Source organism: Schistocerca gregaria, unplaced genomic scaffold (genome assembly GCF_023897955.1).
Source record: "Schistocerca gregaria isolate iqSchGreg1 unplaced genomic scaffold, iqSchGreg1.2 ptg000335l, whole genome shotgun sequence".
NCBI classification, from domain to species: Eukaryota; Metazoa; Arthropoda; class Insecta; order Orthoptera; family Acrididae; genus Schistocerca; species Schistocerca gregaria.
The window spans coordinates 1,451,634-1,523,722 of NW_026061800.1; positions in this window are offsets into that span (position 1 = coordinate 1,451,634).

A 72,089-nucleotide genomic window follows, 5' to 3' on the forward strand; every position below is an offset into this window, starting at 1 on the left:
AAAGGCGGAAAATTTGGTGGTGAGGGCAGTACGGTAAATTCATCCTAGAGCTTTCAGAACCACGCACATACACTGCGAGCTATGTTACACGTGCATCTAGGTGTGTATATGGTTCCCAAGGATAGGTGCGTACTAGGGTTGATCCATTGTGCCTTTCAGAACAACGAGATCACCCAGGGAGTGCCACGAAAACATTGCCCACACCATAACACTCCCTCAGGGTTGCAGGGCGTTTGCTTTCAATCTGTCCGATGGAGCACAAAATGTGATGAATATGGAGAGGCCACCTGTAGCACTCAGTGGACTTTCAGTTGTGGTACCGGCGTGCAAATGCAAGCTTTCAACGCCAATGAAGAGCAGTCAGCGTGGGTGCAGGGACCAGGTGCCCACTGCGGAAGCCCATAAGTTATTGAGGAAACATTGGTGGCAGCCCTCGGTTGGCCTGAGCTGTCAGCTGCACAAAAGTTGCACGTCTTCTCGCCAGCACACACATCTGCAGCTATCGTTCACCTGTGTCGCCTACTGCCCGTAGTCCAACACACTTGCCTTGGAGCCGGATTAGAATACCGAGATTTTGCCACTCACGGTTTACTTTACATACAGTGGCATGTGAAAAGATTACAGATTTTGCCGTTTCGGAAATGCTTCCACCCTTGGGAAGAAAGCCAACGATTATGCCCTGTTGGACGTCACATAAATCGCCCCTTTTACGCATTATGACAACGACTTCACTGTTTCCAGCCTCCTCCCCCCACCCCCATTCATCACCTACTAATGCTATCTCCTGGAGTCTATGGGTTATTACACGTTGACCTCGAAAATAGGAGTTGGTCATATTAATATGACTGGATCTATTATTATTATTATTATTATTATTGAAACTTCCTGGCAGATTGAAAATGGGTGCCGCACCGAGACTCGAACTCGGGACCCTTACCTTTCGCGGGCAAGTGCTCTACCAACTGAGCCACCCCAGCACGACTCACGCCCTGTCCTCACAGCTTTACCAGTGCCTCGTCTCCTACCTTGCAAACTTTACAGAAGCTCTCCTGCGAACCTATTATTGTTATTATTTCGTTGTTGTTCAGTTGCCTACAGTAATTTACTTGCTACAGTAAAATTTTCTTTGCCTTTGCTGGAGTTGTCTTTCAAGTTTGCAGGGTCCGGCGCTACTGGACTGCGATATTACTGTTATTTCAAAATGTGCCGTTTGTTACTTTTAAAACTAACAAGGAGAGCCCCCAGCGGTGGGATCGACTTTTTGAATCCAAATAAGCCGTAGTGCAACTTAAGATCCCTGCATCCAGGTGGCCCTCGGATTGAAAGTAACTGACGGAAAAGATTTCAAAATTTTGCCTGATGCTACATAGCGTGAAGGAAGTCGTATTCCACAGTCTGGTTACGTGTCATAATGGTTACGATAGAAGCTTAACCATGCCTCGTCAGGTGCAGTAATTTTTTTTTAAATCTTTATCGAAATGACTTTGATGTTTATTTGTACTCTATTTATTGGTTTAAATGTAATTTCTTTCGTTCTATTCTTTCGTCACATCGTTTTAGTCACCGTATGAACTTTTCCACTTGTTTAATTTTTCTTCCAATCGGAATTTTTGTGAATGTGTAATTTATTATACCTATCTGTTTGACTATTGAATTACTTCAAAACTCCGATAAATTAATTAAAAAACAAAAGACGAAATAATCTATTTATATTGACTGTGCATTAATGTGAAAAACGTTTTTCTTTGGGAGACGTGCCTTTTTTTGCATGGTAATCGACATACAAATATTTAAAACATAACATAAAATCTTTGTGCACTATGGAAATTATAGTGTAGATGAGGACATAAATGAGAGAATGTTTTCTAAGTAAAATAAAATTCAAGCAAAGTGAGAAATCGATATAATGTACACAGTAACGTAGACGAAAATAGAGGGTAATAAAAACAGGAGACATTAAATCGGAATTGATACATGAAGATAATTAAAAGTTCACAAACAAATATTTCCAGTGGAGAAGGGATGATAAGAAGAAAAACTCGTATATGGGACAGGTCCCACACCATGGAGCAATATTAGAGTATGGGTCGCACCAATAGTTCAAAAAAGATCATCTTTGTGCACTGATTATATTTCTCTTTAATTCTAACAATAAATTACAGTTCGCCAGCACCTTTATCTTTGACTGACACGATGTGATGGTTCCATTTCTTACTTCGTTATCACCAATGTTAAGACTCTCGCTTTTCCCGTTTATGCTTCATCTCATCACTATTGTCTTTGATTTACTCTGACCCCTAATTCTACACTCATTATATTGTATATTTCATTCATCAGATCCTGTAGTAATTCACTTTCACTGACAACGATAATATTATCAGCAAACATTGTCACTGATATCCTTTCAACCCGTATTTCAGTGCGAATCTTGAACCTCTCTCTTATTTTCTTCATTGCTTCTTTGATACAAACATTGAACAGTATAGGCGAATAACTATATCAAAGTCTTACTCTCTTTTTAATCCTTGCACTTCGTTCTTGGTCTTCCACTCTTATTTCCTCTTGGGTCTTGTACTAATATATACCCGTCTCTGCCTAGAGCTATTTTCTTCACAACTTCGATCTTGCACCATTTTACATTGTCGAACGCTTATCCAGGTGTAGAAATCGTATGAGTTTTATTCAGTCCTGCTTCAATTCCGTATCCTTACAATGTGTTACACCGAGGTATTTGTGTGAGCTGACCGATTGAAAATGAGAGTTATTGATGCTGTAGTCATAGGATACTATGATTTTTCGTTTTGTGAACTGCACAATTTTAGGTTTTCGAACATCTAAAGCAAGCTGCAAAAACATCCGGAATTCTGTTTGAGTCTACGTACAAAAATGCATTGTTAGGAAAACAAACTAAACCAAGGAGGGACAAAATATCAGTAACGAACAACGTAGAATCTCTGTGGCTAATCTGGATTAAACTGCTCCATCATCTTCAGCAACAACCAGGGCACAATCCAAGGAGGGATCTACACCCACATGGATATTGTGCAAATCATATCTAAGTGCCAGGCTTAGGGTTTATCGAATCACCTTCACAATTGTCTATTATTCCAACTTCATGTTTTGAACTGCCCAAGGTGTGGTGAAGACTAAAACGAGTCTGTCGCGGAAGACTGTATTGAGTGTGATGTCTGCTCCCAACAGTGGCATGAAGAATGCACAGTTTACGAAAGTCATGGTGCATTTTCTTGTTATTGGTGTTAGTGCGTACTCTTGCCAGATGATGCAGCTACGAGCAGTGTCATATATATGACATTTAAGGTTTGGGTTAAACGTTACTCAGCTGTATCTGATAAATGTTGTTCCTAAATAAATGAGCAATGGTTTGCTACTTGTTTGTTTTAACTTTCTCATCAACTAGAAATGACCGACTAAATACTAAGCGCATACTCCTTCGTGAGTTTCCCCTGCAAAGCAAATTAATGAACTCGAATAGTCCGTAGGAAGAATTTTTGTAGTTTCATGACTTTAGGATGGCATGACTGTGATGAGCTAAGAGCGGCTGACAAAAAATAATTGTTTTATTTATAACCTTAATGTTGCAATTGAGAATGGCGTGTCCGGTTGAAGTTTCCACATTAACTGAGCAACGTTCAACGATGCGTTTTCCCTTTCAGAAGACGGAAAACGGCCGAAATATTTTCTCTAACGTTTTTTCAGTATGGTCGAAGCTGTGCGAACGACGGAAATTTTTGATAAATACGTAGGACAGTTCAAAAACAATCTAACGTCAGTGACTAATAAAAAACACCGTGGCCGGCCAATTGAACTGTCTCCTCCTTCGCTTAAAGCCGGCTCTGAAGACATTACTCCTGATGGCCGACGTGTTGCAGTAGAACTGAATAGCAAAATAGCTGCAACAGGTAGTGGCACAGTCCATAACGTCGTCATTGACATGCTCAAGTACAGCGAAACAAGTCCAACGTGGGTCCCGAGAGAATTCACACAACACAAGGAAACAAAGAGTGCTATGAACGTGAAGGTGAACCTTTTTCGAACGAGATTTTAACGTGTGATTAAACTTTCGTTCAAACTGGGGAACCCGACTCGAAAAGACAAGGAGTGAAATGGAAGCACACTAGTTCACCTGTCCGAAAGGAATTCAAACTCGAGCATCAGCGAGGAAAGTGATGCTGGCCATCATTTGGATGCCAAAGTAGTTGTATTTTGGTGATTATTTGGAAGATCAGCGTACAGGATGCAGCGCTGACCACTCACACATAGTGATGAGCAAAGTAAAGCCGAAAACGAGAGGAAAGGGTCGCCAATGTCAAAGAAAAGACGTGATACTATTACACAACAACGCTCGCCCAAACATAGCGCAGCTGATCCAAGAAACCACTGGAAGGGAAAAGAAACAGTAATGGGTTGGGAGACTCTGCGTCATTATCGCTACAGTCCAGATTTGACTTTCGTGAATTTTCATTTTCATATTGCTGATATTAAGGAGAATGGAAGCTGTCTGCATTGTACTTGACTGGTAAGAAAAACTTCAAAAGTCAACCTCACTTGTAGAGCATTTATTGCTACCTGTTTGACCCGCTCAAGGACGCATCGCTTGGAAAGGATTCGGCGACAGCGAAGAAGTTAAAACAATTTCAGTTTTACTTACTTCATTCGCATTTATCGCCTTTCTCTTGCCCAGCAGTATTTCGCAAAGGACTGGCAAAAGCGCAAGTTGGAGCCGTATATAACGAGATCAATATACTTTTGCCTTCTGAATATTACACCTGTAATGGGTCCAACCTAAGGCAGTTTAAAAAATCGCAGGTGACACTCGTGTACAAGAAGAGTAAAAGAAAGGATGTGCAAAATTACAGACATCGATTTTCTGCAGAATCCTAGAACGTATTCTGAATATGATTATAATAAATTTCCTAGACACCGAAAAGCTTACGTCCAGAAATCAGCACGGTTTTAGAAAGCTCGTGTGAAACGCAGCTTGCCCTTTTCGCACATTATATACTGCGAACCACGGATGAAGGGTCCTAAGCACATTGCACTCTCCTATATTTGAGAAAAGCTTTTGGCACGGTGCTCCACTGCACACTGTTAACCAAAGGCCTCGTATAAGCATACGGAGTCGGTTCCCAGATATGAGAGCGGCTTAAAGTCTACAACAGATACCAGTACGTTCTCGACAGCGAGCGTTGATCAGACACAAGGGTATCGTCAGGAGTGTCCCAGGAAGTGTAACAGACAGCTGTTATACTGTATAGACATAAATGAGGTGACAGGCAGAGTGAACAGCAGTCTGCGGCTGTTGATGATGCTGTCGTGTACGGGAGAGTGTCGTCATTGAGTCACTGTAGGGGGATACGATTAACGGGAAGTGCGGACAACTGAGAAACGCGCAGGAGTCAGTGAGGTACTGAGCCATGCCGACGCCGGTGCCTTAGTTAGCTGCGCTACGTTTTTCGGTTGAGGACCCAGGATACGAAGAGCTTCATCGAGGTGGTCCCACATATTCTCGATTCCGTTAAGCCCGGGAAGCCTGGTGGTCGGTGGAGTACAGCAAACTCATCCTGGTGCTTTTCACACTGCAAGCTGTGTCACAGATTTAGTTGTTCTGCTGGTAGATTCCGAGGGAAAAAAAGACTCGATGTAGGTGTGGCAACGGTTCCGACCGATATTTCTGCTCATCCACTGTGCCTTCCAGAACGACGGGAGTGTCACGATAACGTTTGTGAGATCGTAACGATCCTTCCTCCTGTCCTAACCCTGCCGCCGACTGTTGCAGGGTGTTCACTTTCAGGTGAATCGCGCCCTACACGCCAACGTCTGTCTGTCACTTGGAAAGCCCGCAGGTCACCGTTCAGTGGACACCCAGTCGCAGAACTGGCGTGAAAATTCCAGCCTTCGTCGCGGGCGAACAGCAGTCAGCATAGGTGTGTGGACCAGGAGTCTGCTGTGGAGACCCACACATAGCATTTTTCGCTGAGTGGTCTTAGAGGAGACACTGTCGGTAGGCTCTTCGGTTCACGTGCATGGTCAGTTGCTCAGCAGTTGCACGTTATTCACCTGCGGTCTCCTTTAACTCCTGTCCTCTGTGGACCGTGGGGCACCACAACGGCCTCAGCGTCGGCTCTCGACAGCGCCATGCGCGGAGTGCTTTAAATATGGCAACACGCCAACATTTTACGAACTCTGCCGTTTCGAAAATGCATCCACCTGTGGCCCGAAAGGCAATGATCACGTCCTTTTGGATGTCACATAAGTGGCTGAGTTTCCGCGTTACGCATACCCTACTCATTAGCGTCGGACACAGGCGGTGATCACGTTAATGTGACTGGAGCGTGTGGTTAGAAAAAGGAAAGGAAAGGAAAAGGAAACAGAAAGGGGAAAGGATGGTAAGCGGTGCCAGGAACACCGGAAATGTGGTAATTATACGAATTGCCTGTACAGGAACTCCGAACGGAATAGGAGCAGCGGCAGTTTAAAAATTGTAAATGGTAGAATCACGGCTCAACAGTAAGTTTCTCGCCCAACCTGACGAAACAGATGTGGAGATGGAGAAACGAATGCATAACTGCTGGGAAACAGTCTGCGGTCAGTAGACAGTGCCTTTTTTCGGAGGGTTTAAAGAGCAATTTCAAGATTTGCGAGATAAAGGTTTAGATTACGTCGCAAGTATAACGAATTGTGAGAAAGACGGCAGTAGTTCAGGGATTCGGCAGCACGAAGATATTTTCAAAGTGACTGAAGTTTTTAAGGAGACATAATAACCCTGTTCCTGACAAATGAATCCTGGTGATCAGTTACGAAGAAGGGGAGAAAATGTTTGAAAATAAAGCTCTTCTTATGGACGGACGTTTCAGAGGTGTTCGAAACAACTTGTTGATACCTGAAGCACGGAAGACTAGCTTTTTTACCAGAGGAAAGTCAAAATAATTGTGAAATATTTTTTCTCAACCGAGAAATGTCATAACTTGGTTGTCATTTAAAACTGCATTGCTTTACTTCGAAATGACTGCAAATTAAGCTATGAAAACAGTGTTATCCGAGACATTTATTTTCCAGTTGTAATTCTCATTTCAAGCAATGCCTGTGGAAGACATACAAGAACTGCGATTAGTGGAGCAATACAGGGATGAAGAAGTAGTTCGTTTGTCTTGCCGCACGTGTGCTGTAGAGTCCATCTTCCACCGGACTGCCTTGATGAAGCATGGAGAGTAACAGCGTAGCAAGTGCTCAGTGGCGTAGACTATTTAATCAGTCTATAGATGGAAAATGCTAGTACACAACCTGAAATGTGGAATTGGTGAAGACAGACAGTCGACCGAAATTATTTCGAAATAAATTCACTCTTAGGTTGGCTTCAGTTGAGTTAGATAATACCTCGATACCTAACACTACTGTATCAAAGTTATCTGCGTTCAGAGAATTTATTTCAAAGTGATTTCGGTCAGCTATCTACCGTCATCAATTCGATGCACAGGACCATGAATGCTGTCGAAGTTTGGCATAGCAAACGATACTCAATAAGGCAAAGGTATCTTAACCTACAATTTCTGATCAATACGCTAAAGGAGAATGCAATAAAACCAATACCTGAAATTGAAAAAAATCTGTTGGTCAGCTTCTTCAGTGAAAGAGGTAAAAGATACATATGTGTTGAAAAAGAGTTAAAAGATATTTTAAGAATACATAATGACTCGGTGGATCTAAGAAGTTTAAAATTTATATCATTCCTACGATAAAATGTGGAGAGGCGTTCTTATTACAAAACGGCACGCAGAGCCTCCCCATTGTCGCGGCTTCCTTTGCACGTCGGAGAACCCGCAGCTAAAATGTATGTGGTCAGAAACACCGCGTTGGCTCACGGGTCGCCGAGTCCACGGCTGCAGAATCCCATGACACCCTTCAAGAGGCGGCGAGGCATCTTGTACAGTAGTTATTTGAGAGTGAATTTTTTCCTCGCTCCTCAAGAGACGTCATCAAACGGATCTTCCTGCTTCTGGAGTGTCTACGCGACTATGAGGGAATCCCGAAACGTTACATCTTATTTTAGTTCTGCTCTCCGTTCCACACCTTCAAGGACCCACTTGTTTTCTGTGGCACTCGAACACTTGTACTTCTCCGATGTCATTTTCGCGAGGGATTTATGTACTGTGCTTATGCTTTATTGAGAAAACACGGGAATTTTTTAAGTGTATAGGGGTGAAACGATTATCTTAATAACCGATAAAACAACTCCAGATATCGAGTATTACGTACCGGCTGACACTTCATTACAAAATGTTTACGGGCTGTCTGTTATCCCAGTCGCTTCCGTTTATGAAATGTACCGAACACATGAGCTTTCTTCGATAAACAGTTCTGACATGGGTCTTGACAACACGATCGAATTACAGAGGTTCAAATAGTGAGATGCGACTGCGTGCAACTGCATAGGCAGATTTTCAGTCCCTGCATATAATTGTAACGGAACTAAAGAGATTATAGCGACACGAACGTCAGCCGGGTAAATAAGTCGTACACTAAGTGGACATCCAGCGGACGCAAGTAAACACTTCCTGTTACACCACGCCACTGCTGCCTCGGTGTAAACACGGAGGACAACAGGAAGTGCTCTACGACCACTAGCTGGACTATGGAGCAAGAAACAGCCGGGGTCCCCGGTGGTCTAGTGGTAAGGGGGTCTGGAACATTCCAGCGCCTCGGCTGGGGCTATTCGCCCCAGCCGGGCCGGGGTTCAATCCCCGGCCGGCGCTGGAATTTTCAGACTTCCGAACACTAGCCTCCACCTCTGCCTTGGCATGTGGCGCATGCCGGGTACCCCCGTGGGGTCCGTGCTTCGGGTCCCACGTGGAGCTCACTCCCACACTACAAACTAAACCTGATTATGCTGGTGCAAGCATTTTAAATTTTAATTCACACACTTTCTTCACCAGACCACATCTACATATATTTTAAGGTACTTAATATATCTCACTATGGTATCAGTAATATTTGTAGGAAACTATGAAACAAAAACCTTACCAAAAAAATGATTTTTGTTATCCTTCGTGTGCTGAATACTTCTGAGGTAAATACCCAAACATCTGCCATTTTCTTGTAGTTAACAATGAATATTCGAAAAAATTTTATCATACTGATTCATATATTACATAATGTATTTTACTCATTCTCAGTGGTGAAAAAGCAGTAATTATTTCAAAGTCACAAGAAAATGCAAAATATTGTATCACAAGCCAACAAGGTGTTCTTTTTAGTATCATGATTTACTATGCGATTAATAAATTCTGTATAACAAATCGTTTCATAACAATTGACAATACCTTTTAAAAATACATTGTTTTCACTTATTGCATTTTCAAAAACTAAAACAGGCCTTTTTTTCTCAAATTATTCTAGTGTCAAAATGAGATGTTTGATTTTACACAGGTCACTAATGACATAAACTGTTTTTTTTTTTATAAAAACGATATTTCTCGTGGTTTCATGTGAGCTGAATCAAACAGATAACACTTAAAATTAATAAGAGGAATTTCTTGGTGATTTTACTAACACGCCCATATAGTTCATATAATATTTCGATTAATAGTTACATGACTACCTCTCTGCCTCTACTTTTTGTAAAAGTATCTTATAGATCAGAGAAAAAAATTGTATTACTACCTCTCCAGGTTAAGTGCAGTTCAATGAAAGAGATTGTAAAGGCCGTACCGAAGATGCAGAATATTACGTTCTCTGCAAGGCATTTGCCATCAGTAATGAGTGAAACTGTAAAATAGAAAAAAGGGCTGAAAAACGCCTATTACTGTTGTACTATTATATCACTAACGTTGCACTGCATAAACTTACTTACAGTTCTCGTTGCTGTTCAATATTCTTTAACTCACTATACCGTGCGATTATGTTGTTAACATTTAATGTAACAGTAGTCCTGTTCCGAGCCACATATCCATTTTTAATGCTTAAAAGTGTGGACAAAACTATTAGTAATACTAAATTACGAAGAGGGAATGATGAATGTAACATGCTGCATACATTAATGTCGCTAGAGATGTAGTTTGCATTATATGTTACCAGAACAGAACTATTTTGTAATGTGTGAAATACACAAAAATACGGTAACAGACAAACCGAGCAGTGATGCCGTAGTCTGTTTTGTAATAATAGTGTAAAGGAAGAAATAAACAGCAACTAGACATTTAAGTCACTCAAATTTCGCGGCCATTTTGCTGTTCATCACTTCGCTGCTAGATGTCGCTACTAGTTCCTCACACACTCAGTTGTCTGTAGTGCAGGGCTTCGCCACCAGAAGGCTCTATCAGCACCGGCGAGGACTCACTGTCGACGTTTGCTGCTTCACTCCTCAACATCTATGCTAACTGACGTGACTGCTAAATTTTCAGACTAAACGAAAAAAATAACACCAACACCAAATAAGGCAAATAGTGATAAGTGCGGATACTATCGAACCATCACTTTCATACGTCCTGGCTGAAAATACTGATCCAAAATATTTACACAGGAATTAGAGGAGACGAGCTAGAGGAAAATCGATTTTGAGAGAACACACTAGCCGCTAGAGATCGGTTGAAGAAATTCAACCCATATTTATAACATCTATAGATGTTACAAAATAACTTCTGACAATTTTGGGCAAAATATACAGTTTGAATTTAAGATGATGCAACCAGCGATAAAATACAGTGAGCGGCATGTTATCTAGAGCTCTGCCAGAAATCAGACAGCAGTTTTAAGACATAAAAGACATAAAGGAAAGCTGGCAGTTGATAGTTGAGAAGAGAGAGTGAGAGAATGAAAGTGAGAGAATGTGTGTGTGTGTGAGAGAGAGAGAGAGAGAGAGAGAGAGAGAGAGAGAGAGAGAGAGAGAGAGAGAGAGAGAGAGAGATAATGGGAGGGGGGGGCTTCGGTTCTAGCCCATTCACCCATGTTATTCACTTTGCATACAGAATGTTTCACACGTCGTGCTACACACTTATCGCGTCTGTAGAGGGGACCTACCAGATGAAGTTTTACATAGGAATCGATGTCTGGAAACGTCATCCAGCGACGCTACAGGGTATCGAAGTTACAGGCGCTGGAGTATGTAAAATATGTGTACACAGAAAGATTCAATGAAGATGTTACCAATTTTCTATGATGATGGAGATGGATAAATCTATAAATTTGAGGTTATGTCCCTATAACGGAGAATTGGAAGAGAAGACATTCCTATTACGTGTGACAGGATCTACCGGTAGTGTTGTAGCTGAGATGTAGGGCAGGAAACTTTCAGAGGTGGTAGTATGGACCGAATGTCCAGTACACATGGGCTGTAAAATGCATACCTTAAGAGCTGTGGGGACTTGTTCATCTTCGCTAGCATAAAACATATCTCCACTGCTGAACAAGTGCTCATAGCTCCTCAGGTATGCATTTTGTAGCCCATGTTTACCGGACATTTTTTCTTACTTTGATCCATACTACCACCTTTGAAAGTTAGCAACAACAGTACCAGTACTTGTATTCCGCCGTCAGAGGTATGTAACTTTCGACTCATTCGTTTCCGGATCATGATACATGATCAAATTGATACATGATCACGGCATCACACTCTACTTACATACATTTGCCGGAGCTGGCGCCTGTATTTTGATGCTCTGTAGCCTCGTTAGATGACGTTTGCATGCATGAGTTACTAGGTAAAATTGCAAGCTCTAGAAATGTGAAACACCTTGTATAAAGAAAGCAACATACGAAACGAACGAGATATTTGGGAAATTAATCGAAGATAAGAAAGAAGAAATAGAAACTGTTTCCAAATCGACCTTTCATTTCGCTGCTGCTGATTTGAAATTTCGTGGCATTTATTCGCTCTGAAGAGGATCGTTCAAACGATGGTCGGAATGTAGTTATTTTAGTTGTTTCACTGTTTTATAATGACATGGCCTAGAACCCAAAATGATTTTCTCCAAGTTGTTTGTAGGAATTCTATCGCTTCTCACCGATATTTTCAGTATGGTACTGGTATTTTTTTTCCTACACCTACCAACTTTAATAGTGCTTGAAATGATGAAAATTGTCTCCATATCAGAAAGTATTAGGTACTGAGACGGTGCTTGGTTTTAATGATAACAATATACAGGAAAATTCAGCCATGTTTCTGCGAAGTTGCATTACGCCGAAATTCTGAAATACATCCGTATATTTCGAATGTCGTACAACAGCTGTAGGTAGGAGACGGGGTACTGCAGAAGTAAAGCTGTTTAGATGGGGCGTGAGTCGTGTTTGGGTAGCTCAGATGGTAGAGCACTCGCCCACGAAAGGCAAAGGTCCCGAGTTCCAGTCTCGGTCCCGCACACAGTTTTAATCTGCCGGGAAGTTTCATATCGGCGCACACTCCACTGCAGAGGGATCTAATTCTGGAAAGAACTGTATAGTTAGTGGAGAGATACAGTATGTTGCAAAATTCCCGTTAAAAACTTCTAGGGAACTGAGTGACGATATTTTGAAGAGGAGCCCATGTATGGAAAGGTATATCCGTGCTACAGTCGTATAAATACACCTTCGCTAATGTGGTATGCAACAGGGTTATAAACACTGGAGGGGGGGGGGGGTTACTTACGGCTGATCCTATGATGTCATTTGACGGCTGTCTCCTCTCTGACCTGGATCGAGTCTCGTTGATGTGTCTGTGAGTGTTAGAGCAACTTTTCTGAGCACACTTTTGCCGAATACACCGACACGAGTATTCTGTGTGGCCAAAGCGCACAGTACTGGAAGAGCTGCTGGTCGCCTTTATCAAGATCGTTGTCCACAACGTCTGACTCCTCCCCACACGCTTTTCGTTACCATTGCACAACGTCTTCGAGTAAGGGTGCCTTCACCGTCAGCAGGTGCGTCTGTGGTGCCCCGTGGAGACGCAGCGCACGCGAATTGGAAAATATATTTATATGGATATTGTGTCTGTTCTTCCGGACATGTGCGAAAGGACGCTACGAATGTAGTGTGTGGACATACAAAGGTGAGAATGTGGGTCTCGCGGGAGGCGTGAGCGAGACAGTCCCTGTAGTCTCACTATCCTCTGTGCCGTCGGTGGCTCAGATGGATAGAGCGACTGCCATGTAAGCAGGAGATCCCTGGTTCAAGTTCCGGTCGGGGCACACATTTTCACCTGTCTTCGTTGATATCTATCAACGCCCGTCAGCAGCTGAAGGAAATAATATCATTCTAATTTCAAATTGGAAAACGCCCTCCTTTAAAACCAGTGTCTCTGAAGACCGATTTTTTTGATTCTTTGGTTATTAAAGAGTGAAACTGTAGAACAATAGATGTACTCGGTCACATCTACACTGAAATGCCAAAGAAACTATTATAATAATGCGTATTCAAACACAGATATATGTAAACAGGCTTAATATGGTGCTGCCGCCGGCAACGCCTATGTAAGACATGTGTCTACCGTAGTTGTTAGATCGGTTACTGCTGCTACAATGGCAGGTTATTAAGATTTAAATGACTTTGAACGTGGTTTTATACTTGGCGCAAGACCGATGGGACACAGCATCTACGAGGTAGCGATGAAGTGGGGATTTTCCTGTACGACCATTTCACGAGGGCACCCTGAATATCAGCAATCCAGTATAACAATAAATCTCCAACATCTCTGCGGCCAGAAAAAAAATCCTGCAAGAATGGAATCTGAAGAGAATCGTTCAGAGTGGCGAAAGTGCAACCCTTCCGAAAATAACTGAAAATTTCAATGCTTGACCATCAACAAGTGTCAGCATGCGAACCATTCATGGAAACATCATCTACATGGGCTTTCAGAGCCGAAGGCCCACTCGTGTACCCTTGCTGACTGCACAGCACAAAGCTTTACGCCTCATTTGGGCCCATCGGTACGAACATTGGACTGTTGATGACTCGAAACATAATCCCTGGTTGGACGTGTCTCATTTCAAAATGTATATACAGTATGGACGTGTATGGGTATGAAGACAACATCATGACTCCATGGACCCCACATGTCAACTGCGGACTGTTCAATCTGGTGGAGGCTCTGTGACGTTGTAGAGCGTGCGCATTCGGAGTGATGTGGGATCCCTGATACGTCTAGATACATCCTGTCTGATCACCTGCATCCATTCGTGTCCATTGTGGATTCCGACGGAAGTGGGTAATTCCAGCAGGACAATGGAGCGGCCCACACAACTACAGTTGCTACAGAGTGGCTGCAGGAACACTCTTCCGAGCCTAAACACTTTCGCTGGCCACCAAACTCCCCAAACATACTGTACGTTTCTAGTAAATTTTATAGCATTAACTAGCATATCTGGAATGCCTTGCAACGTGTTGATCAGAAGAGATCTCTGCTCCCTCTTACTGTTACGGATTTATGGGCAGCTCTGCAGGTTTCATGGTGTCAGTTCCCTGCAGCGCGACTTCAGCCATCAGTAGAGTCCATGCCACGGCGTGTTGAGGCACTTCTGCGTGCTCGCGGGGACCTTAAACGATATTTCTTTGGCTCCTCAATGTAACAAATTACTTATCAAAGTGACAGCGTTACCAACATGTTTTCAAGTGGTTCTAGTATACGGTACGTCTCGGGAGACAGGTTACAATTTAAAATAAGAGTATTATGTACTCAGTCCCCTCTACAAGTTGTAGCAGGTAGTGATGGGAATTTCAGAACATCCTGTACGTTTCCAGCAAACTGTATAGCCGTTGTCGTATTACAATTGGTATCTGCGAATACATTCCATAATTCGTGACAGATCGCGAGGCGCGACTGCAGAAGTCCGTAGCGTTTACCCAGGGGGCGTCTCGGCTACGGCAGCTCTGACGGCTAGTTTGAAGGCCACTTTCAACTAGTGTTGCCAGAGGTGTCTCTTTATAGAGATTCTACGACTCGCCCCACGTAAGCTTTAAGAGGAAGACCAAATGCTCCAACTTCTGGCCTCTGCTAACATTTCGAAATACACTATCCTATCAGTGAGTGTACAGACACCTGTTAGTGGACATTAATATGCAGTGCGTCCACCCTTTGTCTTTATGGCGGCTTGAACTCTGCTCGGGACACTAAGTGAGGTGCCTACCGACAATTTACGCACCACACACGGATATCGTATCTACGTGTTTGTACACGCAAGGCAATACATTGCTCAGCAAGATCGCCATATCTCTCACCAATTTTCAACATCTGGAGCACAATGGGCAGGTTCTTTAAAGCAGGTCGCGATTTTGAGGATGTAACGAACCAACTGAACTGAATTTGGTACGATATCCGTCAGAAGGGTATCCACTAACTTTATCAGTGAATGTCAAGCCTAGTAACTGCCCGCGGAAAGGCCAGAGGTGGCCCAACACGTTATCGACTTATCAATTTGTGAAGCTCTTTGTCTTGAATTAATCATCCAGTTTTTCTTCAACTCTAATCATTCATTTGCCCCTACACGTACAGTCATGCTCAAAACTATCCTAACGCCCGAATTGAATTTCGCCTGATTCACATGCAACCCACATAACGCAACTGTCTAGCCGGTCCCCTTATCGCTCCTTGGTACAGTCGTTTGACTATTGAAAATGGTTCCAACAAATCACCACAAGAAAACACTGTTCTGTATCGCAATAACTCAAGATGTAAAGTAATACCACGATACTACAAATATAACGGAACACCTTATCACAGATAAGACTGCCCTTAAGGCTTGTAGCTCACATTTATTACAATAAATGACATACCTGACATTTTACCACTCTCGTTATTACGTCAGATAGGTAATACACGTAGTAAATTCGTCGTATTCATGATTTCCTCTTCAAAGTAACATACCGTACTTAATATTTAACACAAAATGAGATTAAAAATTGAAGTTATTCACGGGCAACCAGTTGAGAATATGTATGAACTTCAAATGACACGACGAACCGTCTCGTTTTGTATATGGATTCAAACCCAGGTCATGCAGACTAAGCAAAGATTTCTTGCCTGACGGAAACTAACAGTCACTCCTGATTAGGCATACAGAGAGTGATATACCTCGATTTTAGAGAGAGCCAGTTTGCAAATACCAACTTTAAATTACATAGCGCAAGCATTTTTGCCTGACGCGAATTCCTACCAAGCACCTATTGTCCCTGTTAACGAACGACGAGAGATGTTGAATCTTGGTTCTTGACAAGTAACTTACTTGAATTGCCGTGAGGTAAGGCTTTGTGTTGGACAGGGGTTCGAACTCAGAACTTAATCGGATAGATATCGACGCACAATCAACTGTGACATTTCGGATTTTCTCGGCAGTAGCTAGATGTTTTAACTGAAATGACGAGACGAAACATACATTTTTTTTCCTTCCCAAGACTCCAACCCGGCATCTATCGCTCTTATATTCTAGAGAAAACGAACGTTAAATATGGGTTTGTTGCACCAGCAGCGACATGTGAGCGTGTTGGAACTAGAAATAATATGACGAAGAGTTCAGTGCTCACTGGGAATACAGCTCCACACATCATATCGCTTTTGACTACACACAAAGATACGTCAGCTTCCGAATTTTTGTCCAGCTCGGACTAACATCTTGAACTTACAGTGATCTCGCAAATAGTCCTGTGTCTCACTGGGTGTCAAAACGTCACATATCGTTAGTGTTGACAACGAATGAAAATACATTAAACATTAAAATAATTATCCACCAGCAGATAGGTGTTCTCATGCTAGAGCTTGATAATACATAATGAAATCTATAGTGCCGGGCCAGGATTCGAACCCATTCACGCGCAGTATGTGGAGATGTTGAGGAATCTGCAGTTCTGAACAAACAACAAATAGTAGCCGTGCTGTATTCTCACGAAGGGATCAAATTCAGCGTTAAGTACGGTCTAAGTTGCATTCCCAGTTTAGAACCGATTTTATCGACATACAGAAGCTCAGATAAAATATGGACTTAATGTCCTTTGAGCGTTATTTAAGCATCACAAGACTGCACATACATGCAATCGATTTCGAGGTGCAAAGTGTTTATCTTACTTTGGTGACAGGTGGGCATCAGAGATTTCCAAAAACTTTTTATCGTACTGAAATAATCTTTTGTCGGAAAGAAACAAGGTAAGTGTTTTATTTGTATATATTTTGTAGGAAACTGTAATCGTGATGGAAGATTATACACCTTAATGTTTGACACAACTGCTAGGAGAAAACGCTGCATCCTAACCAAACCCTGCGGTTCCTCTCCATATCCCCGTAAGACACGAGCAGGGGATTCTCCACGCATACCGCTACACAGCTGTTCCTAGCACACCTGAGATTTGGCAACATCGTCACAAACATTAGGCAACACTGTGACAGTGCAATCACTTCCGCCTATGGTACTGAATTGGCTCACTAAATTTACTTGATATTACCTTTCCATTTGAATGGCTCATGCTGTATAATCCTTACGTAAACTAAGATACTGAGGCAGAAAATTCAATTTTTTGGCTAAAGAAATGCTATTCTTCACATAAGTGGCAACTTTTATTATCTTTCACGATGCGTTATGAGGCTGAGCGACCAATACCATGATGAGAGTGGTGCAAAGGTAGCAGTGTGTCTGTAACCCGGTGGTAGCGCCCATGTCTCGTGTCAGAACGGCTCAATCAGTCGTCAGTTCCAACTGAGGTAGGGACCATCGTGTGCGAGCTTTTTTTTTAAGGAGCTGCGAATTTCCAGAAAAAATTCTGTATCGAAATCGGAAGAAAACCTTTACACATCAAATCTTCTTGGTAGCTCGACTCAGTAAGTTGTGTTAATCGTCATAGATCATGGCGTTCTGACTTCCAAGCTGCTTCGCAATACCAGCGTCTCTGAAGAAATTCGAATCGACCATCAACGATACGAATTTCAATATTGTTCTTCACTTAAGACTCACATTCCAGGCTGATAAGTATGAAGGAAATGAGCCTCTTGATTACTCTATGCTAAACTTCCCTGCAGACATGTGCTGACAGTGTCTCTAGCAACTTACTTTTTCTCTGGGTAGCTTCAAATATGGGCAATTTTTTCGCCTTAAATCCAATTGAATATTCTAAATATCATTTGTGAACAGCGTTCACTTCTCCATTAATTAATTTATGGACCTCAAAACAAGAAATTTGCCTTAGTAGCTATAGAGCAGGTTCTGATAGGTATTGACGCAATCTTTTTCATCCATTTACCATAGAAAATCAAAGAAAGAAACCAAACACATTACATTGCATTTACTCCCTGTGCGTTGAGTAACACATGTGAATCCATGACAATAATAAATTATTTGAAGAATCTCCTGTGCAAGGAAAGGAACAGAATGTGACGCTTTAATTATAGCGCACTGGACCAAACTATTATTACCAGTGTGACACAAAGCGAAATATATTGTAGATTCGCTTGAAATACACGCATAGCTTCAGCACCGAGAGGAAAGGGGCGATAAAAATTTTGTCGTTGTCTGCTTCCGGTCGCCAGATGTCATACGAGTATTAGCTAGTCTCGCGTTTTACCTCAAGACTACGGCCTTAGTCAAGAATAATGTACTAAGACTGAACTCAAGACTTCCTCTGGGAGGTGCCGCAGTCTGCAATGTTGCAGATCGAGCTTACTGCCGGACACAGGATCCTGAGAGCAGCACGACTGTGTTGTCCACCTTATGTGGACGGCTCGGCGGTCAATGTTTTGCTCTAAGGCTGTATCTACAGCACATATTGCATCCTGAACACCTAGAAGAATTAAAAAAAAACAAAAGTAGTTTATGAGAGCAACGTTAACTATGGCGTTCGAAGTATTCATAGTGTTGTGTACGTGTGTGCAAACGCCTTGCAATGCCCACTCAAGGAGGACAAGGATGCAAAGTCTAGCTTCAGTATTATAACTTCGCTACAGTCTGCGGATGAACTCAGACTTAGGTTGATAATTAATTTGAATATTTAGCAATACTATACCCATTGGTGTTAAACTCGTTATTAACCAATGATTCCCACAGCTACAGGGACACTACTTGTGATACTTAGGCAGTGCTATCAGACGAAAAGATCAACCTGACACAAACTGTGGGCAGTTTGTTTTACAAACTTCGTACCAGGATAATGAGCTTTTACGTATTTGGGATGTCTGTGAACGTTGCTGCTTGAGACGATTTAAGACGAAAGTAAATTCCTTTAGCAACGACAATGTTTGAAGAAATCGTCTTAACGGGACTAAATCGTGATTTGTAAATCGTTTACCGGCCGTACTCTACCGAATTTCGCTGATTGGAAGGCAAATAGATTACGGAAAAATGTCACAGAAGGAAAAGGGAGAACGAAATGTCTCCCACTGGAAGGTCATGTTGTCTTATTTAAATGATTACAAAATCAGGTAAAACGACCAGTCAGATTGTCAGTATAAGAACATTACTGTTGTCAGTATGATGTAGCACTGCTCAGGGCCTGTAACGATAAAGGGCCCGTTTAGGTCAGTCATATTGTATACAGAAGTGGGAGAGAGAGCACCACTAAATTCTACAATCCGAATGCATTGCAGACACACAGAAATTACTGTTACAGTGTACTAATGGAGCCCAATTAGTGAGTGAACTGCGTATTTTCCGGTGAGAGAGAGCACTGGCAAATAATCTTCGCTATATTAGGTTACTTAATCTGGTGTCACTCTGAGCCAGAATTTATGGCCGGCGGCTGAGTGTAAGGTCAGTGGGCCGGATCCGAGTTTTGCAAGTGCGAAATACTTTCCTACATTATAGAAGCGAATATTAAACTGGAACTAATATTCCAAAAATTTTGAACTTGGATAGCTTAGAATGAAAATCTTTTTCTTTATTGCAAAGGAAAACAATTGATTTTCTAAAACATTCTCTGTCATACACAACTTGAAACAGGTCACGTCGACCAAATCATATGGAAAAATTGACAGCGACGTATATCGGCAGGCAGTAAGATCTCTTGGCTTTTGGACACTAGATCGCGTGTTGCCATTTCTAGGCGCAAGTAATAGAAGAAAGGCAGAGCGTTTTTGTTATCAAGTAACGTCTTCATCGATTACTTTAGTTTTAATGTAATCTATGAGTAATTACTGATGTTTGATATTAACATGAAAAGAATTCTGTAGACAGAGAAAGAACCTCTTCTTGGGAAACTACTTGTATAGTGACCAAAAGGCACGAACTGATATTCAAGTACAGTGTTCCAGCAGCGGCATGAAGAAAATGATAGTAATAATGACGGTAATAATCCAATTATCCGGTAACTTCACACTTCACAGTGGATCTTCACGAACTAAGAAAATATCTGAATTTGTGAACATTTCAAAATGGCTTCACATCGAGCCTATGATGCCTACAAGGGTCTCTACATCCTGATGACATGAGAATAGCATAATCTCCGCGTCAGAAGCTTGTTTCTACTTAAACATTTAATAGACTCGCGTTTTATCCACCGTGACTACTTTTGTAAGCTCAGCACATCATCCGTTGCAGCTCACTCCTGGGGCTGGGAAATATGGGCACAATGGCCTGGTGGAACTATCACAGGAGCAATGCGTGGGTTCAGACATTTACTTTTAAGAAGCACAAACAGATTTACTTTGCGTCTGGTAACCTCAAAAGAAAGACGTTATAATCCAGAATTCGCAATACAAATCACGTTCCATCATTACCAACTGGGCAGAGCCAGGTTACGTTGGGAAATGACATAGCGGAAGTCATCGTAAACAGAAATACAGTCGCCAGTAAACTTACTTACATTGGAAAATTTTCTTTTATTTTATGAACCGATAGCCATTTAAAGGATGGGGCTCTTATTTTACTTGTAATTGATTGAACTAGAGACGTTGAAAAATTTGGTGCTGGACTGTGATTCGAATTCGTTTCTCCTCTTTCGAGGATCTGAAGCTCTCGGAACATTATAGTTCAACCATTTCGTCCTTTTCGCAAGACTGCAACCTTCTCTAGGTCTCCTCCAAAGGTAAGTATGTGGGTCCGAATCCTGATCCAATACAAAAATATTCATAGTTTCAGTTCAAGCCCTATAACGTGCACACCGTCCCGCTAGTGAAAACCAACGTGCGCTTTTAATGTCTATTCATGTGTTGCCAACAATCGCAATAGGTGTCATTATTTCTTGTCAAACACGCACACACCTTACCGTTGGTGAGTAAGCAACTGATATTTAAGCTATATTTGTGGATGCACGGTAGGCGTGTAGTTAGATTGTCGCTTAGGTACAAAAGTTTGTATCCTTAGTTTAGATTCAAACACCTAGCAGCTGGTAAGGAAAACCGATACGTAACATTTGATTTTACTTAATTAACAATACGATTACGTATTGGGTTCGTATCTCCGTCATATAACATCACATCATGCACTTAATCTTTAAATGCATGCGCACTTTGTTACTTGAGCATGGAGGTATATCAGACATCTTTCGTGGTTAGTTAACAGGGACGAAAGGGTCTTGTTAGGAGTCCCGGTTTATTAGAAAAATTGTCGTCTTTTATTTTCAAGTTTAGATTTCATTACTGGTATTGGCCAAAATTTCGGTAATTCATGACTCTTCATGGATAGCCATCAATATGATATGATTAGATTACATTAGATCAATATTTGTTTCATAGATCATGAATATGATATTTCGTAATGATGTGTAACGTGTAATTTTAATGAAAGATTTCTTTACATACCATGATTCAATTTCTTTACAACAATTTCTTACTCTCTCTCATTCTTTTTGATTTCTCTCTCTCTCTCTCTCTCTCTCTCTCTCTCTCTCTCTCTCTCTCTCTCTCTCTCTCTATCATACACACACACATTCTTTTTTTCTTTATTTGTTTGTTTTGCTCGACTATCGGCGAGGCATGAAAACGTCTCTGAATGAGGTTCTTAGTTTTTAGTACAAATACGAAATAAATATAAAAACAACTGTGAGAGTTACTGATATATGATGCTTAGTTTTCAGTCAGTTCGGAGTATTATTAGTAACCACGCTTCAGTCCCTAAACCTAGTTACAGAAATGCGAATCAGACGCATTACGTATTCCAGGCCGTAGCAGCCGCGACTTGGAGACACCAGCTATGGTCACTTCCCAGACCGCTGTACGATCACATCGGTTCGTCTTCTTTCTGCTGGTACTGTAACTGAGATTTGACAACAAGGCAACGTATGTTTGGCAACTCTGTGATCGACGAGTTCCTTCCTGGTGCGCACGGAATTTATCCTCAAAGTTCACTTGATTTTACCTGTCATTTCCATTGAATAATCTGATTTATTATCACGTTAGGTGTAACAAAAGATTGTAAATTTACGGTTTTCAGCCCAGGAAAGTCGTTGCACGTGGAAATCGCAACTAATCTCGTCCTTTAAATAGCGGTTTACGAGTACTAGACATTATCGAACTCGTAAGAGTAAGCTAAGACACGTACTTCTACGCCAGCTCTATGGTAATGCGCTGACCTGAGAAATAGCATCTGTTATGGTTCGCACTTCCAGTCTCACTGACTGTAACGTTTTTATCCCTTCTGTGAAAGAGCTACAAGCAGTCAGATAAAACATCGATAAGGAAATCGCAAAAAAATACTTTCGGCTCATAGTCCAATGGTGAAAACTTACAATGCTGCACAACAGGTAACTCCTCTTCCCGCCGCTCACAAGCAAACTTTGGGTTTCTAGGAATACAAAACTTTACTTATGAAATGCGACATTTGCACTGCACGACGTTTTCAACAAAGAGATGGCACAATACAGTAGCTCAAGTGGAAAGAAACACTTCCTTTTCAAATTTGTGCATCCTACACTGTTGGCTGTTCTGTGTAGGTGGCAGGTACGTGATTTTATTTCGGTGATTACAAAATAAAATCGAATTTATGCACTGGGTAGTCGAGGCAGCTAGTTCATTGTGATTCGGTCAACCAAGTAAATGAATTTACTGAACCTGCTGCAAATTACTACAGGAAGCCTGTGTGTCAATTCTCATCCAGAGAGGTGCAACGGCGTTACGATAGAAAAATGAGCCACATACTTATAATATGCTTGTATATCTATGGCCTGGGTTCGATTCCAACTTCTGTCAATGATTTTGGATAAGGAGAGACAGATTCCATTCTCTTCTGGCTACACCAAGTGAAGAAGATATAATGACATTGTGGTCTGAAATTAACATGAAAAACGATATTCCTTTTCTACAAAGTAGACGTTACGATGAATCACAATAAAGACTGGAGCGGCGACACGTAGAAACCTTTCTTATACTTGTTATTTATTTCTAGTGACGAAACAAACGCTATGTAGGCTCACAGGACATTTAGTCCATATTTTATATGAGCTTCTGTATGTCGATAAAATCGGTTCCGATCTGGGAATGCAACTTAGACCGTACTTAACGCTGAATTTGATCCCTTCGTGAGAATACAGCACGGCTACTATTTGTTGTTTGTTCAGAACTGCAGATTCCTCAACATCTCCACATACTGCGCGTGAATGGGTTCGAATCCTGGCCCGGCACTATAGATTTCATTATGTATTGTCAAGCTCTAGCATGAGAACACCTATCTGCTGGTGGATAATTATTTTAATGTTTAATGTATTTTCATTCGTTGTCAACACTAACGATATGTGACTTTTTGACACCCAGTGAGACACAGAACTATTTGCGAGATCACTGTAAGTTCAAGATGTTAGTCCGAGCTGGACAAAAATTCGGAAGCTGACGTATCTTTGTGTGTAGTCAAAAGCGATATGATGTGTGGAGCTGTATTCCCCAGTGAGCACTGAACTCTTCGTCATATTATTTCTAGGTCAAACACGCTCACATGTCGCTGCTGGTGCAACAAACCCATATTTAACGTTCGTTTTCTCTAGAATATAACAGCGATAGATGCCGGGTTGGAGTCTTTCGAAGGAAAAAAAATGTATGTTTCGTCTCGTCATTTCAGTTAAAACATCTAGCTACTGCCGAGAAAATCCGAAATGTCACAGTTGATTGTGCGTCGATATCTATCCGATTAAGTTCTGAGTTCGAATCCCTGCCCAGTACAAAGCCTTACCTCACGGCAATTCAAGTAAGTTACTTGTTAAGAACCAAGATTCAACACCTCTCGTCGTTCGTTAACAGGGACAATAGGTGCTGGGTAGGAATTCGCGTCCGGCAAAAATACTTGCGATATGTAATTTAAAGTTGGAATTTGCAAACTGGCTCTCTCTAAAATCGAGTTATATCACTCTCTGTATGCCTAATCAGGAGTGACTGTTAGTATCCGTCAGGCACGAAATAATTGCTTAGTCTGCATGACCTGAGTTTGCATCCATATGCAGAACGAGACGGTTCGTCGTGTCATTTGAAGTTCATACATATTCTCAACTGGTTGCCCGTGAATAACTTCAATTTTTAATCTTATTTTGTGTTAAATAATAAGTACGGTATGTTACTTTGAAGAGTAAATCATGAATACGACGAATTTACCACGTGCATTACCTATCTGACGTAATAATGAGAGTGGTAAAATGTCAGGTATGTCATTTATTGTAATAAATGTGAGCTACAAGCCTTAAGGGCAGTCTTATCTGTGATAAGGTGTTCCGTGATATTTGTAGTATCGTGGTATTACTTTGCATCTTGAGGTATTGCGATACAGAACAGTTTTTTCTCGTGGTGACTTGTTGGAACCACTTTCAATAGTCAAACGACTGTACCAAGGATCGATAAGGAGACCTGCTAGACAGTTGCGCTATGTGGGTTGCATGTGAATAAGGCGAAATTCAATTCAGGTCGTTCGGATACTATTGGGCATGAATGAACATCACGTGTATCGATTTCCATCGCGCTGGGGTAAGTCCTCCGGGATACGTTTATTCTCCTTAGTGTGTAAACATATTTGGAGCATGTCATTCAAAAACGTTTGAAACGACATAGACGGGAGCGGGTCGTTGTTAGGAGAGCAGAATGTATTAGACTCGCGGATCATGTGGTGTTATTGGCAGAGAGCGAAAGAAGTATGACTGAAATGTTAAAAGAATTGAACAAGAGACGTGAGTAAACTGGAATGAGAAATAATAAGAAAATCGCAAAATGTCCGGTGATAAGTGCAAGAAAAGCAAGAACAACTATAATGTTAGGCAGGAAGATACACAACAATTTAGTGTTTTTAGTTAACTGCGACGTGCTATTATGGACGACATTGGAAGTAATAAGGAGGTGAAAATACGTATAGCAATTGCCAACGAGACGTTTCATAACAGGAGGCTTTTATGTGGGTCCGTTGATAGGGGATAAAATAGGCAGGCACAGTGAGAAATGAGGTGGTGTTGAGTGGGAGAACAGAGAGAAATTTTAAAGGTAGCAGGATGAGCAAACACAATTGGCATGGACACTGAATGAGAAGAGATTGTTTATTGATGGTATGAAGGAAATGGTGAATGCAAGAACAAGAAGAAGAAGAAGAAGAAGAAGAAGAAGAAGAAGACGCAGAACATACCAGGTGGTGGACAGCGTAAGAACAGAAAATAGTTGTGAGAAAACAAGAGGGTAACAAATGATGGGACTGCATGGAGAGCTACATGTGAAGACCTGCCCTAGGGCAGAACACTCATGGTGGTGGTGTTGATGAAGAGGAAACTTATGTAGGACATTTTGCAAAACGCCCATTTTCTTGTAATCCAAATTTAAACTAAACATAGGCAGCTTATAATTTGTAGTCTATAAACGACCGTGAATTGCGTGACAGATGGAACTTGCCAGTATACCAGTTATTAGGACTTATTCCCACTCCACTGACGTATGGAGCGTGCGAACTGTGGCTGCTTAAAAGCCTCTGTGCGTGCTGTGCTTAGTCTCTTCTGGTCTTCACGCTTCCTACAGTTACAATACGTAGGCGGTTTCAGTATATTCCATTCCTACTTTCATCATGTAACGTCAGTTCTAGAAACTTTCTAATTAGGTCTCCTCGCGATACTTTGCTCTTCCACGGGATAGTCTGTGTCTACCATGAACTGTCCGTTAGTCAGTAAGTGGAATAATTGGTTTTCCGACACATGTTGCCATTTAACTGTCGCCCTGTCTCCACGTCAGAGAGACGGAAATTCTGTGTGCCACATTTGAAGATGAGTCTGTAAAGGTTACAAAACTAGTTAATGGAATTACAAATAGTTCAAAAAGTGAGTTTTTGCAGTTTTCCGTATTTACATTCAATGCACTAGTCACAGGCTCTAGGCGATCCTTAGGGGATATGCTTAGTCGGTTGAGAGCGTGATGTGTCCCTCCGAGATTAATTTCACCTGGGCTTTAAGCGACTCACCGGTCAGCATTTACAGAGCTGCCAACTACATCTCACACCGGGAATATTATCAGGATTGGTTTGCATCGCAGCCTACGGAAGAGAACGCAAATCGAACGAGCATTCGCAGTCATTCCCTCCATTGACTACCATTCGCCTATATTCAACAGTTAAGGATTCCTCCGGAAATATTCCAAGTAGACTTTCTCTGGATATTTTACGTTTCTTTCCAAGCGCGTGCCTGTTCAATTTGATCAGAAACTGTGTGACATTCTCCAACGGGTCAAAAAACCTGTGACCATTCGTGCCGCCCTTCTCTGTATACATTCAGTATCGCCTGGCAGTTGTATCTGATTAGGATCCAAGAATCTCGAGCAATATTGGGGGATGGGTCGCAAGCGTGATTTGTAAGCAATTTCTTTTGTACACCGATTGTATTTTCCTAGAATTCTACCAACGAATTGCAGCCAGCCACCGTATTTCCCTAAGACTGCGACCATGTGACGGTTCCATTTCAAATCTCTAGAAATTTTTACACCCAGGTATTCATGTGGGTTGAGCGATTGCGAATTTGACTCGCTGCGCTATACTCGTAGGATAAGGTTATATCGTTTTGTGAACCGAACAATTTTACGTTTCGGGAACATTTAAACTAAGTTGTCATGCTTTGCACTACACTGAAATCTTATGAGGGCGTGACTTCTTTCAAACAGAACTTTATTACAGGCAACTGCATCATTTGCGGAAACACTGAAGTTCCAAATAGACCGCGTAACCACCGCCCCCTTCTCCCCTCCAAATTGCTGTCTGAAAACTGGAAGTCCCATTTGTAAAACACCTTCAGAAGTTCGTTCACATTCCGTATCAGTTAATGTGTTAAAAACTTGACCTGAAGAAACATAACCCTTTGCAGTTGAAGACGCTCAGTTGTAAGAGAAGCTAGTTTTTCGAAAACGTCTCAATATTTATGTACTGAACTAGGTGTTGTACAATTCTATAATTTTCAGGTACATTCGGCGACGTATGTGGATACTGTCTGACAAATGTGTTGCGAATAAAGTGAGTAGTAAAGAAGTAATAAAGTGAAACATCAAGCCTGATGCTGACACCTTACTGCACGAACAGCGAAAATGTAGAAGTGATAAGTCTTTTTCCTTTCATCATTATGTCAGGGATGTCAGAGGGGAAAAAAAGTTTCGCCAAGTTTCGAAATTATGTGTGAAGTTTGTTGGAAGTCGCCACGTGCTGCCTTTCACAAATGCTCGGTGAATATAGTCTCGATAATTTGCACGCCATGAAATTATGCTGCCTTAGACGAGTACGCAGTTTTTAACTTTTAACGCCCGACTTATTGCGTAAACCTATGCCTTTAAATGAAGGACGGAAGGAGGATTGCATTTAATGTGCTATCGATGTCGAGGTCATTAGAGACGGAGCAGGAGATGGCACTGCGTCAGGGAAGGGTAAAAGAAGTCCGCCGTTCCCTTTCAAAGGAACCATCCCAGCATTTGCTTGGAGCGATTCAGGAAAGTTACGGAAAACGTATCAGGATGGCCGGATGCGGATTTAAACGTCATCCTCCCGAATGCGAGTCTAGTGTACTAGTTGACAGCTCGTCGTGTAGAAGCTAGCGTTGCTAGTGATGGGATTCCGGGTTCGATTCACGGCTGGGTTGCTTTCTCCGCCCGGGAAGTAGGTGTCTGTGGTGTCATCATTTCATCATCATCCGTGAAGGTGGCGAAACTGGACTGTGTAAAGGTTGGGGCTTTGTACAGGCGCTGATAACCGTGCAGTTAAGCGCCCCAAAAACCAAACATCATCATCATCATCATCATACCATGGAATAACCACTGCGGCAGCTCGTTCGGTATACATTTAAATGAGCAGATTAAGTCAGCATTTTTTGTATTTACATTGACTTCGTTCTTCATAAATGAAAGCAGGAACTACGACAAGACAAAGGAATTGGGATAACGAATGAGAAATACCTGATTGTGCTTCTGTTTGTAGATGACATGATTCACGTTCACGAAATGACCTCCAAAGATCTATATACCACCTGAACGAAATATACAATGAATACAACTTTAAAATTTCTAGTAACAAAACGAAAATAAGTGCACTCCGAGGAAAATACTCAGTCAGTTTAAAACTAGTTTTGGATAATCCTGCTTTAGAACTGGTCTCTTAATCTTTCATTTAGGCTACGCTGTAATATCTGATTTTTACTCTGATACTTAAATTACACAAATTCTAAGCTGTCTGTGACACTATTATCTGAATATTGGGCAATAAAGTACAAAAAGATTGTCCCGAAATTCTATAACGTGGTCGCGGTTCCTGTATTATGCTATGAAAGCGAAAACATGGTTAAAAAAAAAAGCAAAAAAAAATCACACGGCAGAGATGAGGTTCCTAAGAAATTCGAAGAGCTGCACAACAAGAAATGATTGGGAATGAAGATAAGAGAAAAATTAAGTATTTTCAACAGAAACTAAAAAATTCAAAAATATCGTGAAGACTGGTGAGAATGCTACGTCCCAGACTTCCCCAAAATATTCTGAACTACAAGCGGAATGGAAGACGTGATATTGAAAGGCCTCGGACATGGAAGCAATTTCGTTTGAGAGACTATCCCGCGCGGCGACTACTGAAGTACTTATACATTATAGAATTCTTAAGTTATACAACCAAAATAAGTAAGTTTTAATGTAGTTTACGTTCACTGATGCAAAAAAAAATTCTTGCTTTTTAAAGTGGGCTATGTTCTTTCTAAGGGTTCAAACTGTCTCCATGCCAAATTTGAACAATATCTGTTAAGCGGTTTGGACTCGAAAACGAAACAGACTGTGTTACAAAGTAGAAAAGCAACTGAGAGAAAGAAGCGGCGTCGGTTTCTGCAGGAGGCGGCCATCATTTTGTAGGACAATGTTCGGGCACGCTCGGTTCAAGTCGTGACTGATTTGATCGGTATATAGGGATGGGGAGCGCCGCATCACGCACCACACTCATCTACATCTATATTTATACTCCGCAAGCCACCCAACGGTGTGTGGCGGAGGGCACTTTACGTGCCACTGTCATTACCTCCCTTTCCTGTTCCAGTCGCGTATGGTTCGCGGGAAGAAAGACTGTCTGAAAGCCTCCGTGCGCTCTCTAATCTCTCTAATTTTACATTCGTGATCTCCTCGGGAGGTATAAGTAGGGGGAAGCAATATATTCGATACCTCATCCAGAAACGAACCCTCTCGAAATCTGGCGAACAAGCTACACCGCGATGAAGAGCGGCTCTCTTGCAGAGTCTGGCACTTGAGTTTGTCAAACATCTCCGTAACGCTATCACGGTTACCAAATAACTCTGTGACGAAACGCGCCGCTCTTCTTTGAATCTTCTGTATCTCCTCCGCAAACCCGATCTGGTACGGATCCCACACTGATGAGCAATACTCAAGTATAGGTCGAACGAGTGTTTTGTAAGCCACCTCCTTTGTTGATGAACTACAGTTTCTAAGGACTCTCCCAATGGATCTCAACCTGGTACGCGCCTTACCAACAGTTAATTTTATATGATCATTCCACTTCAAATCGTTCCGCACGCATACTCCGAGATATTTTACAGAAGTAACTGCTACCAGTGTTTGATCCGCTATCATATAATCATACAATAAAGGATCCTTCTTTCTATGTATTCGCAATACATTACATTTGTATATGTTAAGGGTCAGTTTCCACTCCCTGCACCAAGGGCCTATCCGCTGCAGATCTTCCGGCATTTCGCTACAATTTTCTAATGCTGCAACTTCTGTGTATGCTACAGAATCATCCGCGAAAAACCGCATGGAACTTCCGACACTATCTACTACCTCATTTATATATATTGTGAAAAGTAATGGTCCCATAACACTCCCCTGTGGCACGCCAGAGATTATTTTAACGTCTGTAGACGTCTCTCCAGTGATAACAACATGCTGTGTTCTGTTTGTTAAAACTCTTCAATCCAACCACAGATCTGGTCTGATATTCCGTGGGCTCTTACTTTATTTATCAGGCGACAGTGCGGAACTGTATCGAACGCCTTCCGGAAGTCGAGAAAAATAGCATCTACCTGGGAGCCTGAATCTAATATTTTCTGGGTCTCATGAACAAATAAAGTGAGTTGGGTCTCACACGATGGATGTTTCCGGAATCCATGTTGATTCCTACAGAGTAGATTCTGGGTTTCCAAAAACTACATGATACTCGAGCAAAAAACATGTTCTAAAATTCTACAACAGATCGACGTCAGAGATATAGGTCTATAGTTTTGCGCATCTGCTCTACGACCCTTCTTGAAGACTCGGACTACCTGTGCTCTTTTCCAATCATTTGGAGCCTTCCGTTCCCCTAGAGACTTGCGGTACACGGCTGTTAGAAGGGAGGGCAAGTTCTTTCGCGTACTGTGTAGAATCGAATTGGTACCCCGTCAGGTCCAGTGGACTTTCCTCTGTTGAGTGATTCCAGTTGCTTTTCTACTCCTTGGACACTTATTTCGATGTCAGCCATTTTCTCGTTTGTGCTAGGATTTAGAGAAGGAACTGCAGTGCGGTCTTCCTCTATGAAACATCTTTGGAAAAAGGTGTTTAGTATTTCAGCTTTACGCCTGTCATCCTCTGTTTCAATGCCATCATCACCCCGGAGTGTCTGGACATGCTGTTTCCAACCACTTACTGATTTAACGTGAGACCAGAACTTTCTAGGATATTCTGTCAAGTCGGTACATAGAATTTTACTTTCGAATTCACTGAACGCTTCACGCATAGCCCTCCTTACGCTAACTTTGACATCGTTTAGCTTCTGTTTGTCTGAGAGGTTTTGGCTGCGTTTATACTTGGAGTGAAGCTGTCTTTGCTTTCGCAGTAGTTTCCTAACTTTGTTGTTGAACCACGGTGGGTTTATCCCGTCCCTCACAGTTTTACTCTACACGTACCTGTCTAAAACGCATTTTACGATTGCCTTGAACTTTTTCCATAAATACTCAACATTGTCAGTGTCAGAACAGAAATTTTCGTTTTGATCTGTTAGGTAGACTGAAATCTGCCTTCTATTACCCTTGCTAAACACGTAAGCCTTCCTCCCTCTTTTTATATTCCTATTAACTTCCATATTCAGGGATGTTGCAACAGCCTTATGATCACTAATCCCTGTTCTGCACATACAGAGTCGAAAAGTTCGGGTCTGTTTGTTATCAGTAGGTCCAAAATGTTATCTCCACGAGTCGGTTCTCTGTTTAATTGCCTGAGGTAATTTTCGGATAGCGCACTCAGTATAATGTCACTCGACGCTCTGTCCCTACGACCCATCCTAAACATCTGAGTGTCCCAGTCTATATCTGGTAAATTGAAATATCTACCTAAGACTATAACATGCTGAGAAAATTGATGTGAAATGTATTCCAAATTTTCTCTCAGTTGTTCTGCCACTAATGCTGCTGGGTCGGGAGGTCGGTAAAAGGAGCCAATTATTAACCTAGCTCGGCTGTTGCGTGTAACCTCCACCCATAATAATTCACAGGAACTATCCACTTCTAATTCACTACAGGATAAACTTCTACTAACAGCGACTAACTCTCCACCACCGGTTGCATGCAATCTATCCATTCTACCTGTCTGTACCTTTGTAAAAATTTCGGCAGAATTTCTCTCTGGTTTCAGCCAGCATTCTGTACCTATAACGATTTCAGCTTCGGTACTTTCTATCAGCGCTTGAAGTTCCGGTACTTTACCAACGCAGCTTCGACAGTTTACCATTACAATACCGATTGCTGCTTGGTCCCCTCATGTCCTGCTTTGCCCCGAACTCGTTGAGGCTGCCGCCCTTTTTGTACTTGCCCAATGCCATCTAACCTAAAAAACCGCCCAGCTCACGCCACACAACCCCTGCTACCCGTGTAGCCGCTTGTTGCGTGTAGTGGACTCCTGACCTATCCAGCGGAACCCGAAACCCCACCACCCTATGGCTTAAGTCGAGGAATCTGCAGCCCACACGGTCACAGAACAATCTCAGCCTCTGATTCAGACCCTTTACTCAGCTCTTTACCAAAGGTCCGCAGTAAGTCCTGTCGACGATGCTGCAGATGGTGAGCGGTGAGCTCTGCTTTCATCCGGCTAGCGAGACTGGCAGTCTTCACCAAATCAGATAGCCAGGAAGGGTTTCCTCCGATCCATAGCGACACACATCATTGGTGTCGACATGAGCGACCACCTGCAAATGGGTGCAACCTGTACCCTTCATGGCATCCGGAAGGACCCTTTCCACATCTGGAATGACCCACCCCGGTATGCACACGGATTGCACATTGGTTTTCTTCCCCTCTCTTGCTGCCATATCCCTAAGGGGCCCCATTACGCGCCTGTCGTTGGAGCTCCCAACTACCAGTAAGACCACCCTCTGCGACTGCTCGGATCTTGCAGACTGAGGGGCAACACCTGGAACAGGACAAGCAGCCACGTCAGGCCGAAGATCAGTATCGGCCTGAGACAGCCCCGGACTTGCGCCCTTCTGAGCTCAGCTTGATTCCTGACGTGAAGGTAGCGTTTTCGCTTTCCGCGTCTGGGTTCCCGGGTTCGATTCACGGCGGGGTCAGGGATTTTGTCTGCCTCGTGATGGCTGGGTGTTGTGTGATGTCCTTAGGTTAGTTAGGTTTAAGTAGTTCTAAGTTCTAGGGGACTGATGACCATAGATGTTAAGACCCATAGTGCTCAGAGCCATTTGAACCATTTGTCGAACTTTGGGGTATTCGGTTCGGAGCTGTTATGGAGATACGTCAGACAATAGACCGCTCCATTCGAACTACCTAATCAACTGGCGTAGTTAGGGGTATCTTGCTCTTTCGACATCACTGGCGATGGCTTATATACATGAGCTGTTCAAAAAATATCCGACCTTTTTTAATTGTTGAAATCAACAATGGTATCAGGGCGCGCATGGGCTCATGTTTTCAGGCATATTTAGCACACATACTTGATTTTCTCCACTACTTCGAAACACTTGCAAGTCGTACACGTTGGATTTAGTATTCAGAGCAAAATCACGTCTTTACATCACATTTGGCTCCAAGCTTGGCGATTCTCAAGTTGAAACCATCGTGTGTTTGTGGACAAAGTAATGGGTACTGCAGGGCTAAAGGAGTGGTACAACCATTTCAAAGGTAGCCGCTAATCAATGAAGACAGAAGCCAGTTAAGGTACGCCCGCAATATCCGCAAATCAGGTCGATACTGATCCCGCAATATTGCTGGTGAAGCAGAATGGACGAATCACTATCAGAAAAGTTGCAGTCTAATCTAAAAGCCGTAAAGTCAACTAACTAACTAGGTGTTACAATAACTAACGTCCGCCCGCGGTAGCTGAGTGGTCAGCACGACAGACTGTCAATCCTAGAAGACCGGGTTAGATTCCCGGCTGGGTCGGAGATTTTCTCCGCTCAGGGACTGGGTGTTGTGTTGTACTAATCATCATTTCATCCCCATCGACGTGCAAGTCGCCGAAGTGGCGTCAAATCGAAAGACTTGCACCAGGCGAACGGTCTACCCGATGGGAGGCCCTCGTCACACGCCACTATTATTATACAATAACGAACAACTTAAATTGGAAAGAACACATAGAAAATGTTGCGGTTAAGGCTAACCAAAGACTGCGTATTATTGGCACAACACTTAGAAAACGTAACAGACCTACAAAGGACACTGCCTACACTACGCTTGTCCGTCCTCTTTTAGAATACTGCTGGGAAATGTGGGATCCTTACAAGATAGGACTTACGGAGTAGATCGAAAAAGTCCAAAGAAAGGCAGCACGTCCTCCTATTATCGCGAAATATGAGAGAGTGTGTCACACAAATGATACAGGATTTTGGCTGGACATCATTAAAAGAAAAGCGTTTTTCTTTGCGACGGAATCTTCTCACGAAATTCCAATCACCAACGTTTTCCTCCGAATGCGAAAATATTTTGTTGACACCGACCTACGTAGGGAGAAACGACCACAACGATAAAATAAGGGAAGTCAGAGCTCGTATGGAAAGACACAGGTGATCATTCTTTCCGGGTGCTATGCGAGATTGGAATAATAGAGACTTGTGAAGGTGGTTCGATGAACAACCTGCCAGGCACTTAAATGTGATTTGCAGAGTATCCATGTAGATGCAAGTATAGGTGGTCACATTTTATTATCCCCTGTATGTGCATATCGCTTCACACGGACTTTGTTACCTCTATGTCGATATCTGCATCATTTTCGAAATATGTGAGCTTACTTATATTATCTGTAATGTTAATATACAACATGAACAGTAAGGCTCCCAACACACTCCCTCTGGCACAAGTGGTTACATTTACACGTATAGATGAACTCTCCATTCAGGATGAGATGATGTGTCCTCCCTACAAAAATATTTTATTGGCCGTACTCTATACGGTGCAGGCAAACGGTCAACTACAATTGCTGTTTACTGTGTGGTAACCTCTAGCGTATCAGAAGCAGTTTAGGAACATTTTTTCAAATGAGTATACGCACTCGTATTTCGGCAGGTGCACAGTTTTGCCATTTCAATTTTTGCACGTTCCCCAGATACCTTTTCGAAAATTTCGAGCAAAACAAATAGAAATCTTTATTACATCATGAAACAATGAAGAAGCAAATTCGGGTTTGTTCGCAAGCCCGAAGCAAAATCTAGTACAAGAATCATAGATTTTAACAAAGTAGCTGTCGAAAGGTTTTTTTCTTTGCTAACAAATGTAACTGACAATCACAAACTAATGACTTCTCAAATAACTAATTGTAATGGAACAGGCGTCTCGGTTAATGCTAAAAACCAATCGAACATCGCAGCTTGCAAAGGGAACCGTCCAGTGCGATCGTTAACATCTGCAGAAAGGGGCGAAACTGCAACCAGCCTCATTAGTACGTCAGCAAGCGGAGCTGACATTCCTCCTACGATTATTTTTCCACTAAAGAAGAAGCAGAAAGAATTTGAGTTAGGACTGACAGCAGGAGGTTGCGCTGAGTTCCACAGCACCGCATGGATGGCCACAGAGTCATTCTTTGTATGGTTTCCACAATTAGTGGTATTTTCTAAGGCATCAAAGCACGTCCCAGTTCTCCTTATATCAGATGGCCACTCAGCTCATACCACGAACAATGACGTTATGGACAACGCGAGGGAGAGTGGCGTTTCTTCACCAACACATTGCTCTCACAGACTTCAGCCGCTTGATGTTTGTATTATAAATCCTCGTTGTAGTGATCAGCTTCGAAAATGGCTGCGAAGCCACGCAGGGAAAGTCGTAACTATCTTTCAAATTTCAACGCTTTTTGGTTCAGCTTTCGTCTAAAGCGCAACAGTGAAAACCGCTATTAAAGGTTTCGAAGCTACTGCAATATGGCCCACGGACCCATCCATATTCACGACGCACACTTCCTCCCGGCACACACAACTGACAGCGGACGTGATAGGCCGTCAGATAAAGGGGTTATTATATCTGAACAATTGGAATTGCCTCCACCTAGCACACCAGCTGAAAAAGACGACTCAAACGGGCTGGATAATCAAGCGGACGAGGTTTCAGCGATTTGTTACAATGAACTGCCGCCTAAGAATAACAAAGTTATTGGGGCTAATTGTTCTAATCTGGGGTGCTCTTGGATGACAACTGACAACACAACCTCCTCATTTCATATTTCACCTGAGATTCTGATTTTCTTGTCAAAAGTTAACGAAAGCAAGAAAAGAGCGAGACTGGAAAGGGGGAAGAACGTTGTTTTAACTGATTCGCAGTACAAAAAAAGAGTTAAAAGTCATTAATGGGAGAAATAGAAAAAAGAACTTTGACAAAGAAGAAAGAGCAAACATAAAACTTTTTGCGAAAGAGAATAAAGTTAAGAACTCAAAAAAGAGAGAAAGAGTCTGAAGGTAAATGGAAAAAAGGAGAGAGAATACAATACTAACGAGAGTGATTATGAGGAAAGTTCTGACTGTCAATGTGTATATTGTGGTGAGTTATGTTCAAAATCAGTTGGAAGTTGGGTCGCTTGTTCCACCTGCAAAAAACTGACACACGATTCTTGTGCAGGAATAGATAGCGAAGATGATGAGTGTCTCCCCGTGTGTGAATTTTGTAAACAGCCTCAAGAAAAGGATACGATACATGAAAACTGTAGTTTGACATTAATACTCACTTTGAACTAAAAAAAATACCGAGCAAGCCAATATTTTCTGCATTTCCGATAATTTTATACGTTTTTGTAATCACTTGTATTTACCACCCCATTCTACCGCGTGCAAATGATATAAATTTCTGTTTTTGAGTGAGAAAATATTGTTGTTTTATTTTATGGCAATGTTCTTGTATTTTTGTGATTAATACATCATAATGTGTTCATATAAAAATTTGTAGCTCTCTTATTTATCAATTTTGTACATTTAATCAAAGTTTTCAACTGTGTACCCCATTATACCTTGGATTCCCCAACGTGTCGGATAAGAAAGATAAAAATACAATCACTACTCGTTTCTTCAACGACAATTTAAGCTGTGTTCTGTGGTTCCTCCCAGAGTTCATCACGATATATTCCGAAAAAAATCATAGTTAACGAACATTATAAATTGTTCGAGAAACGAAGGCAATCACAGTTAACATTTAATAAGGCCACTGGTATCCTTCGAAATGCAACTAATCAACGTCATGCAGAACGTCGTGGGTCACAGCGGATGGATGGAATCGAAATATGACATTTACCCACGATCGCTTCTTTTTGTCAATTTGTGCCATTAATTTCTCTGCTCCCTAATCTGATTTCGTATCTCCCCATCAGCTATTCGATCAAAGCTTTTTTAGCATTCTTCTACACCACCACATTTCGGAAGTTTCTAGTCGTCTCCTGTTTGGGGAACCAGGCATGTTAACTACTGATTCGCAATATATTTATTCCGAAAGGCAAAAGGAACCCCGAAAACAATGAAAATAATTTTGTTTATTGGTGATTGTACCAGTTTTATTTACACTTAGTGCGAATATGAAAGTATTTTAATCCAAATCCTTATTTGAAGGTCCTAAATGTCCGTTGAAATGGCAGCTTGCTATGTAAGACATGCCCACTTGTTTCTCTGTGCCATCTCTTCTTTGAGATGATAAGCCTAGGGACATTTTACCCGTAGCTTTGAGCTTTCACCTATGAATACATTTTCTCTTGTCTCGTAGTCAGTTTATTATTAGCACATTAATATTGTTATTCCCTGTTGCATTTTGCCTACTCCTGCCTTGCCGCGTCTCAGGAGGCGTCTTGTCGGGTCTAGGGAGGGAATTCTCTAACCTAAAAAATACCCCATGTGCACTCCACACGTACTCCGCTACCCTCGTAGCGGCTTCCGGCGTGTAGTGCATGCCTGACCTACACAGGGGGACCCTACATTTCTGCACCCCATTGCGGAGGTCGAGAAATTTGCACCCCAGCTCTCCGCAGAATCGTCTGAGCCTCTGGTTTAAGCCTTCCACTCGGCTCCAAACCAGAGGACCGCGATCGGTTCTGGGAACGATATACAAATAGTTAGCTCTGATTACACCCCGCGAGCGAGGCTTTCTGCCTTCATAAAATCCGCCAACCGCCTGTACGAAATGAGGATGACCTCTGAACTCAGACGGCAGGAGTCATTGGTGCCGACATCAGCAACAATTTGCAGTCGGGTGCACCCAGTGCTCTCAATCGCCGCCGGTAAGGGCCCCCTCCACATCTCGGATGAGACCCCCGGCAAGCAGACAGAGTGAACACTGGCCTTCTTCCCCGACCTTTCCGCTATTTCCCTAAGGGGCTCCATCACCAGCCTAACGTTGGAGCTCCCAATAACTAATAAACTCCTCCCCCCGTGTGCCTGCTCGGACCTTGCTGAAAGAGCAGCCACATGTCCATTCACAGGCAGAGCGGGCGATGCCACACGGCCAGCCTCCACATTGACCATCCGCCTCGTGCGCCGCGAACGCCGCTGAACCCGCCACTCCCCTTGTGGAGAGGGTGGCCCAACTGCGCCCGGTACCCGCGAAGATGTCTCGACAGCAGGGACAGTGGGTGAAGCATCTAACACCTGGGGTGCACCATGCGACGCACCAGACTCCCCACTGCCGCTACACTCCGAGGCAGCAGCCTGAAGACGGCTGACCGCGGCCATCAACACGCTCAGCTGTTCGCGAAGAGTGGCCAGCGTCCGTACCCAGCAGTCACACATCCTATCCATCCTAAGGAATCAATTTACCGAAGAGACTTAATCAACTTTTAAGTAGACTGCTAATTCACTAAAGGCGGCTGATTACTGACTAAACTGTGATTGCTAACGACTTCTTGTAGAAAACAATGAAAATAGCACTACCTGTCTCTGGACTGTATTCAAAACAAACACTAGCACTACTGACACTATGGCTGACTACAAGGACTCTCTCTGACTGTATTCAAAACAAACACGAAATCTATGTAACACTATTACTAGCACTCGACAATTAAAGCTTCCTAAAAGCAAAAACACACGGAAGAAGAAGTGACAAGTAAGAAAAATAGAGTTAATACTTAAATTAAGGTAGCTCGCTGCACAGCAGACGTGAAGCAGCCGGCGGTTAGGGCGACACATGAACTTACAACATAAAAGTAATAACAGATAAAAATACATGTTCATGAACCTGAGAGAAAATCTGTCCATAAGTTTAAGCAAACGCTATCAGCAGTACAATGAGAATCAGCTTAATTTTTCAATTAACTCCTTGACAGGATAAAAGGAGTGACCCATGAGGAAACACTCCAGTTTCGATTTGAAAGCGCGTGGATTACTGCTAAGATTTTTGAATTCGAGTGGCAGCTTATTGAAAATGGATGCAGCAGTATACTCACACATTTTTGCACAAGAGTTAAGGAAGTCCGAACCAAATGGGGGTTTGATTTCTGCCGAGTATTAACCGAGTGAAAGCTGCTTATTGTTGGAAATAAACTAATTTTGGTAACAAGAAACGACAATAAGGAATATACATATTGAGAGGCCAAGGTCATTATACCCAGACTCCCTGAACAGAGGTTCGTGAACTCACACCACTTTTTGCCCGAACCTCCAGTTTCTGAGCCAAAAATATCCTTCTAGAATGGGAAGAATTACCCAAAAACATAATACCATATGACATAAGTGAATGGAAATAGGCAAAGTAGACTAATTTACTTGTCGAAGTATCACTCACTTTCGGTACTGTTCGAATAGTGAAAATGGCAGTATTAAGTCTTTGAGCAAGATCCTGAACGTGGGCTTTCCACAACACCTTACTATTTACTTGAACACCTAGGAATTTGAACCGTTCAGTTTCACTAATCATATGCCCATGCTGTGAGATTAAAACGTCAGGTTTTGTTGAATTGTGTGTTAGAAACTGTAAAAACTGAATCTTACTGTGATTTAACGTTAGTTTATTTTCTATAAGCCATGGACTGAGGTCATGTACTGCACTACTTGAAACGGAGTCAATGTTGCACACAACATCCTTTACTACCAAGCTAGTGTCATCAGCAAACAGAAATATTTTAGAGTTACCCGTAATACTTGAGGGCATATCATTTATATAAATAAGGAACTGGAGCGGCCCCAACACTAATCCCTGAGGAACCCCCTCCCCCTTGACAGTACACCACTCAGATCCCCCATCACACTGTATTACTTTCCCCCATTCCTGCAGATCGTTCCCTAATGCTCTTCCTGAAACACTGTACAACTTCTGATTCTGTCAGTTCTTTCGGGTCCCATCTCCTTAAATTCCCACCTTTTTCCAGTTTCTTCAGTTTTAATCTACAGTTCATAATCAATATATTGTGATCAGAGTCCACATTTGCCCCTGGAAATGTCATACAATTTAAAATCTGGTTCCTAAATCTCTGTCTTACCATTACATAATCTATATGAAATATTGCAGTATCTCCAGGTCTCTTCCACGTATACAATCTTCTTTCATGATTTTTGAACCAAGTGTTAGCTATGATTAAGTTATGCTCTTGGCAAAAACCTTCCAGGCGGCTTCCTCTTTCATTTTTTACCCCCATTCCATATTCACCTACTACGTTTCCTTTTCTTCCATTTCCTACTGTCGAATTCCAGTCACCCATTAATATTAAATTTTCATCTCCCATCACTATCTGAATGATTTCTTTTATCTCATCACACATTCCATCAATTTCATCATCATCTACGGACTACTTTTACTACATTGGTAGGCGTGGGATTCGTGGGTAACTTGGCCACAACAATGCGTTCACTATGCTGTTTGTAGTATCTTACCCACATTCCTATTTTTATTAATTATTAGACCTACTCATGCATTAGCTTCATATTAGCCTTCCTAATACTTAAATCTATATTCGATGTTAACAATGACGCCGGTGGATGGACTATCACAAAATTACTGACCGTCGAGAAAGTCACAAATATAACCGACAAGCTAATGGGCCCTTCACAGGAAAAGGTTTTTCGCCGGAAAACGGGGAAAACTGAAACCCAGCAAATGAGTAAAAAAATGTATATCCACTGGCAAAAAAAAAAAAAAAATACTGTACGCACACAACTTACACAAAAATAGTCTGGGATTACTCTATTACGTAACACAGTTTTTGTGATTGTATCTTGCAGCTTTAGTTATTTTTAATTAAAAGAGGCTTTAAAAGGACAGAAAGAACGTGTTGGACTACGCTACAGATCGTTCTGTTAGCACAGTCTTTACTTTGTAATCACTTTCGTTGACTTCGGCAACTCTCAACAGAAATCTCCAACCTAACCGAGACAATGTGCTACAATACAGCCGAGATCATGACAAGAGAATGGGCTACATCACACTCGAAGTAAATTTATATAGGTAAGGATCCCCATGACCTGTGTACGTCTATTATAAAAAATCTCCAAGCCACTCTCCTCAAATAGATCGCAATCTTCTCTTGACCTTCATCTGTTACTATTTCAGAATTAAAAACCAGAGTCAAAGAAAATTTGGCTACCAGTCACAAAACTAGAAAAATAAAAATAATAAAAGTGAGAACGTGAAACACGTTAGCAATAACCATAAACAGGAGATTTTACAGAAAATAAAATTGAGAAAGGAAATTATTAATATTATCGACCGTTTAGGAAATCTAGGCTACGAAAGGTATGAAACCACATATCGAATAACTGGTGGAAGAGTTAGTGTGTTTTAAGATTAAATCCAAACAACAATTAGAGAAAAATATATCGAAGCAAGGCAACTATTACGAAAAATTGCTAAATCTCGAGACAAATTGTGTCCTTCTGTATTAGATGAAATGTTTTGGCCCCTAGTACGGATGAAACAGTATCTGCAGTATCAACAAGAACTTCGGACATGTGTTTCATATTTCATCCAAGCCTGCAGTCTATAAATATTGAAACAAAATACTAAAACAAAATACCACTACAGGGGAATTACTTACGAAGTAGTTCTTGGTAAAGAAACACAGGACACAATTACGTATGTAGGCTTAATACGAACTACAGCTGTGTTTATAAATCGCTATAGTTGCCTTGGACTAACGACGAGAGAATATCAATATAACCTGTACGCTTTTCAAAGCTGTTATCCATGAAAAAGCTAAACGACGTATCGTGAACAAAATACAATTTAACACCGAAACAATGACATTAGCTGACAATGGGCACAGACTTTAGTCAATGGGCACTTGAAAATTTGTGCCACACCAGGATTAGCACCCGAGTCCCCTGGTTACTAGGGAGAGGCAATAATCACTGTGTCCGAATTACACAGTGGTCAACAGAATAGCACGAACTGCCCGAGCATGCCGTTCGTTATATCCAAATTCTCAATTTATCCATAGACTGCTAATGCAGTGCTCCTTGAACATAATCCTCCTCCCCCTAATTATACAGTACATGGCCAAAAAAACAGACACCGAATATATGCAAACTTGGCCTTACGAACATTGCAGACGTCGTCTATGTAACACACGTCAAACTTCAAAGAATTTACCAATTCGTTGTATAGTTTACTATAGACCACAAATCAAGTAACGTAAAAAAAGCACTGCGTCTATTGAGATCATGATTCAGAGTTTAAAAAATAAACTAATAAGTCGCCTACATATTACAGTTGCTGCCGAAAGAGGAGAACCATTATTTTCCCACAAAAGGGAATATAGTTAAAATGACGCTTCTATTTCGATTAGTTTCGGCGGTTACTAAAATTTGCAGTGAAAGTTACATAGTGGACTCTACCCTCCCCCCACAAGAAACGTAGTTATCGTGGCTGGTGTCAGACTTTTGTACACAGTTAGAGAATGTGTGTTAAATGTGGCGCGGGCGGAAACACTAGGCTACGCTACAGGGCAATCTGCTCGCACAACGTTTAGTCGGCATTCATAATCGTTGGCGTAAACAACTCTCAATCAAATTACCACCTTCCAACCTAACTTAGATCTCGGGCTACACTACCAATCGGCCTGTCATCACAACCAAAAATTCATTGAGGGGGGGGGGGGGATTTCCTGTATCTCTCTCTTCAATGTATCTCTACGCAAAACTGCCAGTTTTGTCAGACTCAACTGCAAGATTTACCAATGGTAAACACTTTTGAGACGGCTCGTAATTTTAGAATAGTCCTCTTCGTCTTACTTGGCATAAATTGTTCGCTGGCGTCCCAGCAGCTAGCTCCCTCAGTGTCTGCTTCTGCCATCGCACCACGCTAGTCTGCTGTTGTCCTAGCAGACCGAACGCACCGCACATCCGATACCTTCGGAACCACTCACTGGCCAGTTAGCAACTGAGCGGAACACTGTTTACATCGTGAAAGGAAAACTATGCAAAGATGTACACTTAAATGGCACGACTGAGTAGCACACACACACAGTAATATCTGAGGAATGTCCTTCGACACGCGCAGAACGAAAGTCTTCTCGCGAACGTACAGCATCTCTGAAAAAAAATCTCGTGACTATATTCCGGCGTTACGGCCAGGTTCTCATACAAATGAGCAAAAAAGGATACATTTGAAATTTTTTTTTGAGACAACGAAAATACATTCGAAGGATCTGTTCGTTAATTACGAGTGATAATACTATGAGCTTAATTTTAGATTTTCAATAAAAAATGGCGCCCGTAATTATGATTTGATCAAGGGCCTGCGAGACTGGAGTACACAGAGTGCGTGCAGTGTGGCACCTGAGATGTTACCTGAATTCAAAAATGGGTAACATCAGTTGATACTACATTATTTCTTTGAAATTGAAAATGGATAACATCAGTCGATAATACATAAAATTTATGGGAGCGCATACCTAACCGCAATGAAACAACCTTAAATTTAACGATACAGTGCTAATTCGAACTTTGAGTTCAATTTTTGGGGGTTTGTGTCACTCCTTATGCCTACACAAAAATTAGTTAATATTAACAAATGTCATATTATAGCTATAAGTTCCTAAGAAAAGTGTTTACTTTTAGGGGTCAGAGGTAGAAGTTAAGAGATCGAACCACTTTTAATTTATACTGCATGCCGTTCTGAGAAAATCGTTACTCGAAAAAAAAGTGTTCAAAGTTTAGGGAAAACATTTAGTTATATTATTACTTCGATTTGCATGAACTGAGTGTTACATATATATTCTTAATGTCGCTGAAATCGAATCTGAAGTCAGATTTTCAATATTCAAAACAGCTAATCCAATACGGAGGGCAAACGATTATGTTTCCACCAATTTTTACCAAAAATGTATTATCGTTATTTACGTTTAGTCTGCAATTCAAGGAGTATTTATCAACCCTTCCTCTACCTCTGATTGTTCCTAGACAGCAACTTCCTGTTCTTCTTGGCAGGAAAAGCCGATCTGTCTAAGCTGGATATGCAGCACTCGGCAGCCTGCACTTGATATTCGTCCGTATTTTCGGTGAGTATGTTTGCATGCATTCCGCAGTATGAATCATTTTGAGCACGTGCGACACGGGACGAGTTATCATCTACATCTATATGGATACCCTGCAAAACACATTAAAGTTCCTGGCAAAGGGTTCATCGAATCACCTTCACAACTGATAATTAATTGAAACCCTCAGCTGCCGACAGGTGTTGTTGATATACTTCGATGGGGACAGCTGAAAAGTGTGCCCCTACTGGGACTCGAACCCACGATCTCCTGCTTACATGGCAGACGCCCAATCCATCTGAGCCATCGAGGGCACAAATGAACATCACGACTGCAGGAATTTATCCCTCGCACGCTTCCCGTGAGACTCACATCCCCAAACGTCCACAATCCGATTACGTAATGTACTTAATAGATATTTGTCCATCCACTCACTACTGGCTCACACTAAGGTGAGTTCCGTCAACCTGTGCGCATTCGCACAGACGAAGGTCAATGGCTGGGTAACGTTTAACCATAGATATGAAGATAGTAACTGTTCCCGAAAGAACAGGCGTCACTGACGACCGCCGACCGCGGTGGTCTCGCGGTTCTAGGCGCGCAGTCCGGAACCGTGCGACTGCTACGGTCGCAGGTTCGAATCCTGCCTCGGGCATGGATGTGTGTGATGTCCTTAGGTTAGTTAGGTTTAAGTAGTTCTAAGTTCTAGGGGACTAATAACCACAGCAGTTGAGTCCCATAGTGCTCAGAGCCATTTGAACCACTGACGACCGTGCAGCTCTTCTAGAATACATGACAGACCGGCCGATGTGGCCGAGAGGTTGTAGGAGCTTCAGTCGGGAGCCACGCGACCGCTACGGTCGCAGGTTCAAATCCTGCCTCGAGCATGGATGTGTGTGATGTCCTTAGGTTAGTTAGGTTTAAGTCGTTCTAAGTTCTAGGAAACTGATGACCTCAGATCTTAAGTCCCAAAGTGCTCAGAGCCATTTGAACCATCAGTCCCTATGTTTGCACACTACTTACAGTAACTTATGCTAAGGACAACACACACACGCAACCATGCCCGAGGGAGGACTTGGACCTCCAACGGGGGGAGCCGCGCGAACCGTGACAAGGCGTTGGACACATGGCGGGTACCCCGCGCGGCTCATGGCAGCCGTGACACTGCTTCAAACAATGGACTGTAGAAACTTTTGTAAAGCACGGATTAAAAAAAAAAACCTTTCCGTTCCAAGAGTCTAGACAAGTACACCTTTAAAAAATGCAACTACAAAGAAATTGAATTTTCGAACGTTTTGAATGAGAACCTGTCCTTATGGAACACCGTTGATCAAATGTCACAGGGATTATATACTCAGGTTTCACATGTGGATTAACACTTTCTAATCAATATCCGGAATGAGCAGGGCTTAAAACTTTGAAGAATTAAATTTCAAGGGCCGTTCTCTTGTATGCAAATAGTTTCACAGTAGAAATTTCTCTAGTTTTATTTATTAATTAATTGATTTATTTTTTGCTGTAGGTAAAGAAGGATAGCATTGTGAGGAGGGGGAAGGGGGGGGGGGAATCTTGCATCTCCCACCTTGGAATTCTCAGTACAGAATTTTTATTCATTACGAGATTCTTAGCCACTTGCAGAAGTGATTTCGAGTGATTCTGCAAAACTTTTCCTTTAGCCAATCGTAGCAACTATAGGATTCCGTTCCTGCTGCATGACATGTCTCGGAACTTAAACTGACCAACTCATTTGCATAAAGAGCTAGCTTATCATCCGCTTCTTTACTTGCGTAGACCGTTCATGGTCTGCAAAGAATTTTTTTCTTTAATCGTTTTTTTATGTCTTTTATAAACTGCAACACTTTCTAAACTTTCTAAACTTAGCGCCGTTGAAGCATGGTCTTTTACTGAATGATCAAAAAGCAATGCTGACAGCTGGAGTCCAAGGTTTTTGTTAATCAAGCCGTTTGTATTCTTGTGGTGATATCTCCGTAGAGTCTTTCATTCCCTAACGCATATTTCTTTATATCTAATTGAGAAATGAAATACCGGTTTTCATAGATGCAGATTTAAAATATTTTAATATAACGCAATAAATATTGCATTAAAATTTTCATCCCCTTATGCTCGAAGTTCCAAAACCAGAAAAACACGTAGTTTTTAAAAATTGTAACACATTAGCCGAATACGAATTGTCAGATATATTTAGCAATCCTTTCATAATGAACCATTTTCTGAAACATATCACACCCTTTAGGGGTTGGGTTTTCAAAAACAATTAAACACGTATTCTTCTATTTAGAGCCGAGGAGCCAAATTCAAATCTTCATCCATTTAATTCTAAAAATGCTTTCATAGTGAAATATTTCATAAAACTTTTCATCCCCTATTTCACTCTGTTAGTGAGTTAAATTTCCAAAAGCAACGAAACACATTTCTTTTACATCCAACCGAGATGTCAAATACCTATTTTCATAGATGTAGCTATAGGAATGCTTCAATAGTTCTTTAATAATTATTTATTTTCAAAAAACCTCACTAATTATTTTATCCCCCAATGGAAGAATTTCGGAAAATGCTAAAACTTGTTTCTTTTTTGTTTCTGACTGAGACACCAAATATCAATTTTCGTAGTTTTGTAGTTATAGCTTCAATAGGGACATAGGGACATATATAAAAAAAAAACTTTCAACCCATATTTCACCCCCTTAGGAGTGAAATTTCGAACAATCTCTTCTTAAATGATGCTTTCAGCGTAAGATTTACACCTTCATCAAATTTCAAGTCCATATACTTTGCAGGTTGGGCTGGAAGGCTATGGGTCAGTGAAACCTGTGCTCCTATTGCACCTTCTTGGAGGTTGTAGTTCCAAAAACAGTGTAACACGTATTTTTCAATAACACAATTTTCATAGATTTCGCTTTAAAAATTCTTTCGCACTGAAATACTTTCATAAAACATTACATCCTATATTCCACCCCTCTTAATGGTTGAATGTATCAAAAACAGGTTTTCATATATTTCATGAAACATTTCATCCTCTATGAGATGGGGTATGGTAGTGACACACCAAAATCACAATAGTAATCCGTTGTAGTTGCTACATATTTTATTACAATCAAAAGCATTATAAAATCACAATCACAATAATAGAGGAGACTGCCTTACAAGGCCAGATCAGTTGGACAAATAATAAATAAGTGGAACGAGACCCGTAAAACTTGAAATTTGAATATGACTAGGTAAATATACTTAGGTAAAGCTTTACTTAAATAGCACAAATGTCCATAAAATTCACAGCAGAACTCTCACTACTTGCAATCAGGGGAGAAACAGATTAAGCGTAAGAATACAGATATTTAACGTTCGGCTAGCCAACTTTCCTAAACAAAACTGTATAAAAATGACTAAAACAATTAAGGGGGTCCTTTAATTTTGACCAAACGGACCTTCAAATTTACTTACTCAGTTGATTAATCAACAATATTCTTAGAATGATTACAACTAGAACATGACTATATGACAATACCCTTAAAATAAGGTTGCTTCAATATTTCGCGTGAATTGGCGATAGACGCGAGCAGACCAAGGATTCAAATCAATACAAGAGATCCACGAGGCAGAGAATGACATAGAAATATACTCAACATGGCAATGCAATTGAACTTTGGATGCTATAGTTCAGCACCGGAAAGATGGAATCACGCAAAAGTGACAACATAACCCAGGATGTAAAGGAGAGGACATGGCCTTAAATATCTCTCTGCCGCCGTGGTGCTCTGCTCGCAGTATGCTAGCGTCGACCGCTGCCAATTATCTCTAACAAAACACACATCAAGGGCAGACAATTTTCTGAGACATAAACTACACAACCTTATCTGGAGAACAGGTGAGCAATAGAACTGGACTGAAACCAATGAGCCTCCGTGAGTTACTTGGCCAGTGCCAGCCCTTAAACTTTGATTAATAAGATCGCTAAAAATCATACCGAAGTTAAGATGACAAGACTTATCTCCAGGTTCGGCATATTAGTGGAAGAGACAATGAATTGGCGACGCTCTCAGCCGTATGTTCGCGGCAGAGTCTGGGGAAGGCAAGGGCCACGTGGAGCCGGATCTTGGGGTGAATTTCCTTCTCTCCGAGACACCCGGCTTCTTCTGCGACTTAGCCGGCAAAGAGGCCGAGGACCCCGGGTGGGGACCGATTCGGCAGCAGTTGGCGGATGGCGAGGTCTTCGGGGGGTGGGGGTGGGGGTCTTGTGTAAAGGGGAAGACAACCGTGGTAAAGGGAAGGTCTGTATTCCACAGGAACGAGTTAGCATGGCACTCAGATATTTCCACGATTCGGCGGTAGGGGATCATTTGGGGTTCTACAAGACCTTGAACCGAGTTCGGGAACACATGTTTTGGCCCAACCTATGTGGTGATGGCAGGCGATTTGTTGGCAACTGTGTCCAGTGTAAGCGCGGTAAGCCCGATGTTGGGCCGCACAGGGAAATACTACAGTCGCTTAGGGAGCAGTGTCCTCTGGACCGCGACTCAAAGATCGAAACAACGATCGACGGAAACTGGCGCCAGAAACGCACCAGCTCACTCTATTTCATCCCCTTAGAGGTTGAACTTCCAAAAACACGAAAATACGTATTTTCTTATTTGTAACCTTGAAGTCAAATACCAATTTTCGTAGATGTAGCCTTAAAAATACTTCCATAGTTCATCCATAATTTTTTATCTCAAAATAAAATGTTCATCCACTATTTCACCTCATAGAGGTTAAATTCCCAATAATACTGGAATACATATTTCTTTATTTCTGACCCAGGAACCAGATACAAGATTTCGTCTGCCAAGCTTCAAAATTACCTTAATAGCTACATGTTTCAAAAATCCTTTCATTTCCTGTGTATCCCCCTTAGGTGGAATTTCGAAATATGCAGCATAAGCGGTATAAGATCAACACCCTTTCCAAATCTCAAGGTTTATTTTCCTTGGCGGTCTGGACTGTGTGAATTTCATAGTAATGGCCTCCACACACACACACACACACACACACACACACACACACACACACACACCACTAACAATGCCACCACCACCTCCTGGGGAAATTTCTGCAGACGCCCTTGTTCCACTGCAGTCATATTTTGCCGACGACCTACATTTAGCAGCGTGGGAGTGATAGTGTCGTGCAACAGACAGTATACTCAGTAGACAACGAACTGTTCGTTGTGAAATCAGCGACATAGGAACCTAGACTGACACAGAAGGTGCTGTAGGTGAAGCACACTAGACTCGTGTCTACCACGGCTTCAAATAGTATCGATTTACTATGAACGGAAGTTCCGAAAAGTGAGCAAGTAATTTTACAGTAAATTCAGTACCGATTGTGAGGATATACGACGAAAACCATTTCTATAATATTTCAGAAATAATGAAACATTCCACTCAAGTCGCGCGGCAGAAAACGCAATGGATATGCTTGCACTTAAGACGGAAGGCCCCACGTGCTTACGCAGGCTTACGACAGATCGCAAAATTCGGCAGTAGGCGTAAGGCAACCTCTTGTGCTGCCATCTGTTATTGATGCCAGGAATCAAGGTCTCAGTAGTACGACCATCCACTGGAGAGTAGTTTGCTTTGTAAGCACTCCGTCTTCAGGCCACGAGTGGCCTACTGGGACGGGACCATCCGACCGCCGTGTCATCATCCGTGGAGGATGCGAACAGGAGGGGCGGGGGTCAGCACACTGTTCTCCCAGTCGTTATGATGGTTTTCTTTGACCGGAGCCGCTACTATTGGGTCGAGTAACTCCTCGATTGGCATCATGAGGCTTAGTGCACCCCGAAAAATGGCAAGAGCGCGTGGCGGACTGGATGATCACCCATCCAAGTGTCTTCAACGCCCGACAACGCACTTAACTTCGGTGATCTCACGTGAACCGATGCAACCTCCGCGGCAAGTCCGTTACTGCAGATATTTTAGAGTAGTTGTTATGTTTCATAATTATCTAGTTTACGGGGAAAATGTAAAAAAGGCGATTGTCACCGAAGCTACAACTAATCTGAATATCTGGTTAGTTATCAAGTGGTCTTATGTGCAAGCCTGATTTTTTCATCCTTTGCGGTGGGAATAATTCAAACCCGTCATGTTCTTCTTATGAGGTGTTCTATTTATTTTGCACACAATGATCGTTTGTAGTTGTGTTGAGTTACCACCTTGATAAATTTTTGGATGGCGCACGTATCATAACTGAGATCTGCGCTTCCGCTTAATGGCTGAAGGTCAATTAGCGTAATGAGTAGTAGCGAATGTTATAGATACATGTTTGTAAATTATTTCAGGTAAATTACCTTAGTAGTGTAATATTATCAGTATACCAGTACAGTATGTGGGCCAATTACGTTAGTCATGGAATACTATCCGTATAAGACTATGTCACCTTGATGTCCCGGACTTTGCTTCAATTTTGGAATCCGCGAAAGAACTGGAAATTTTCCTTTACACAGCTTTCCATGTAATTTCTATTACAGTGATTCAGTCTTGTCTCTCACTCGACTTTTCTGACTGTGAAATAAATTCTATCCCTCAGGTGCTTATTACCACTTCGTGTTTCCATTTGCCGATATTGCGCATAAACACTTACATATCTCAAAGTTGCTATGGACATTGATGGAACGACACACTTTTCTGTGGCGACACTGCAGTTTAGAGATAGAAAAACCGATCAGTTAAAACGGCATGTGTATTTTTGTTCTGAATAACCGATGTCTTTCGGTATTTGTTTGCTCTCGGTTATAACAAGTATCTTTTTATTTTTTCTGATAACCACGTAAAAACAGATATACCAATTAGCCACAGCTGTCGTAGTAAAATTTTTAGTTTTCAAATAAACCTTTTTTAAAAAAGACGAGTAATTTTTATTCGTAAGATTTCCATAGTTCTGAAATACTGCGTTATTACAGAAAAAATGGGAAAAGTGATGTATGCCGCTTTAATAACACTGCTGATAGAAACGAGCAACAAATGAATTGGTCCAACATTGCCGAGACAATACTGTGCCTGTTATACAAGCAGTGCGCGAGAATGGACGCAGTTTCTCGCTGTTGTCGAACGTCAGTTGTAACACAGAATGGCACCATCTGAAAGCCTGGAAGTATTTTACGATATGCAGTACGAGTGAAGCACAATGGTCGATTTGGTCACTTGCGACATCATACAAGGAAAAAAGTTAAAATTTTACAAATCATTCATAGTTCGGGATAAAAATAGAAAGTGCCTGATCTGCTGCCTGTGTCTACGTAGTATGCCGTTATCTGCTTTTAGCCTTTAACAGAGAAATTAAAACGAAAAAGAGAGTTCTCCTGCCGCAGTTTTCACTCTTTATCGCTGGACTATACGTAATGCCCGCATAGTGCTGTGATAACCGATTTCAATATAATTTTTGAGCAGAGTTCTAAAAACTAAAATCAGTAGGATAATACTGGCAGTTTTCTGTAGTATAGAAGCACTCACTATATTTTGAGAGAAGCAGCGAACAGCGGACAAAATTTTATTGGACTATTTAATTTAAAGAAATTAGAATTATATTAATACCGCCAGTTGCTCACGGGCGTTGATAAATATCAACGTGGACAAGTGAAAATGTGTGCCGCGATCGGGACTCGAACCCGGGATCTCTTGCTAAAATGACAGACGCTCTATCCATCTAGGCCACCGAGGGCACAGTGTATGGTTAGACTGCAGGGACTATCTCGCGCACGCCTCCTGCGAGACTCACATTCTCACCTTGAATGTCCATACACTACAGTCGTAGAGTCCCACACCAACACACTCATTCCTCGTGGAAGACATGTCCATATCCATATAAGTATATGGTTCTGGCAATGCCAGCCATGACCTTCTTCTGTGAAGATGCACAAGTATTCCCCGAACTGCTACGGGACTTGGTAAGAATGTGTTCCACGAGTAATGAGTGTGTTGGTGTGGGACACTACGAATGTAGTGTGTGCATATGCAAGGTGAGAATGTGAGTCTCGCGGGAGGCGTGCGCGAGATAGTACCTGCAGTCACACTATCGTCTGTGCCCTCGGTGGCTCAGATGGGCAGAGCGCCTGCCATGTAAGCAGGAGATCCTGGGTTCGAGTCCCAGACGTGCACACATTGTCACCTGTCCCCGTTGATATTTATCGACACCCGTGAGCAGCTGACGGTATTAATATAATTCTAATTTCGTTCTGGACGGCTGCAGGTCATCATAAATGTATTTGACGTTTTGATTCCATTTCTCAAGAAACTGAGAAAGTAAAATTTTTTAAATCTTTGTTTGATTTCTACGTTTACAAGAGGAAATAATGTAAATAAAAGACTGAAAATCGGTTATTACAAGAACTGGTATTGTGACGGGCTTTAACAATTAGGTTAAAGTGAGGCTGGGAAACTGATAAGAGCCGAAAACCAGTTGTTTCAGCGATAACCGACATTCCCACTGCTGTTGTGAGTGGTAAGATTGACGCGCAAGGACATCTAGAACAGTTTCTCAGAAAGGTTACTGCAACTCTGATGTTCTCAAAATGAACGGGCCAGCCATTGGCGTCCGCGAGGGGGAAGGGGAGGGGGAGGGGAGGAGGTGGGGAGGGGAGGATAGGCAAAAGGGCACTTTCACCCGTCGCCCCTAACCATCCTAGGAATCTGGAGTAAAGAGTTTTTATTCGTTACAGTATACTCATACTCTTCCAGATAAGAATTCTCCACAATACTGCTAAACCTTAGCTTTGACCAGTTGTAGCGCTTATAGAGTTAGGGTCTTGTAGCTTGATGCACCTCGTAACTGACCAGCTGATTTGTACACAGAGTGCCAGTTTCAGAATCATGCACTCCAGCTCCGACCCGCCTTCCCCCCTCCCCACCACTGGAAATATTTCTGCAGACTCCAGTCTGCCACTGTGCATATATTTTGATAACATCCTGGTTTTAATAGCATCGAAGGAACAGCATTGTGGAGTAAAGGGTAGACCTAGCACAGAACACACCATTCACAATGAAACGCATCACTTAGTAGATGGTGAAGTACTCTGAAGCTAGCCAGATAGAAACAGAACCTCCTGGCACTGCATCTAACACAAATTCTAATCTTACACTAATCTCTTGTATGTACCTACCACGCCCTCAAAGAGCCAACGATTTACTATTATCAGAAGTTCCGAAAAATGAGGAAGAAATTGACCCACACTTTTTTCCGTTGTTCATTATTTCGATTACCCCATAAAGGGAATGGACTTGTAGCCACAGGTTACACAAGCGATAGATGGTTTAAAATACATAAAAAGAGATGACAATAGGAAACGATTTTTAAAAACACAATGATGCTCGGCTTTTACGATTTTTACAGGAAAAAAATGGATGACAAAATAAAGGTTTTTCAAAAATACGCTGGTGGACAATATTGGGGATTTTTTTATCTGTATAGATGACTAGCGGAAAAGCTTGGTGTTGACCAGGCATTTATTTACAGCTGTGCGTCCACGTCCGTACTATGCAGCGTCTGGCCTTGTCCTGAGTTTTTATGACGTATCTCCTGAAACATGTGTCGTACAATGATATAATTTTGTAGGTGCATTCAGCGTCATATGCGGATACTGTGTGCAAAATTTATTGCGAATATAGTAGCAAAGAAGTAACAAATTTAAATGTCACGAATGCTGTGATCCCCACACACATGGGTGCAACTAATGTACACAGGATGCTTGGCTCCATCATTATGGCTATCATCACCTGTGGTCGAAATTGGACCAGCTGTGTCGACGTAGTGAAAATATAAATGTGCATAACAAGGTAAACGTCCATTCTTTCCAGCCATCAGACCTGATCTACGATCAAAAATATCATGTATAAGTGGTAGGGGCCACGGCCTTGCCGCAGTGGATACACCGGTTCCCGTCAGATCACTGAAGTTTAGCACTTTCGGGCGTGGTCGGCACTTGGATGGGTGACCATCCGATCCGCTATGCGCTGTTTCCATTTTTCGGGTTGCACTCAGCCTTGCGATGCCAATTGAGGAACTACTCGACCGAATAGTAGCGGCTCCAGTCAAAGGAAACTACCACAACGAGTGGGAGAGCCAGCTCCTTCTCCACCCTCAGTGAGAATGACGTGGCGGTCGGATGGTCCTGATTGGCCACTTGTGACCTGAACACGGAGTGCTTTTTTAAAGTAGTGCTCCCTACATAAAATTGACAGTCTTGGCTCAGGGACTGTCCACGGTAAATGCTGCATTGGACCTACGAATACTATTAAAATAACGGTTTGAGTTCTCTTTAATTGTCCAATCATCTGAAGTGAGTCCTTATTGAAGTGCGCTGAAAAATATATTTTATGTTAATGGCGGATAAATTTTTTGTTAATGGCGGCAAATTAACTTTACCCTAATGACACACAAGGTCAATGCCGTTCTATCACGTAAAGTATTCTCAGATCGAAATGTTTTGCATTACCAAATCTCCAGTGTAGATTCATCATACCGCAATTATAATTCTCAAAATAATTTGGAGCTACGTTCAATCCATATTTAAATGCATCTTTCAAAACAATACCAGAATTCTCATTAGATCATCATTATCAGTGCCTAGAGTATTCCTATTATTTCGTCTACCAAAAACCGCGTTTCACTATGGCTTTTTCAGTACGCTGTTTTGTTTTCCACTGCTGACAATAGAAACGATCTGGCAGATGTGACATTGTAGATGTCCAGTATGCGTGTCTTAATGCAAATAAACCGTCTGGAACATTTACCCTTGAACCTCCCTAGAATGGGATTTCATGGAACGTTATTACTTTCCTGTGTCCATTTCTATCACACCAGCTGATCGCCACGACTGGGGAGAGTGAGGAGGGGGTGGGGTGAAAGTTGGCAGCACTTTGAGTGGCAGAAACCTCACGTTTCCGTCATTTGTTTTCATAATGACGTAGTGCCAATTCGTCACAATGGACGCTTTTCTCTCGGAAACGTTTACATTCATCGTCTGGATATCAATGTCGCCTTCTGAGGTATGCAGTCGCACCACTCTGTACGAAATAGGTTCTAAGCTGATGCAGTCGACAAGTAATGTCGAAATATATCGTCACATCGAAATATATCGACACCTCGAAATAAATCAACACCTAGAAATAAATCGCCACCCCGATATAAATCACAACCTCGAAATAAATCGACACCATGAAAAAAATCTAAACTTCAAAATAAATCGACACCTCCAAAAGACTGCTACATCGAAATGATTCGATATCCCGAAATATATCGACATCTAGATGCATTTCAGCTTACCATATAGAACGATATCTCGAAACAAGGACCTCTCGAGATAAATCGAGGTATAGAAACATATCGATATATTGAAATATATTGGTACCTCGTAATATAAAGATATCTCTAAAAATACGATATCTAGAAATTTATGGATTACTTGAGATATAGAGGTTCCTTGAAATATATCGATATCTCGATGGTAATTGATATCTGAAGTACACCGATACATTGAAATATATCGATACCTCGAAGTATATAGACAACCCGATTTGTGTCGGTGTATCAAAATAAATCGATATCTCGACATAAACGTGTACTTCGAAACCAATCGATACCTCGAAATAAATGTACTCAATATAGATAGATATCTCGAAATAAATCGACATCTCGATATAATGTGTGCCTCGACATAAGTCAATATATCGAAATGAATCGATAATGGGAAAGAAATGGACGTCTCGAAATAAATCTGTACCCCTAACAAAACGATTCTCGAAATAAATAGATATATCGAAATATATCGCTATCTCGATAAATACCGATATCTAGTGGTCGGATATATGTTTCAAGATGACATGACATATCAGTATCGTTCGATATACATGAAAATACTTTGGATTTTCAATATATCGGTAGATTTCTGGACCTCGGGGAAAAAATCGCCGATCCGACCTCGGTGCAAAAACGCAGACCTAGGGAAAAAACGCCGACCTCGGGGAAAAACGCAGACCTCGAGGGAAAAACGTCGACCTCGGGGTAAAACGCCGACCTCGTGGGAAAACGCCGACCTTCGGAAAACTGCCGACCTCAGAAAAAATCCAGTTCCATTAATTGACACAGACACTAATGTATGTCACCATTAGGTTCTCAAAATGCAACCAAATTCCTGGTATTTATCACCTCACACAAAAAGTGGTCGTGACAGAAAAGTCTCGTTCTTTAGAAAGTTTAGAATGAGATGTTCTAAATATTGCAGTTTATCCATTTACAATAATCTACAAGCACTGCCCAATGAGAAGAGACTGTCAACCACAGCACTTTGAAATAGTGGACAGCCAGGAAGACAGAGGTTGCATTGCTGTTTCTAATCCACTGGTGCTTGAGATTCAGAATCCAGGATTGCCTCGAATAAGAACAGCAGGAATGAATGTCCTGCACCAGTGTAGAACTTATTCTGGAACTCCACAGAAAATCACAAGGCACAATTATATCACATCATTCTCAGAAAACTACAGAAGCCTCTAATGGACGTAACAACGTCGTCACCTCCTTCACCAGTGATAGATCTTAGTAGCTATTGAGTCAAGAGTAGGTGGCCAATTAATAATTTGTTGTTCAAAGCTAACTTCAGTGTATATGGGAATACTCAGTGGACATCTTTAACCATCATACTTTACTGTCTAAGATATATCAACCTCCAAGACTGTAAGTATAAGCAGAGCTTGGTCTTTCCCAATCCGAGATTGTTTAGAATGGGTATCACGGGAATCAGATCCACTGGGCATTTAGAGCACCCTGCTTTAAACAATATGAGCAGGCAATAGACACAGACACAGAATTAGAAATTTCTCTGTGAAGCGGTTACCTTCATCGTCTGCAAACTTATGTTGTGTGCTGCGGTATGCGGAGGCACTAATAGCAACACAGTAGAACACAGAAGAAGCTTCTAGGTTTATGTAAGTAGCCCGTAGGAAACAGTACAATTCAGGTTTTAGTTATCAATTATTGATTTATTAGCCGGCTTTGGTGCAAGAGAAATGACCTACTACCTTAAGATTTGGCATTAAACAAGGTCTGGCAGCCACATTACACGAGAGAATGTGAAAAGTGTTCATATGAACTAAAGACCTAACAAATCCGCCCGTTTTCACATCTGCTTTTGAATCCACGTAATGCGAGATCGTCAAATTGGCCGTTTTCTCTCTGAAACGGTTACATTTATCGTTTGCAATGCTATGTAGCGTGCTGCGGTTGCGGAGACACTAAAACCACCATAGTAGAACACAGAAGAAGCTTTTAACTTGGTGTAATAGCCAGTAAGAAGCAGTACAAATCAAGTTTTAGTTATCGTTATTGAATTTTTAGCCCGCTTTGGTGCCTTGGACTGAGCTAGGACCTCAAGATTTGGCATGAACGGACGTCTAGCAACAACGTTGCACGGGAGAATGTGAAAAGTTTTCATGTCCAGTAAAAACCTAAGAAACCCGCCCGTTTTCGTCATCTGCTTTCGAATCGACGTAATGCCACATCATCACTTTGGCCGTTTTCTCTCTGAAACGTTTACATTTATCGTGTGCAAAGCTATGTCGCGTGCTGCGGTATGCGGAGACACTAGAAGCACCATAGTAGAACACAGAAGAAGCTTCTAATTTGATGTAACAGCCACTAAGGAGCAGTACAACTCAAGTTTTGGTTATCGATTATTGATTTTTAGCCGGTTTTGGTGCCTTGGACATGGGCTACGACCTTAAGATTTTGCATGAAGGGAAGTCTAGCAGCCGCATTGCACGAGAGAATGTGAAAAGCGTTCATATGTAGTAAAAACCTGAGAAATCCGTCCGTTTTCGTCATTTGTTATCGAACCGACATATAGCCAGTTAGTCACATTGGCCGCTCTTCTCTTTGAAACAGTTATATTTATCGTCTGCAAAGCTATGTCGCGTGCTGCGGTATGCGCGAGACACTAAAAGCACCATAGTAGAACACAGAAGAAGCTTCTAAGTTGATGTAATAGCCAGTAACAAACGGTGCAATTCAAGTTTTAGTTATCGATTATTGACCTTTTACCCTTCTTTGGTGCCTTGGACATGAGCTAGGACCTTAAGATTTTACATGAAGCTAAGTCTAGCAGCCGCGTTGCACGGGAGAATGTGAAAAGTGTTCATATATAGTAAAAACCTGAGAGTTCCGTCCATTTTCGCCATTTGTTATTGAATCGACTTAAAGCCATATCGATACATTGGCCGCTCTTCTCTCTGAAACTGTTACATTTAACGTGTGCAAAGCTATGTCGCGTGCTGCGGTATGCGGAGACACTAGAAGCACCATAGTAGAACACAGAAGAAGCTTCTAATTTGATGTAACAGCCACTAAGGAGCAGTACAACTCAAGTTTTGGTTATCGATTATTGATTTTTAGCCGGTTTTGGTGCCTTGGACATGGGCTACGACCTTAAGATTTTGCATGAAGGGAAGTCTAGCAGCCGCATTGCACGAGAGAATGTGAAAAGCGTTCATATGTAGTAAAAACCTGAGAAATCCGTCCGTTTTCGTCATTTGTTATCGAACCGACATATAGCCAGTTAGTCACATTGGCCGCTCTTCTCTTTGAAACAGTTATATTTATCGTCTGCAAAGCTATGTCGCGTGCTGCGGTATGCGCGAGACACTAAAAGCACCATAGTAGAACACAGAAGAAGCTTCTAAGTTGATGTAATAGCCAGTAACAAACGGTGCAATTCAAGTTTTAGTTATCGATTATTGACCTTTTACCCTTCTTTGGTGCCTTGGACATGAGCTAGGACCTTAAGATTTTACATGAAGCTAAGTCTAGCAGCCGCGTTGCACGGGAGAATGTGAAAAGTGTTCATATATAGTAAAAACCTGAGAGTTCCGTCCATTTTCGCCATTTGTTATTGAATCGACTTAAAGCCATATCGATACATTGGCCGCTCTTCTCTCTGAAACTGTTACATTTAACGTGTGCAAAGCTATGTCGCGTGCTGCGGTATGCGGAGACACTAGAAGCACCATAGTAGAACACAGAAGAAGCTTCTAATTTGATGTAACAGCCACTAAGGAGCAGTACAACTCAAGTTTTGGTTATCGATTATTGATTTTTAGCCGGTTTTGGTGCCTTGGACATGGGCTACGACCTTAAGATTTTGCATGAAGGGAAGTCTAGCAGCCGCATTGCACGAGAAAATGTGAAAAGTGTTCATATATAGTAAAAACCTGAGAAATCCGTCCGTTTTCGCCATTTGTTATCGAATCCACTTAAAGCCTGATCGTTACACTGGCCGGTATTGTCTCTAAAATGGTTACATTTATCGTCTGCAATTCTATGTCGCGTGCTGAGATATGCGGAGACACTAAAAGCGCCATAGTAGAACACACATGAAGTTTCTAAGTTGATGTAGAAGCCAGTAAGATGTAGTACAATTCAAGTTTTAGTTATCGACTATTGACGTTTTAGTCGCCTTTGGTGCCTTGGACATGAGCTAGAACCTTAAGATTTTGCATGGAAGGAGGACTAGCAACCGCGTGCACGGGAGAATGAGAAAAGTGTTCATATGTAGTAAAAACCTGAGAAATCCGTCCGTTTTCGTCATTTGTTATCGATTCGTCTTAAAGCCAGATCGTTACATTGGCCGCTCTTCTCTCTGAAACGGTTACGTTTATCGTCTCCAAAGCACTGTCGCGTGCTGCGGTATGCGGAGACACTAAAAGCACTATACTAGGACGTAGAGGAAGCTTCTATGTTGATGTAGTAGCCAGTAAGAAGTAGTACAATTCAAGTTTTTGTTATCGATTATTCACTTCTTAGCCAGCTTTGAAACTTGTACATGAAATAGGACCTTAAGATCTTGCATGAAAGGAGGACTAGCAGCCGCGTTGCATGGGAGGATGTGAAAAGTGTTCTTATGTAGTAAAAACCTGAGATATCCGTCTGGTTTCTTCATTTGTTATCAAATCGACTTAAAGCCAGATTGTTACATTGGCCGCTCTTCTCTCTGAAACGGTTTCATTTTCTGTCATCAAAGCTATGTCGCTTCCTGCAGTATGTGAAGACACTAAAAGCACCATAGTAGAACACAGAAGTAGCTTCTAAGTTGATGTAATAGCCAGTGAGAAGTAATACAATTCACGTTTTAGTTATCGATTATTGACTTTTTAGACGACTTTGGCGGCTTTGAACTTGAGCTAGGACCTTAAGTTTTTGCATGATGAAGGACTAGAAGCCGCGTTGCACGGACAAATTTGAAAAGTGTTCATATGTAATAAAAACCTGAGAAATCCGCCCGTTTTCGTCATTTGTTATCGAATCGACTTAAAGCCAGATCGTCACATTGGCCGCTCTTCTCTCTGAAACGGTTACATTTATCGTCTGCAAAGCTATGTCGCTGGGTGCGGTATGCGGAGACACTAAAAGCACCATAGTTGAAAACAGAATAAGCTTCTAAGTTGATGTTATAGCCAGTAAGATGTAGTACAATTCAAGTTTTAATTATCGATTATTGAATTTTTAGTCTTCCTTGGTGCCTTGGACATGAGCTAGGACCTTACGATTTTGCATGAAAAGAGGATTAGCAGTCGCGTTGCTCGGGACAATGTGAAAGGTGCTCATATGTAGTAACAATCCGAGAAATCCGTCCGTTTTCGTCATTTGTTATTGAATCGACTTAAAGCAAGGACGTTACATTGACCGCTCTTCTCTTTGAAGCGGTTACATTTATCGTCTGCAAAGCTATGTCGCGTGCTGCGGTATGCGGAGACACTAAAAGCACCATAGTAGAACACAGAAGAAGCTTCTAAGTTGATGTATTAGCCAGTAAGAAACACTACAATTCAAGTTTTAGTTATCGACTATTGACCTTTTACCATTCTCTGGTGCCTTGGACATGAGCTAGGACCTTAATATTTTGCATGAAAGGAAGACTAGCAGCCGCGTTGCACGGGAGAATGTGAAAAGTGTTCATATGTAGTAAAAATCTGAGAAATCCGTTTTCTTGTTTTGTTATCGATCGTCTTAAAGCCAGATCGTCACATTGGCGGCTCTTATCTCTGGAACAGTTACATTTATCGTCTGCAAAGCTATGTCGTGTGCTGCGGTATGCGGAGACACTAAAAGTAACATAGTAGAACACAGATCAAGCTTCTAAGTTGATGTAATAGCCAGTAAGAAGTAGTACAATTCAAGCTTTAGTTATCGATTATTGACTTTTTAGCCGGCTTTGGTGGCTTCACCATGAGCTAGGACCTTACGTTTTTGCATGAAAGGGGGAGTAGCAGCCGCATTGCACGGAAGAATGTGAAAAGTGTTCATTTGTAGTAAAAACCTGAGAAATCCGTCCCTTTTCGTCATTTGTTATCAAATCGACTTAAAGCCAGTTCGTCACATTGACCGCTCTTCTCTCTGAAACGGTTACATTTATCGTCTGCAAAGCTATGTCGCGTGCTGCGGTATGCGGAGACACTAAAAGCACCATAGTAGAACACAGAAGATGCTTCTAAGTTCATGTAATAGCCAGTAAGAAGTAGTACAAATCAAGTCTTCGTTGTCGATTATTCACTTTTCAGCCGGCTTTGGTGCCTTGTACATGAGCTAGGACCTTACGATTTTGCATGAAAGGAGCACTAGCAGCCGCGTTGCACGGGAGAATGTGTTAAGTGTTCATTTGTAGTAAAAACCTTAGAAATCCGTTTGTTTTCGTCATTTGTTATCAAATCGACTTAAAGCCAGATCGTCACATTGGTCGCTCTTCTCTCTGAAACGGTTACATTTATTGTCTGGAAAGCTATGTCGCGTGATGCGGTATGCGGAGACACTAAAGGCACCATAGCAGAACACAGAAGAAGCTTCTAAGTTGAAGTAATAGCCAGTAAGAAGTAGTAAAATCCAAGTTTTAGTTATAGATTATTGACTTTTTAGCCCGCTATGGTACCTTGGACATGAGCTAGGACCTTACGATATTGCAAGAATGGACGACTAGCAGCTGCGTGCATGGGAGAATGTGAAAATTGTTCTTATGTGGTAAACACCTGAGATATCCGTCCTTTTTCGTCATTTGTTACGAAATCGACTTAAAGCCAGATCGTTAAATTGGCAGCACTTGTCTCTGAAACGGTTACATTTATCGTCTGCATAGCTATGTCGCGTGCTAACGTATGCGGAGACACTAAAAGCACCATAGTAGAACACAGAAGAAGCTTCTAAATTGATGTAATAGCCAGTAAGAAGTAGTACAATTCAAGTTTTAGTTATGGATTATTGACTTTTTATCCTTGTTTGGTGTCTTGGACATGAGCTAGGAACTTAAGATTTTGTATGAAAGGAGGATTAGCAGCCGCGTTGCTGGGGACAATGTGAAAAGTGTTCGTATGTAGTAACAAACTAAGAAGTCCTTCCGTTTTCGTCATTTGTTATCGAATCGACTTAAGGCAAGGACGTTACATTGGCCGCTCTTCTCTCTGAAACGGTTAGATTTATCGTCTGCAAAGCTATGTCGCGTGCTGCGGTATGCGGAGACACTAAAGGCATCATAGTGGAACACACATGAAGTTTCTAAGTTCATGTATTAGCCAGTAAGAAACAGTGCAATTCAAGTTTTAGTTATCAAATATTGACTTTTTAGCCGGCTTTGGTGCCGTAGACATGAGCTAGGACCATAAGATTTTGCACGAAAGGAGGACTAGAAGCCGCGTTGCACGGGAAAATGTGAAAAGCGTTCATATGTAGTAAAAACCTGAGAAATCCGTCCGGTTTCGTCATTTGTTATCGAATCGTCTTAAAGCCAGATCGTCACACTGGCCACTTTTCTATCTATAATGGTTACATTTATCGTCCGCAAGGCTATGTCGCGTGCTGCGGTATGCGGGGACACTAAACGCACCATAGTAGAACACACACGAAGTTTCTAAGTTCATGTATTAGCCAGTAAGAAACAGTGCAATTCAAGTTTTAGTTATCAATTATTGACTTTTTAGCCGGCTTTGGTGCCGTAGACATGAGCTAGGACCATAAGATTTTGCACGAAAGGAGGACTAGAAGCCGCGTTGCACGGGAAAATGTGAAAAGCGTTCATATGTAGTAAAAACCTCAGAAATCCGTCCGGTTTCGTCATTTGTTATCGAATCGTCTTAAAGCCAGATCGTCACACTGGCCACTTTTCTATCTATAATGGTTACATTTATCGTTCGCAAGGCTATGTCGCGTGCTGCGGTATGCGGGGACACTAAACGCACCATAGTAGAACACACACGAAGTTTCTAAGTTCATGTATTAGCCAGTAAGAAACACTGCAATTCAAGTTTTAGTTATCGATTATTCACTTTTTAGCCGGCTTTGGTGCCTTAGACATGAGCTAGGACCTTACGATTTTGCATGCAAGGAGGACTAGAAGACGCGTGCACGGGAGAATGTGAAAATTGTTCATATCTATTAAAAACCTGGGAAATCCGGCGTTTTCGTCATTTGTTATCGAATGGTCTAAAAGCCAGATCGTCACATCGGCGTCCCTTCTCTCTGAAGCGGTGACATTTATCGTCTGCAAAGCTATGTCGCGTGCTGCGGTAAGCGGAGACACTAAAAGCACCATAGTAGAACACAGATGAAGCTTCTAAGTTGATGTAATAGCCAGTAAGAAGTATTACAATTCAAGTTTTAGTTATCGATTATTGACTTTTTAAATGGCTTTGGTGGCTTGGCCTTGAGCTAGGACCTTAAGACTTTGCATGAAAGGAGCACTAGGAGACGCGTTGCACGGGAGAATGTGAAGAGTGTTCATTTGTAGTAAAAACCTTAGAAATCCGTTTATTTTCGTCATTAGTTATCAAATCGACTTAAAGCCAGATCGTCACGTTGGTCGCTCTTCTCTCTGAAACGGTTACATTTATTGTCCGGAAAGCTATGTCGCGTGATACGGTATGCGGAGAGAGTAAAAGCACTATAGCAGAACACGTAAGAAGCTTCTAAGTTGAAGTAATAGCCAGTAAGATTTAGTACAATTCAAGTTTTCGTTATCGATTATTCACTTTTCAGCCTTCTTTGGTTCCTTGGACATGGGCTAGGACCTTACGATTTTGTATGAAAGGAGGATTAGAAGCCGCGTTGCTCGGGACAATGTGAAAAGTGTTCATATGTAGTAAAAACCTGAGAAATCCGTCCGTTTTCGTCATTGTCATCAAATCGACTTAAAGACAGATCGTCACATTGGCCGCTCTTCCTTCTGAAACGGTCACATTTATCGTCTGCAAAGCTATGTCGCGTGCTGCGGTAAGCGGAAACACTAAAAGCACCATAGTAGAACACAGAAAAAGCTTCTATGTTGACGTAATAGCCAGTAAGAGACAGTTCACTTCAAGTTTTAGTTTTTGATTATTTACCTTTTACCTTTCTTTGAGGCCTTGGTCATGAGCTAGGACCCTACGATTTTGCTAGATGGGAAGTCTAGCAGCCGCGTTGCACGGGAGAATGTGAAAAGTGTTTATGTGTAGTAAAAACCTGAAAAATGCGGCCGTTTTCGTTATTTGTTATCTGTTCGACTTAAAATCAGATCGTCACACTGGCCGCTCTTCTCTCTGAAACGGTTACATTTATCGTCTGCAAAGCTATGTCGCGTGCTGCGGTATGCGGAGACACAAAAAGCCCCATAGTAGAACACAGAAGAAGCTTCTAAGTTGATGTAATAGCAAGTAAGAAACACTACAATTCAAGTTTTAGTTATCGAATATTGACCTGTTAGCCTTCTTTGGTGCCTTGTACATGAGCTAGTACCTTAAGATTTTGCATGAAGGGAAGTCTAGCAGCCGCGTTGCACGGGAGAATGTGAAAAGGTTTCATATGTAGTAAAAACCTGAGAAATCCGTCCGGTTTCGTCATTTGTTATCGAATCGACTTAAAGCCAGATCGTCACACTGGCCACTTTTCTATCTATAACGGTTACATTTATCGTCCGCAAGGCTATGTCGCGTGCTGCGGTATGCGGAGACACTAAAACCCCATAGTAGAACACTGAAGAAGCTTCTACGTTGAAGTAATAGCCAGTAAGAAACGGTACAATACAAGTTTTAGTTATCGATTATTGATCTTTTACCCTTCTTTGCTGCCTTGGACATAAGCTAGGACCTTAAGATTTTACGTGAAGCTAAGTCTAGCAGCCGCCATTCACGGGAGAATGTGAAAAGTGTTCATATATGGTGAAAACATGCGGAATCCGTTCGTTTTCGTCATTTGTTATCGAATAGACTTAAAGCCAGGACGTTACATTTGGCGCCCGTCTCTCTGAAACGGTTACATTTATCGTCTGGAAAGCTGTGTCGCGTGTTCCGGTATGCGGAGACACTAAAAGAACCATAGTAGAACACAGATGAAACTTACAAGTTGAAGTATTAGCCAGTAAGAAACAGTGCAATTCAAGATATCGTTACCGATTATTCACTTTTCAGCCGGCTTAGGTGCCTTGTACATGAGCTTGGGACTTAAGATTTTGCATGAAAGGATGACTAGCAGCCGCGTTGCACGGGAGAACGTGAAAAGTGTTCATATGTAGTAAAAACCTGAGAAATCCGTCCGTTTTCGTCATTTGTTATCGAATCGACGTAATGCAAGTACGTTACATTGGCCGCTCTTCTCTCTGAAACGGTTACATTTATCGTCTGCAAAGCTATGTCGCGTGCTGCGGTATGGGCGAGACACTAAAAGCACCATAGTAGAACACAGAAGAAGTTTCTAAGTTGAAGCAATAGCCAGTAAGAAGTAGTACAATTCAAGTTTTAGTTGTCGATTATTCACTTTTTAGCCGGCTTTGGTGGCTTGGACATGACCTAGAACCTTAAGATTTTGCATGAAAGGAGGAATAGCAGCCGCGTTGCACGGGAGAATGTGAAAAGTGTTCATATGTAGTAAAAACCTGAGAAATCCGTCTGTTTTCGTCATTTGTTATAGAAGCGACATAAAGCCAGATCGTCACATTGGCCGCTTTTCTCTCTGAGACGGTTACATTTCTTGTCTGCAAAGCTATGTCGCGTACTGCGGTATGCGAACACACTAAAAGCACCATAGTAGAACACAGAAGAAGCTTCGAAGTTGAAGCAATAGCCAGTAAGTAGTAGTACAATTCAAATTCTAGTTTTCGATTATTCACTTTTTAGCGGGCTTTGGTGGCTTGGACATGACCTAGGACCTTACGATTTTGCATGAAAGGAGATATAGCAGCCGCGTTGCACGGGAGAATGCGAAAAGTGTTCATATGTAGTAAAAACCTGAGAAATCCGTCCGTTTTCGTCATTTGTTATCGAATGGACTTAAAGCCAGATTGTCACATTGGCCGCTTTTCTCTCTGAGACGGTTACATTTATCATCTGCAAAGCTATGTCGCGTGCTGCGGTATGCGGATACACTGAAAGCACCATAGTAGAACGCAGAAGAAACTTGTAATTGTAGCAATAGCTAGTAAGAAGTAGTACAATTCAAGTTTTAGTTGTCGATTATTCACCTTTTAGTCGGCTTTGGTGGCTTGGACATGACCTAGGACCTTAAGATTTTGCATGAAAGGAGGACTAGCAGTCGCGTTGCACGGGAGAATGTAAAAGTGTTCATATGTAGTAAAAACCTGAAAAATCCGTCTGTTTTCGTCATTTGTTATCATATCGACTTAGAGCCAGATCGTCACATTGGCCGCACTTCTCTCTGAAACGGTTACATTTATCGCCTGCAAAGATATGTCGCGTGCTGCGGTATGCGGAGACACTAAAACCACCATAGTAGAAAGCAGAAGAAGCTTCTAAGTTGAAGCAATAGCCAGTAAGAAGTAATACAATTCAAGTTTTAGTTGTCGATTATTCACTTTTTAGCAGGCTTTGGTGGCTTGGACATGACCTAGGATCTTAAGATTTTGCATGAAAGGAGGACTAGCAGCCGCGTTGCACGGGAGAATGTGAAAAGTGTTCATATGTAGTAAAAACCTGAGAAATCCGTCCGTTTTCGTCATTTGTTATCGAATCGACTTAAAGCCAGATCGTCACATTGGCCGCTTTTCTTTCTGAGACGGTTACATTTATCGTCTGCAAAGCTATGTCGCGTGCTGCGGTATGCGGAGACACTAAAAGCACCATAGTAGAACACAGAAGAAGCTTCGAAGTTGAAGCAATAGCCAGTAAGAAGTAGTACAATTCAAGTTTTAGTTGTCGATTATTCACTTTTTAGCCGGCTTTGGTGGCTTGGATATGACCTACGACCTTAAGAGTTTCCATGAAAGGAGGACTAGCAGCCGCGTTGCACGGGAGAATGTGAAAAGTGTTCGTATGTAGTAAAAACCTGAGAAATCCGTCTGTTTTCGTCATTTGTTATAGAAGCGACTTAAAGCCAGATCGTCACATTGGCCGCTTTTCTCTCTGAGACGGTTACATTTATTGTCTGCAAAGCTATGTCGCGTGCTGCGGTATGCGGACACACTAAAAGCACCATAGTAGAACACAGAAGAAGCTTCTAAGTTGAAGCAATAGCCAGTAAGAAGTAGTATAATTCAAATTTTAGTTGTCGATTATTCACTTTTTAGCCGGCTTTGGTGGCTTGGATATGACCTACGACCTTAAGATTTTCCATGAAAGGAGGACTAGCAGCCGCGTTGCACGGGAGAATGTGAAAAGTGTTCGTATGTAGTAAAAACCTGAGAAATTCGTCTGTTTTCGTCATTTGTTATAGAAGTGACTTAAAGCCAGATCGTCACATTGGCCGCTTTTCTCTCTGAGACAGTTACATTTATTGTCTGCAAAGCTATGTCGTGTGCTGCGGTATGCGGACACACTAAAAGCACCATAGTAGAACACAGAAGAAGCTTCGAAGTTGAAGCAATAGCCAGTAATTTGTAGTACAATTCAAATTTTAGTTGTCGATTATTCACTTTTTAGCCGGCTTTGGTGGCTTGGACATGACCTCGGACCTTACGATTTTGCATGAAATGAGATATAGCAGCCGCGTTGCACGGGAGAATGCGAAAAGTGTTCATATGTAGTAAAAACCTGAGAAATCCGTCCGTTTTCGTCATTTGTTATCGAATCGACTTAAAGCCAGATCGTCACATTGGCCGCTTTTCTCTCTGAGACGGTTACATTTATCGTCTGCAAAGCTATGTCGCGTGCTGCGGTATGCGGATACACTAAAAGCACCATTGTAGAACACAGAAGAAGCTTCTAAGTTGAAGCAATAGCCAGTAAGAAGTAGTACAACTCAAGTTTTAGTTTTGATTATTCACTTTTTAGCCGTCTTTGGTGGCTTGGACATGACCTAGGACCTTAAGATTTTGCATGAAAGGAGGACTAGCAGTCGCGTACACGGGAGAATGTAAAAGTGTTCATATGTAGTAAAAACCTGAGAAATCCGTCCGTTTTGGTCATTTGTTATCGAATCGACTTAAAGCCAGATCGTCACATTGGCCGCTTTTCTCTCTGAGACGGTTAAATTTATCGTCTGCAAAGCTATGTCGCGTGCTGCGGTATGCGGAGACACTAAAAGCACCATAGTAGAACACAGAAGAAGCTTCGAAGTTGAAGCAATAGCCAGTAAGATGTAGTACAATTCAAGTTTTAGTTGTCGATTATTCACTGTTTAGCCGGCTTTGGTCGCTAGGACATGACCTACGACCTTAAGATTTTGCATGAAAGGAGGACTAGCAGCCGCGTTGCACGGGAGAATGTGAAAAGTGTTCATATGTAGTTAAAACCTGAGAAATCCGTCCGTTTTCGTCATTTGTTATAGAATCGACTTAAAGCCAGATCGTCACATTGGCCGCTTTTCTCTCTGAGACGGTTACATTTATCGTCTGCAAAGCTATGTCGTGTGCTGCGGTATGCGGAGACACTAAAAGCACCATAGTAGAACACAGAAGAAGCTTCTAAGTTGAAGCAATAGCCAGTAAGAAGTAGTACAATTCAAGTTTTAGTTGTCGATTATTCACTTTTTAGCCGGCTTTGGTGGCTTGGATATGACCTACGACCTTAAGATTTTCCATGAAAGGAGGACTAGCAGCCGCGTTGCACGGGAGAATGTGAAAAGTGTTCGTATGTAGTAAAAACCTGAGAAATTCGTCTGTTTTCGTCATTTGTTATAGAAGCGACTTAAAGCCAGATCGTCACATTGGCCGCTTTTCTCTCTGAGACAGTTACATTTATTGTCTGCAAAGCTATGTCGTGTGCTGCGGTATGCGGACACACTAAAAGCACCATAGTAGAACACAGAAGAAGCTTCTAAGTTGAAGCAATAGCCAGTAAGAAGTAGTATAATTCAAATTTTAGTTGTCGATTATTCACTTTTTAGCCGGCTTTGGTGGCTTGGACATGACCTAGGATCTTACGATTTTGCATGAAAGGAGATATAGCAGCCGCGTTGCACGGGAGAATGCAAAGAGTGTTCATATGTAGTAAAAACCTGAGAAATCCGTCCGTTTTCGTCATTTGTAATCGAATCGACTTAAAGCCAGATCGTCACATTGGCCGCTTTTCTCTCTGAGACGGTTACATTTATCGTCTGCAAAGCTATGTCGCGTGCTGCGGTATGCGGAGACACTAAAAGCACCATAGTAGAACACAGAAGAAGCTTCGAAGTTGAAGCAATAGCCAGTAATTTGTAGTACAATTCAAATTTTAGTTGTCGATTATTCACCTTTTAGCCGGCTTTGGTGGCTTGGACATGACCTCGGACCTTACGATTTTGCATGAAAGGAGATATAGCAGCCGCGTTGCACGGGAGAATGCGAAAAGTGTTCATATGTAGTAAAAACCTGAGAAATCCGTCCGTTTTCGTCATTTGTTATCGAATCGACTTAAAGCCAGATCGTCACATTGGCCGCTTTTCTCTCTGAGACGGTTACATTTATCGTCTGCAAAGCTATGTCGCGTGCTGCGGTATGCGGATACACTAAAAGCACCATAGTAGAACACAGAAGAAGCTTCTAAGTTGAAGCAATAGCCAGTAAGAAGTAGTACAACTCAAGTTTTAGTTTTGATTATTCACTTTTTAGCCGTCTTTGGTGGCTTGGACATGACCTAGGACCTTAAGATTTTGCATGAAAGGAGGACTAGCAGCCGCGTTGCACGGGAGAATGTGAAAAGTGTTCATATGTAGTTAAAACCTGAGAAATCCGTCCGTTTTCGTCATTTGTTATAGAATCGACTTAAAGCCAGATCGTCACATTGGCCGCTTTTCTCTCTGAGACGGTTACATTTATCGTCTGCAAAGCTATGTCGTGTGCTGCGGTATGCGGAGACACTAAAAGCACCATAGTAGAACACAGAAGAAGCTTCTAAGTTGAAGCAATAGCCAGTAAGAAGTAGTACAATTCAAGTTTTAGTTGTCGATTATTCACTTTTTAGCCGGCTTTGGTGGCTTGGATATGACCTACGACCTTAAGATTTTCCATGAAAGGAGGACTAGCAGCCGCGTTGCACGGGAGAATGTGAAAAGTGTTCGTATGTAGTAAAAACCTGAGAAATTCGTCTGTTTTCGTCATTTGTTATAGAAGCGACTTAAAGCCAGATCGTCACATTGGCCGCTTTTCTCTCTGAGACAGTTACATTTATTGTCTGCAAAGCTATGTCGTGTGCTGCGGTATGCGGACACACTAAAAGCACCATAGTAGAACACAGAAGAAGCTTCTAAGTTGAAGCAATAGCCAGTAAGAAGTAGTATAATTCAAATTTTAGTTGTCGATTATTCACTTTTTAGCCGGCTTTGGTGGCTTGGACATGACCTAGGATCTTACGATTTTGCATGAAAGGAGATATAGCAGCCGCGTTGCACGGGAGAATGCAAAGAGTGTTCATATGTAGTAAAAACCTGAGAAATCCGTCCGTTTTCGTCATTTGTAATCGAATCGACTTAAAGCCAGATCGTCACATTGGCCGCTTTTCTCTCTGAGACGGTTACATTTATCGTCTGCAAAGCTATGTCGCGTGCTGCGGTATGCGGAGACACTAAAAGCACCATAGTAGAACACAGAAGAAGCTTCGAAGTTGAAGCAATAGCCAGTAATTTGTAGTACAATTCAAATTTTAGTTGTCGATTATTCACTTTTTAGCCGGCTTTGGTGGCTTGGACATGACCTCGGACCTTACGATTTTGCATGAAAGGAGATATAGCAGCCGCGTTGCACGGGAGAATGCGAAAAGTGTTCATATGTAGTAAAAACCTGAGAAATCCGTCCGTTTTCGTCATTTGTTATCGAATCGACTTAAAGCCAGATCGTCACATTGGCCGCTTTTCTCTCTGAGACGGTTACATTTATCGTCTGCAAAGCTATGTCGCGTGCTGCGGTATGCGGATACACTAAAAGCACCATAGTAGAACACAGAAGAAGCTTCTAAGTTGAAGCAATAGCCAGTAAGAAGTAGTACAACTCAAGTTTCAGTTTTGATTATTCACTTTTTAGCCGTCTTTGGTGGCTTGGACATGACCTAGGACCTTAAGATTTTGCATGAAAGGAGGACTAGCAGTCGCGTACACGGGAGAATGTAAAAGTGTTCATATGTAGTAAAAACCTGAGAAATCCGTCCGTTTTGGTCATTTGTTATCGAATCGACTTTAAGCCAGATCGTCACATTGGCCGCTTTTCTCTCTGAGACGGTTAAATTTATCGTCTGCAAAGCTATGTCGCGTGCTGCGGTATGCGGAGACACTAAAAGCACCATAGTAGAACACAGAAGAAGCTTCTAAGTTGAGGCAATAGCCAGTAAGAAGTAGTACAATTCAAGTTTTAGTTGTCGATTATTCACTTTTTAGCCGGCATTGGTGGCTTGGACATGACCTAGGACCTTAAGATTTTGCATGAAAGGAGGACTAGCAGCCACGTTGCACGGGAAAATGT